We start from the raw sequence: 72,089 nt of genomic DNA on the forward strand, positions 1-72,089 counted from the left end.
TAATGGTTGTCATCCAGGGTAATTCAAGACAATGTACATCAACAAACATTAAGGTACCTATGCTTACTTAGGGTGTCACATAAAATTCAGTTTCATAAATTGCTAAATTCAATCAGGACACCCTTTGAAGTCACCTCATCTCAGAAGAATCATTACCCTGGTTACCTTGTATCTTCTATTTATTGTCCTACATCGTTATTCTGGAAGAGCCAGGAACCTGCTTAGAAGTAAATCAATAATGATCACCTTCTTGACAGTCATATGTGAGTAGACAGGCAGTATTACTACTATTTCCAAAAAACATGTTACCTAAAAGCACACACTTTTTAACCAAAAATAATTAATAAGAGTATGTATGTCCCAATAAAACTTATAAATAACAAAAAGTGTCCCTAAGACACCCAACTGGATATAAAAACAATAATTAAGTTCCTATAAAGATTAAACTTCCCACCCTTATATTTCCTTTTTTCAGTTATTTGAAATATAATGTACTCAACATTATGCATTGCCTCTTTTATTCATAAAACATATAACAACATATGTGAGCTAGGATCTTTCTGAGTCAAGTAGAAATCCTATTAATGAGAACACCTAACAATATGCTGATGAAATATTGTCATTACAACGCAATTATTTTTAAATATGCATTGCATGATGAAAAAGGAACCTTTACTTTGATGTGTGAGGCTTCTGAAAATAGCAGATTGGCCGATACACTGGGAACTCTAGACATTTGCCACTGAGAGTTTTTAAGCATTATTGTACAGCCACAAGGTCCTTGGGAGCATGACACTGTTATCAATTTGGAATCTCAAAAAAAAAAGATAAATGTGCAAAACCAGCACCAGCCATTTATAGTAGATGATCAGAGTGATGTTATGTTAGAAGAACACACAGGGTTTGCAAGCACAATATCAATGGGGTTAAATGTATAAAGCTAGCTTCTACTCTGTATATTTGCATCCCATTCAGATAATTTGGATATGGAGTATAGCATAAAAGCCTTTGTTAGCGACTGTAACCAGTGTTTCATACAGCATTTAAATTGCTTTCTCTTCCATTTAATATATGTTCTGTTATTTTTTTATGTTTATTTACCCCAGTGACACATTTTCAGGATTGCTGTGTGTATTTTGATTACTGCTATTGCAAGAATGTAGATTACTTTCTAAGTTTCTATTAATTGGCATTGGAGAATGATGTCAGTAGTTTTTACACTACTATTCATCTGTAACCCCAGGTTACCACTGAATGAAACATGGATAAGTTGATGGTAAGATGGGTTATAGCCTGATCAGATAAAAGCTATAAAAGGCGGACCTGACGTTTCAAGGTCTTTGACATAAGTAAGCATTAGAGAATAAATCTGCGTGGTTACTAAATGGAAAGGTGCCTTTTTGGTCCCACCTCCCGTTATCTACCTCTGATGGAAGGTTACTGGGGCCTAGGCAGATGTAACTTATGTTCTTTTGGTAGGATAGTGCTGCCCTTGATCATACAGGTGCTGAATTGAGATAATCGGTTGCTTGCAAAAAGCATATGTTTTTTTTTGTTTGTTTTCAGCCAAGGACGCCATGGACGAGTGCAATGAAAGGCTAGACCAGTTAATCTGGAAGTGTTTCAGAGTGTTCCAGATTCGTTTATGAAGGCTGATGCATCATCTATGCATTACAGAGCTGTATAGCTTGGTTGGCACTAGGAATGGACTTAAGGCCAGCAGACAACAAATAATATTTATCTGGCCACTTGCTGGATACAGGTAGAAAAACAGCCAGATGCAAAATAAAAGAGGGGAACAGTTACATCATCAATAAAGGTACATGGGAGCTGCCTTTGGCAATGGTCCATTGGCCCACTGGGCATTGAATTTGCATAAAGACATGACTATACCTGGGAATAGTTACAGATTGGTGAGGCAGTACTAGCCAGTGTCCTGATGAAAAAAAAGTGGGCACACATGGAAAGGGGTGTTCTATGGGTAGAGCATATTATGAACAAGCCATCAACATATTGTGGACAGACTCGCCCATGACTTGCATTGTTGCTGTATTGGGATCCCGAATTATAGCTAGCCAAGATTGGCTTCTTCACAGTTTGTAAAGCTTGGGGTTTCACAATCCTGAGCCAAGCTGATTGAAACTAATTTTCTCTCAGTCAGGATTTTGGTTATAGTGATCACTACATTTTCTTTCTGTTGGAGTTAAGCCAAGACTCGGCTCCAGAATGTCAGTAACTATGTATGCAAACATGCATGGTTTTACATACAATTTAGTAAAGGTAATTATCAACTTTAGCCTTTCCAAAATAATTGTTTTTTTTTCATGAAAAAAATCTATTATCATTGTTTATTGTTTCATATAGGGCCACCATATAATGTAGCGCTGTACAATAAAACATATTGTTATGTAGTTGCTTTTTGTTCTTTTATCTGGATTAGTCACATTGCTTTAAGTAAAATATATTAATATAGAACCACAACAGAAATTTAATCTCAATTCTGTGTGCTATTAGAAGATAAGAGAATGCAAAAATACTTCTTTTAAAGAACAGGAAAGTAACTCCTTCACCCACGAATAATATACTTAATCATCAGAATACCGTACTTCCCTACACTACAAAAAGTGTCAGACCAGCAAGTATTGATTTTTCTTTTATTCTTACACTGTGGCTCCCAGGGCATTTCAGAATCTCAACACAGCTGTTCGAATATCGCACTGTACTGTTTCCAACACTTATGATATCCATGTGTTCACATTTGTGTGTTAACTTACTCCTACTTCTGTTAAAGCAGATGGCATGACTATAGACAGAGCCGGTCCAGTCTATGGCCTGCTACCTAGATACCACAATAAATTTTAAAGGTTAGAATCTTAATACAAAAAGTGACATAGGCTTTCTTGGAGATAAGCCATTAAGCACAATGTCAATAAGATTTGTGGCAAAAGAAAGAATTTCAGAATTTCTTGAGGTTTTCAAGTAACCTGGCGGTATTGCATATTGTTCTGCCAAGAGCCGGACAACATCCCATTTCTTTAGATGCTGAATAAAACTTTATTTTATAAATATTGAGTTGTATTATTTCGCTTTACTTTTGAAATAAGGGCACATGGAAAATATAGCACAGTTTCTTTGAGATAACTAACTAAAGCTACAAAATGAGCGCTGCATTGCAAAAGGTACATGGTTCAAAAGTTGTAAGATTACTACTAAGGTTGTTTTATTCTTTAGTACATTTGGAACAGGAAGTCTGTGTTGTTCTTGAAGAATTCTGAAAAGCAATGTCACAGTCTGATGACCTCTTCTCCTCATTAAAACCTTCCCAAAGACATCTCTCTGCATGATGTTTTGTATCTTCCACAGCTATGAACTAATTTGTACCTCTTATTTTGATCATGCACTGGTGAAAGCACCAAACAATATTTTTCTTTAAACAGTGAGAGTTCTTTCAGCAGCTCAGCATGTTCTTTTACCCTCTTTTTAATCTTAGAGCACCTATTTATTTGCTCTTTTCACCACTAAATCTTCTTTGCTCTTCTGAGCCCCCCTGCAAAGCTACTAGTTAAAATCTTCAGTGTTTTTTTTTTTTCTTCCTCTCTTTCTCCATAGGCTAAGATTCGAAAAGAGACATTACCATAAAAAGGAAAATGGGAAAATAAAGAACATGGTTACATGTGAGATTTGAATTTGTAATTTTCATCCAACTGTGCTTCAAATATTTATCTTTGTAAACTGCTTTGTGTATGTAAGCGGCACCTATCTAGTGCTTTGTATGTGTGTATGTATGTGTATATATATATATATATATATATATATATATATATATATATATATATATATATATATATATATATATATATATATATATATATATATATATATACCGGCGTGTATATATATATATATTAAAATGTACAACAATGCATTTTCTTCTAGTTTTTTACTTTTACTTCTGATTTCATTTCCTCATTTTGCCCATGTATACGATTTATGATTTATTCGTTATGAAACTAATTTTCTTGCATTGTCATCAAATCTGCTACTGAGAATGTACAGACAGGTATTGCAATATGACCACTTGGTTTTCGTGCTTTAGGCATTTACCTGTCAAATGGGAAGGGTAGATCTACATTATTTGACATTCTGAGTTACAGAAGCAATTTTTGTCATAGAATAACCTGAGTTGTGATAGAAATTGTGTTTTCTGATAGAATTTTAATGAATGATATTAATATTGCAAAGCCATTTTAATAGGCAAAATGCTAAGTGCCCTGTGAAAGAGGTTGTCTTTTTCCTCAAATATATTTAATGATATCATAACATTATATCCAGTATAAATAAAAACAATTCTAATAATATTTTAGAAAACATATATGTGTTTCTTTACATCAGACACATACATCAGCATTCCATTATGGACAACAAAATGACAGAATTTTTTTATTAAATATAAATAATGCCTATTATTTTTACACTCTTTTCATGCGTAGAACAATATTGTATCTATTCATTGGTTAAAAATAAATTACTTTAAAAACCTTACACCGTATTAAAATATTTGAAATTTGAAGCTTGTTGTTTTCAAATGCATATTATGTAACTCTAATGCTATGAAGTTTATTCATGTGTTGCACTGGTTAAAAAGAAAATTATATATATTTTTATTGCTTAAAAAGAGTTTGCTACAAAAGAATTCAAAATTAAAATAGATACATTTTGTTTTTAATTGTAATGTTCCATCTGTGTTCTGCTGCACTGTATAATGGGATAGAGGTAAAACACCCAAATAATTATTGATTCTATAAGGCTAAAAGAGCAATGATTGTTCACAAAAAGGCATGTGCAACTAAAAATTATTTATACCCTTGTACACTATGACCTAATAATTATTTTGAAAGGCAAAGCATTGGCACTGCAACAGCAATTATTTGTTTCGCTTTTCACACTCTGTCCACTAGATGGCTCTAGCATACTGTATCTAAAATGATTGCACCGTGTTGATTAAAATTTGCATTATGCTAAACTGTTCTCAACACAGATTGTCATCAATATAAAACGATTAAAACAATTTATTGGTGCTAAGTTTACTAGTCAATAAATAAATAGGTGATAATTGACACTAACTAGCCAATTATCTTTTAGATTAGACAGTAATCATGCAAATGTAATCTACTTTTGACTAATTAAGCTCTGAATACATTCATTGAAAAGAAACAGTCACAGAGATATAACATTAACTGAATCCAGCACTGAAAGCCATATATTAGTTGACATATTATTTTTATTTAATATTCCCTTTTAACGTTGAAAGGCCAAGGGAAAAAAAAATATTCAAAATCCGTTTAACTATGAAAGAATGGAAACACATTTATATATTTTAAATATTTAATTTGAGTTAGTGGGCAGTAAAGGGTTATTTTGGGGGGCAAATTTTCCTGCCCAATAAACCACACTGACAGATTCTTTCTGCAATGCGAATCAAGTCTGTTTCTCCATATACTTTCAATAGTCAAAATAAGACATACCCATAAAATAAGCCGTAGCAGGATTTCTAAGCATTTGCGCAATATAAGCCATACCCTGAAAATAAGACATAATGATAGGCGTGGCTATGCAGCGTACTGGCGCGAAGCGGTAAAGAAGATGGAAAGCCCTTCTCATCTGCCCCATCGTGACAGCTGCTATCTCGGAGGTGACCGGAGAGGTACAGGCAGCCCCATCACCAAGGTCGGCTCCCCCTGTCAGGTCTATATTTGAATAAATGTAGATTGTTGTACCATACTTAATAAAAATAAGACATCCCATGAAAATAAGCCATAGTGTGTCTTCTTGAGGAAAAATAAATATAAGACAGTGTCTTATTTTCAGGGAAACACGGTAACACTGAGTCATTCTATTTTTTACTCCTGGCAGCATGATAAAGATGTTTGTCTAGTAGATTGGGTTAAGATAGCATGGCTAGTAAACACCCAAACAAGTAATATGCAGCTGCCTGAAAAAAATTATGATAAAAAATCTAAAACAAAAGTACAATATTATTGAAAATGTGTTTTTATTCTGATACTAGTAATACAAAAAAATTGTGGGAGTTGATTCCAATATCTTTTCCAAAGAAAGCTTGACAGTTGTCTGATGTTTCTCCATAAAATAGTTTTAACATCTTTCAGGTTATATAAAAAGGGTTGAGTATCTTGTTTTATCTATATTACTGCTGTATAAGGAATAATTAGATCATCAAAAGGGACATCACATTTTAAGATAGTTTTACCTGTTACATAATATTTGCTATATCAATATTATCTGCTTTCCCAAAGTAAGAGTATATTTTGGATAAGCAATATACAATGCTGTCCATACTACACTACACTATGTAAAGTCAATTATTTGTAAACATAAGCTTTATTCCTTTAATTTTGTAATATTTAGATATGATTCAATTTTTACTTAAGGAAAAATAATCACTTCTATGTGGCACTGTAGGGAACAAACATGTACAGGTTTGTTTTATGTACAGTGGCATATTTGGTCTATGTCTAGGTTGGCAGATGCTTGGGGGGGTAGTAGACCCTATGCCTCGAAAGCTCAGACAGATCGACCTGTTGACGGATCAGGTTCCCTGGTGCATAACTGTTCAATTATCCAGTCATGAAGGAGACCTCTACATGGTATACCCATTGCCAGGCATGCTTCAGACAGGGAGTGCCAAGATGTTTGGGACAAAGTCACATGGCAGGACCAGGGCAGTTTCTAACATACGCTTCCCTGTTCTATATGTTCTATATTGTATTCTGTATAACTAAATTGTTAGTTATTTAGCTGTTATTTAGATTATTTATTTAGACTACTGGCAGCTTCAGCGAATACAGCATAAAAATATGGTAGGAATCATGTTACATGTTAAAAATATCACCCAAACACACACCAGGACAGACTCTGCCACACAAACACATATACACACACACACCAAGACAGGCTCTGCTACACTGATAACCAAAAACGCACAAACAGCAGGACACAATCTACGTCACAGGCATCTACATCAGAATGGATTTTTCACACTTTCCCCCCTTAGTGGGGGGAATTCTTAGTGGACGCAGACAACCCCCGCTGCTAACCGCACCTCCTTCCGGCTGCAGCGGAAGTTGTCTACACGCTGCCTTGGCTACACACCAGGAAGTCAGAAGCACAGGTAAGTTGGGGGGGGCGGGGAGTGTTAAATGGGGGGCATAAGGCATTTCTGTAGGCAGAGTGCTCTATGAAATGCCTTTTAACCCCTTTAATGCCACTCTGCCTTCAGAACTGACTTTTAACCCTCTATATGCCACTCTGCCTCCTAAAATGCCTTATACCTCCCTATATGCCACTCTGACCCATAATATGCCTTTTAACCCCCTAAATGCCAGAGTGGCAAATAGGGGTATAAGGCATTTCTGGAGGCAGAGTGGCACATAGGGGGTCAAAAGGCATATCACGGGGCACAGTGGCATATAGAGGGTTAAAAGGCATATCATGGGGCACAGTGGCATATAGGGGGTATAAGGCATTTCTGGGGCAGAGTGGCAAGCCTGGGGGCTGATGTGCATAACTGGGGGGGGCAAGTTGGAAAATAAAAGGAAATAAAAACAAAATATTTTTCTCAATCATAGCTTTTATTAAAAAAAACTAGTTTACATAGTTTACATGAATTAACATTTACTGGTAAAACTTTTTTTCCTATAGGGTCGTATATAAGATTCAGGCTTTTTCCTTTTTTTCCCCCTAAATTAATATTCAGATTTTGGGGGATTGTTTTATAATCAGGGTCGTCTTATAATCGAGCAAATAAGGTAATACTTGATCATTCAAAATGGGAAGTCTGAAGCCACAATTTAGTGCAACTAATTCTAATAAATATTATAACACAATAAATAACTATTCCACTAAATGATTTCAGGGCCTTGAACGTTTTGTCCCCTGAAGTCACTACAGTATAAATTAAATAATTCCTATTGTAAGTTAAGTGCCAGGAAACAGATGACCAAACACATACACCAACACAGGCTCTGTCACACCGACATCCAGACACACACACACACACACAGGACAGGCTCTGCCACACCGACACCTAAACACACACATCAGGACAGGCTCTGCCAGACCCACATCCAAACACACACACCAGGACAGGCTCTGACACATGGACACCCAAACACACACCCCAGGACAGGCTCTGCCACACCCACATACACCAGGACAGGCTCTGCCACACTGACACTCGAACACACACACCCCAGGACAGGCTCTGCCACACCCACATACACCAGGACAGGCTCTGCCACACTGACACTCGAACACACACACACCAGGGTAGGCTCTGCCACATCAACACCCAAACACACACACACCAGGACAGGCTCTGCCACACCAACACCCAAACACACACCAGGACAGGCTCTGCCGCACCGACACCCAAACACACACCCCAGGACAGGCTCTGCCACACCCACATCCAAACACACACACCAGGACAGGCTCTGACACACCGACACCCAAACACACACCCCAGGACAGGCTCTGCCACACCCACATCCAAACACACACACCAGGACAGGCTCTGACACACTGACACCCAAACACACACCCCAGGACAGGCTCTACCACACCCACATACACCAGGACAGGCTCTGCCACACTGACACCCGAACACACACACCAGGACAGGCTCTGCCACATCAACACCCAAACACACACCCCAGGACAGGCTCTGCCACACCCACATACACCAGGACAGGCTCTGCCACACTGACACCCGAACACACACACCAGGACAGGCTCTGCCACATCAACACCCAAACACACACACCCCAGGACAGGCTCTGCCACACAAACACCTATACACACACACCCCAGGACAGGCTCTGCTACACTGATAACCAAAAATGCACAAACAGCAGGACACAATCTACATCACAGGCATCAACATTAGGATGGATTTTTTACACTGCATTGTCGTTTATACCCCCCTTAGTGTTTTTGCCCCTTGTGTATTGATGCCTCAGCCAGCACCCTTTCAGTATAGATTAATGTAGTGCCCCCACACTCTTGCATGATGGCCTCCTGCCACCACTATTTGTATTAATGCCCCCAGCAAGCCCCTCCCTTTATTATTGATTTATGCGATGGCGCCATCGCATATACGCGTTAGACATGCATTTTTAACTACATAAAAAGTACTTATCTCTTTGAAGTTAAGACTATGATTGAAACATGATTTCAAAATTACAGCTGAACTGGCAGTTTCGTTAATATTAGACCCTGCTGCCGATATATATATAAATATTAGCCCCAGTTGCCAATATATATTAATATTAGTCCCTTCTGCCAATATATATAAATATATATAAAAATTAGACCCTGCTGCCGATAGCAGGTATAGATCAACACATTAACACACAAACCCAGCTTTGCATGTATAGATCAATTGAAATTCACTTATGATCTCAGCACTGAAGGTATATATCAAACAAACAGAATCAGACATACAAATCCTGTATTTGCAGGTATACAATAATAATATATGAAACGTAGCATTGCAGGTATAGATCAAATAAATACATGGAAACAGCATTGCAGGTATTAATCAACTGAATAAGACATACATACCCTGTATTTGCAGGTATACATAAAGAATGTATGGAAACATAGCATAGCAGATATGAATCTACAGAATAACACAAAAACTCAGCTTTGCAGGTATAGATCAATTGAAATTCACATAAAAACATAAGGTACCTTATATTTAATTACAGGCATAGATCACAGGTTGCACACCCCAAAGCCAGCCCTGGCGTCCACATTGCCCACAGAGAACCTGACCAGCACCCAGATAACACACATAAGATTTGCCATCTTTGTCCCCAAATATAACAGCACAAGTCAACTTTGTTCCCCAAACAGCCCGGCCTGTGCCATCTTTGTTCCATATACACCCTGCCTGTGCCATCTTGGTCCCCAAGGCTCAAACATCCTGCTAGTGCCATCTTTGCCCTTCCACAATTATACATCTGTGATACACACAAACACTTTTACAGTCACTCACTAATTCACACTTTCATTCAGACAATTCATCCACATATTAACTCATGCTATCCCTCATTAGGCAATTCATCCACACATTAACTCATGCTCTCCCTCATTCAGACAATTCATCCACATATTAACTCATGCTCTCCCTCATTCAGACAATTCATCCACATATTAACTAATGCTCTGCCTCATTCAGACAATTAATCCACATATTAACTCATGCTCTCTTTCATTCAGACAACTCATCCACATATTAACTCATGCTCTCCCTCATTCAGACAACTCATGCTCTCCCTCATTCAGACAATTCATCCACATATTAACTCATGCTCTCCCTCATTCAGACAATTCATCCACATATTAACTAATGCTCTGCCTCATTCAGACAATTAATCCACATATTAACTCATGCTCTCTTTCATTCAGACAACTCATCCACATATTAACTCATGCTCTCCCTCATTCAGACAACTCATGCTCTCCCTCATTCAGACAATTAATCCACATATTAACTCATGCTCTCCCTCATTCAGCTTATCCACATATTAACTCATGTTCTCCCTCATTCATGCATCTACACATTAATTTACACTGTTTACTTATTTAAATATTCTTACTACCCTCTTCCTCACTATCCACCCCCTCTCCCTCCCTTATCACTTTCTACCCTCTCTCTCTCCCCTTTCCCTACTACCCTCTTCCTCAATATTTACCCTCTCTCCTACCCTTATCACTTTCTAACCCATCTCCATGCCCTTTCCCTACTCACTATCTACCCTCTCCCCCCTTTGTAGTTCTCTCACGTTTAGGTCCAGCGACGGCAGCACAAGGCTTCGGTCTTCCTGCTCTGCTGCGGTGCCTGCTGCTTCACTGCTGAGTGGCGGAATATGACGTCATATTCCAGCGCTCAGGATGAAATGCCGGCACCGCGATGGAGGTAGAGGCCTCGTGGAGTAGAATGAGGGGCGCTGAGCAGTTGCTAGGAGTCCCTCTCTCTCCTCCGCATTAAAAAAAAAAGACGGGATTTGAAGTCGCATTGTGACTTTATTCCAAATTCGGCGGGTGGGCAACAGGGAGGCAATTGCCCCCCCTTGCCCCCCTGTAGCGACGCCACTGCTCTCATTGCTTTTAGGAATCCAAATGAAATGCCTGTCTTACTTGAGGAAGGTATTTAACTGCCTCCTTAATTAATTATTATGTGAAGATGAGTTAAATTAGAGTACATGTGAACTCATGGACTGCTTTTCCCACCTGCTGTATGTCAGCCACTGGTTAACTGTGTAGTGGACCATTGGCATGCCCTATTCTCCAAGTGCTCCACTCCAAGGACCCAAATATACAATCTATTAAACAAAGATAACATCAGAGCATTTCCCTGGGGCTTATATTTCTGACTACATCTTGTATTGTGTCATGGTGACATCACTGGGATCCCTTGCATTTTTTAAACATGCTTTATTTTTTATTGTATTTATTTTTTCGAAAATACTTCACCCTCTGATATACTCTGCACCGATCACACTGTGATCAGTAAGCAAAACTTCATAGCGAACTTGGGTATCTACTCCTCTCCTGAGTCTTTCCCCTGGGTGTCAGAATTGACACCTACTGGAGGGAAATGCCTGACTGGTGATCGTACAGTCACACAATAACAGCACACCTGTGCTCACAACTAGAACTTTTATAACGGATGAGTTAATGCTTACTTCTGCTAAAGTCAACATAATGTGCCCTGCAGTGGCAAAAAATGCTAAATGTACTGATTCTTCCTAAGGGCCGTCCTTGGTTCATGAATCTCTGACCAACTATACTTTGTAACTGTTTTCAGGATTTGTATTGTTATCAGCCCAACATTCTACTGAGACTGTTCTTTCTAAAATGACCAACAATGTAATCGCTGCTAAATCTAAAGATAGCTACTATGCTAATTTGGCTAATATAGACCTTACTGCCCCTTCTTCAAGTCATCCTAACTCTCTGACGGCACCTACAGTGTGTCTCTTTTTTTAGGTAACATATCCTCACCATTCAGCCACTCAATTGGCAGTTTCCCCAAAAGTCAGTTGTGCCACTATGATCCCTATCCCACACACTCATTGCCTATGCGTCACCATTGATTCTAACCTCTTATTCATCCCTCATATTCAGTCAATTTCCAACAACTACTGCCTAAATCTGAAAACACATTTCTTGCACGAATCCCTTTCTAACAGAAGATTAACTCATTATTTCCTGTCTTTACAAAGGAAGTTATATCAAATGCAATAATTGTGAAATGTCTATTGTCTAACACTAGGTGGTGCACTACATGACAAGACAGTTTTTCTTTTTCTAACTATTACTATTTACAATATATTGCTGATGCCACCTACTCCTTGCTAAAATCATTTTCCTTCTTTGTTCTATAAATTATTTGGCACACATACAGTAGATGTGAAGGAGGACTGAAGGATAACCAATACCAGTATATTATTGTAAAATACTTCCTGATAATGTAAAATAATATACCTAGAATATATTTATCATGTTTGTATTTTTATTTATATAAAACAAAATAAATGCATGTGTTATTTTGTGGAACTAATAGACATCTTTGGAATGATCTATTGCAGCTTCTAAATTCCTATACCGAAACACTCTAGTTAGTATAGTTTGATTATTTCAAAACTTTTGTGAGGTCTAGTTTTTATTTACAAGATGCACTACAGTGATTTCTTTAGATATTAACAGGTATGCAAACAAATGAATAGATCAAAATAAAATTCCCCAAACTTATTTATTAGGAACATAAATAATACTGACCCTTTATAACAACTCCTGGTATGAAACTTAACTGGAATTCTCAAAAGTGCTAAAATCATATCACTGATAGATGAAATTGTCCTAATGAAGAACACAAAATATCACAGGGTGAGCACACATAAAAAAGAAGAAAATGTTCATAAGTATGGCACCATTTTTGGATCTACTTTTGTGGGCTACAACCCCCATCACTATCATCAATATTGTGGCTAATTCCAAAAAATACTGTATATTCACATTTGTCTACCCTTGTGTTTATTATTTTGTTTCATTTTATTTGGGTGTGCTAGGAGGTATCAGGGTTTTTTACTTGTATACTAGATAGCTGATCTCACAATAAATCAGTCACCATGCTCTCAGTGTTTTGTGTATCATCATTTTTACAATGGTAGCAAGCAGTTAATATGGTTGGCTGCTCCATTCACCTCACTGCTTTAGATTGTCTGTCAGGCGATATGTAGCTAGCCGTCTGAGCCCACTTTGCCTGCTAAATATCAATCATCACTTATGTATATGCTCCTATACAGTTAAATATATGCCCATTCCTTGCCAAATAAATGTGTTTGTATTATATATAAAACACAAGAATGCATTTTTTTAAGATGAAAAACAACAGCTCAACTGGACCACAACTGTGTGACAGCTAAAAGTTAAAACTGAAAACTGTTGTTACAATACTTACAGAAGGAGACAGATGTAAGTTTGGTCTTATTGGACTTTGTTATATTTTAGTTTGCTGGCTTCTCCTATTTGTTTATAGGATTGTAATTGAGCCTTTTAGCTGCAAACGTAGCCAGGGCCAAAACATAATTTGCACACTTTGTCCTCAACCGAGACCCTTTATTTGCCAGACCCAACAGCTAGCATAATAGGCCTTAAGGCTAGTGATCTTGTTGTCTGTGATTACACAGTAAAATTTTTACTGTACAGTATTTTTTACAGAATATGTAATAGACCAAAAAGGGTGTGTTAACCAAAGGTCTCTATTTATCTTACAGTGAACAATGATCATAAAATAATTTACCACTATAATATATATATATATATATATATATATATATATATATATATATATATATACACCGTATATATACTGTTTATCTGTATGTGTTCATTTGTAGCTAATGAGGTTATAAAAAGCAATGCTATCAAATTCTTTTTATTCAAAGAATTGACACATTGTATGACATACAGAGATGGCAGGTGAATGCAAGCAGTATAACCATATAGTAAACATTATGTACCAGATGGAGGATACAACTCATTTTGTTTATGTTTAAATTATTACTAAAATGGCAAATTACAGTTATGCAGCATGTTAAGTAAGGAAAGTATGTTAACCCAACTTGGATGTTACAGAATAGCTTTGCCATGATGACAGGTAACATCCTCGAATCTGTCCTGAAGAATTCCGAAGGAAAAACATGTAATGCATTGAAAATTGGGCCATATAAATTGTAATTTTGTTTCTTTCTGCAGGAATGCTTGTAACCAGTCAATCCAAAAGTGGAATTTTATTTTATCTAATAACATATCTGTGCTGTGAGTATAGTGGCATGGTTTCACTGTGTGAGTATGTTTCATACTGCCGTGAAAATGATCATTAAGGCCATTCTTTGGTGAATATAATCATGGTGTTTGTGTGTATGGGACATGTCTTTTCATAAGTCTAGGTCACATAAAGGCAGATGTTGGCACATTGTGGTCAAAAACCACAATGCAGTTTTTGGAAAGCATTTTTAGATTAGGATTTTAAATCACACCATGGCCATATCTTTGAAGGGCTTAAGAAAAAGAACTTTCTAGAAAACAACCAAAAAATGAATGCACCTAAAACTCAATTACCTGCTACTTGTCACGTACAAGTAGTTAGGAGACACCGTGGTCAGGTAGGACTCCAGGACAGAACAGGTCAAACAAGCCGAGGTCAGGTTTCCGGAGACCAGGATGGTCATATAACGGAGCCGAGGTCAGGATTCAGGAAAACAGGATAAACGTAAACGTAGCCGAGGTCAGGAATCAGGAAGTCAGACAAGCCGGGATCATACACAGGAATACGGAATCAGAAAACGCTATCTGGGTACTAGCACAAGGCATAGACAACCAACAGAAGGCAAAGTCAGACAGAACTGAGGAGGTTTAAATAGGAACCGCAGAGGAAGTTCAAATCTCCCGCCAAACCTCATGACGTCACCACCAATGTCCGGGAATCGCCACCATGATGAGTGTGGCGCAATCTCCCCTCATAAATGCCTGCAGTCTGGGAGTTCACCACTAGACGCCGTGTTCCAGGAGGTCTGCCTCTCCTGCGCGGCAATCCTGCAGATGACAGCGGAAGCGGCACCGCGTTGGAGGGCGGCCTCCCTCTCCTGCGAGGAGGCTGCAGCGGTGGTAGCCGTGCGTTGGAGGGGGGTCTCCCTCTCCTCCGTGGCGGCTCCGGTGTCCGTGCGTTGGAGGGGGGTCTCCCTCTCCTCCGTGGCGGCTCCGGTGTCCGTGCATTGGAGGGGGGTCTCCCTCTCCTGCATGGCGGCTCCGGGGGTCGTGCGTTGGAGGGGGGTCTCCCTCTCCTCCGTGGCGGCTCCGGTGGTCGTGTGTTGGAGGGGGGTCTCCCTCTCCTCCGTGGCGGCAACGTGGGAGCCAGGGGCAGGTAAGTAACACTACTGAAATAAAAAAACATTCTAAATGCACTGTTCCACTGTAACAAAATGTTATTTTCACGCAATATCATGTTATGCAAATGTATCTTAGATTAAATGTATTTTGGCCTAAGTGTATTAAAACCACCATACCTGGGAACTTTCCCCAGAATTCACAGGAATCACAATTTATCCTTGTGGCAGTTTATTTTCTCTGGGCTGAAGCAGTGGTATTTCAGTCCTTTTTTTTCTTGAAGGGTAAGTCCCATCACTTTTATTAGTAGTATTGCAGTAGAAAAATATTTCTAAAATATTATGTTATTTTCTTTTTTTAAACAGTTCTATGTTTACAGGCAGCTATATATTAGCACCTTGTGACTTGTTGTAAACAATAAAATACCTTGGTCTTAATCATCCAGACAATGATTAATGAGAACCCATGGAGGAAGGAATTTCATTGAACATGCAGGACTTCATTAGCATTGTCATAAATAGCCAGCTCGGTGTGGTGTTCGAGTGGGGAAAGTCATCAAAAATATTATATGATAGCCTAAAATGGCAGCCTTCAGGTCTGCAGATAAAAGAGGTTTATTAGAACACCTATGTTTCCTTTAATGCTAAGCTTCATTACTGTATGTAGCACTGTAATGCTTAAAGAGAAAAAATATAGAAACCTAAAACACAGAGTGGTACTCTGATTTTGAGATTTTTCACTGATTTTTAAAAATGAAAACCATGCATACTATGTTGGGCCAAAGTGAAAAGGGTCTGTTCAAAGGCCACAACAATCAAACAAGTCAAATAGGAATGCTTAAAAAAAGGAATGTACCTCATACTGTCATCCAGATTAGGAAGGAATTGTGAAGTTTGTGAATTTACCTTTCCATTTAGATTAGAATACATTACTACATTATATAGCTTTATGAGAACCAATGTCATGTTAGGACTGCTCATTTTATCTGCTTTTGGAACCATTTTTGGTCACAATATTCAGTTTCATGTTACAATCACTTGTTAGCTTTAGTATAGTCCTTTAGTGTCTACTTCTACCAAGGACTTTAGCTCCTATTAGAGTTTTTTTAGACTTGTGAAGAAGTTAATGCTCACTATGACACAAAAAAGACGCATTCTGACTTCTGGATCAATACCTAGCAATTCAAGTTGCCATGTTATCCTTTTTTGTTACAATGGTGCATGTTGGTCGGTCACTGACTTTGGCTCAATTTTAAAGGGCTTTCATATATCTAAGACATGTAAATAATGTTCATGGTCTGAGACACAACATTTCAGCTATAAATACCAGCCATACAAACTATTCAAACAGTTGCATTTTTTCTCCTGCATACAATCTATAATATTCTCAGAAAGTTGTTATTTTTAAATCCAAGTTTACATTCATTTGAAAAACTTGGCAATATCTGTAGGGAACTTTTAGGCTTCTGGCACATTAAACATATACCTTTTTATGACAACGTGGGTTAATCATGAGATAGTAAAGTGAACGTATATGATATAATATGGCTTCAATAATGAATCATAAATGTAAGCTGTCATACACAAAAGCATACTTCAACAATGCAAAATCAGCCATTGAACACTTGTAGCTATCTGCATTCTTTCAGAGTTAAATGTTTGAAACATGAGCTGAAACATTTCAAAATTGGCATACATGTTTTTCTTAATAGCATTTCCGAATATGGATTGGGTTGGAAAGACTTTGTTTAAGAATATTCATGAATCGTCATGTCTGTGTATCTCAAACTAACCCTCAAATATGGATACTCTGTGTTTTATGAACAAAGACATCAAAATGTTTAAAAATATTTAAATATTTCCATGGCTAGTAAAGTTGGTGATCTTGACCTGCATACTGTGAAAATTCTAAAAAATCAATTTGTAGATCAATGTAATGACTAGTTAGTAGGGGTGTTCCTCAAAAAAGGATCTGCCACATTTCCCAAATTTTGCATTTTGCAGAAAAGCCTATATAATGTTGTTTACTTAAAATAAAATATCAATATATTTAAAGCTACCTTATAGGTGTACGATAGGTGAAAGGCACCTTAATTTCTATTTCTCAGGATGTACATGATTACTTTTCCCTGTATGAATTATTGTTAAGCTGCTGGTTGTTCAGTGGACTGGGTGAAGACAAGATAGAAAACTTCAGTATAAAAAGATGATTAGATAGACTTGGGCAGATTTTGTTAAACTTGTCAATTTGAACTAATGTCTGAAAGCGTGGAGGGGACCCAAGCTAACAAATTATATTGAGCTCAGAGTCATGCTCTCTCTCACACGCTTTCACTTACTCTCTCACACTCTTTGTTAATGTCTTCCTACTTCTCCACTTCTGATAGGTCCCTTTAAATTTACATGGTGTCCCCCTTTTCCCATCCCAGCTATTTTCTGGGTGCAGAATATGCATTTAGTGTTTTTATTTTCTTGACAGGCCCATCGTCTAATGAGGGCTAAAGAAAAGAATAAAGACTTCCTCAACCAAACCCCAATAACGAGACTCACACATTCTCTTGTTGTCCACAGCTTTATTATAACAATAAATAACATAATAAACATACCATTGATAAGTCATTGTCCAAACAGCAAACCATAACAATGTCATCCCTTATACATTCCCCCATCATACCAATAACACAAAGACAACGACCCCACAGATAAACTGACAAAAGAATAAACCATTGCACACCTATAAAGTGCCTATAACTTTTCCAAAACCGAAAAGTAGGGGCATACTGCGACACCCCTACATTAGCTAAATTAATAATGACAGTCCCTAAAATGGCCGCCCTATATATAGTGCCTAAACCCCACCAACCTATTCCAACCTCACTCAAACACCAACCTTCTGCTAAGCTGCGCTGCTCCATGCCTACATTCAGGAAAAGTAGGAGAGTCTTTAAAACAAAATTCATACATGTCAAGCATATATTCTAGTTATAAGAGGTATTCTGGGGTCTACATTAATCTCTAATAATACTGCACAACACATGTTAAAACCAATTGTGAAAAAAATAGATAAAAAAATAAAATGTCGCTAAATACCTTATGCTTCTTCCAATAAAATTATATAATGAGACATTCCTAAATAATTAAGTGTAGTGTATAAAGCTGTGTTTGGGCCATTCCACTAACAGAAAATGCATCAGGATTATTGTTGTACTTTGGAATGTTGCTGAACATAAATTAGTTTTTTTAAATAATGTCACCTTTACAAAATATTTGACAAATATTAAGCACAACTGAAAAGGGCTGCTCTCACTTCAACATACCTGAAGCTTTTTAGTGTTCTGCTTGTAGTTTCACACAGGGTGTCCAAGTTAACAAGCAATTCAGGCAGCATTTACATACTGACTGAACTCTCTATGCGCTCCTTTTATTTGTACACACAGACCATTTTGTTTCAAAGATGTGTTGCAGGCTGCTTTTCTTACTGGGCCACTTGGATGGACTTGCCCCCCTGAGGGCTATCTGTTACACAAATAGGTATATATGAAACAGAAAGTCCCAGCTAAACATAATCTTAGAATTTGTCTGGGGGATGTTGAATGCCAAGCCTTAATTACCACGGACTTTTTTTAGCTTAAGCATAGGTCGTTTACAAAAAATGGCTGAAATTGAACAACCCATTTGTATTTGAGAGGAATAAACAGAGTTCCTATAATGTTTCTGCCCTGGAGGATGTGTCCCAGTGCTATTATGGCAGGGGCGTCCAACATGCGGCCCGCGTGACCTCGAGGTGCGGCCTGCGTGAGATCGGCAGCCAGGATCACATAATCACAAGCCCTGCCGCTTACTTGTGAGAGGGTCTATTCTCTGCTCCAGTCCTGCTTCCTCTGTGGGGAGAAGGAGGGAGGCCGCGCCCCCTGCTGAAGTCTGTGAGCGGCATCGAGAGCTGTAGAGCAGGTAAGGGGGTGGGGGAGGTTGTTTGAATGAGTATGCCTGTGAGGGAATGAATGTGTGAATGAATGAATGAATGAGTATATGAATTTATGAGTGTGTGTGTGATAGCATGGATGTGTAAGTGCTGGAACCTAGGCATGATGGGACTGTGATTGCTGTTAGCAATCACACTCCTATCATGCTAAGTCAGCCAGTACATGCTGAAACCTGGCTAGCTGTCCCCTTGTGTATTGATGCTGCCAGCAGTATGGGGTCTGCACTTACAGCCACCCTGTACCAGCATGTACTGGCTGACATGGCATGATAGGAGTGTGATTGCTAACAGCAATCTGCTAACAGCAATCACAGTCCCATCATCAGGTTCCAGCATTTACTGGTTGCCTGGGTATAAAAAGTGTGTTTGCTGTTAGCAATCACACTCCTATCATGCCAAGTCAGCCAGTACATGCTGAAAGCTGGCTAGCTGCCCCCCTTGTGTATTGATGCTGCCAGCAGTATGGGGTCTGCACTTACAGCCACCCTGTACCAGCATGTACTGGCTGACTTGGCATGATAGGAGTGTGATTGCTAACAGCAATCTAACAGCAATCATAGTCCCATTATGCCTAGGCTCCAGCATTTACTGGTTGCCTGGGTATGAAAAGAGTGTGTTTGCTGTTAGCAATCACACTGCTATCATGCCAAGTCATATTGTTGATTTTTTTTGTCCAATTGTTGTGTGTTACTTTTAATAAAAGCGTGGTTACACACTAAAATTGGACAAAAATTACTGGTACAATGCCCAGCCAACCAGTACATAATGGAATCTGGGTATGCCTGAGATTGCTGTTAATCATAATATATAATTTTTTTGTACAATTTTGTGTGTGCAACTTACTTTTATTAAAAGTGTGTGGGGGGTCATTTTCAGTTTTGGCTAAGTGAACCCTGAATTTTTGGTTTTGGTCCAGAATTTTCATTTAGGTGTATCCCTAAAATAAATAGAACTATTTCATTTTAACTTATCCAGAATTCTGAATTTGTAGTCACAAAACTTTCTAGGCCCAGAAATCAGTGAGAGGAAAAGTAAAGGTTTTGTGTCATTTACTTTATTTTAATCTGCATATTTTATTAAAGGCCATATTTTCACACAGTGAAAAATGAGTGCGGCCCGTGCACGTATACAATTCTGATGAAGTGGCCCACTGCAGAAAAAACTCGGACACCCCTGTATTATGGAATCATCTAGGAGTAACAACAACTCAGACACAAAGCAGTTAGATTATGCATACTCATAGAGCTGGGCCGGTGAGTGCTGAAGCACATAACGCACGAAGTCGGCAGTTCTCTGTAGCCTCACACTCTGCACAAAACCTTTTTGTTGGGAGCCAGGCATATGCTGGAGTGGGGTAAAGCACAGTGTCACAGGACTCTGGAGCGGTGAAACGTGTTCTTTGGAGTGATGAATCACACATCAGAAGCCTGGGTTTTGTGGATGCCAAGAGAACTCAATGTACCAGAATTCATAGTGCCTCCTGAAAAGTTTGGTGGATGAGGATGAGGACTGGGGCTTTTTTTCAATGTTTTGGGAAGGCCCCTTTGTTCCAGTGAAGGTTAATGTTAACGCTAAAGCCTACAAAAAACATTTTAGACAATTATATGCTTCCAATTTGAGGCACCAGTTTGTGGAAGGCCCTCTCTTGTTCCAGCACAACTGTGCCCCTTTGCAAAAAGTAAGTTCTATAAAGACATTGTCTGACAAGTTTGGTATGGAGAAACTCACCTGTCCTGCACCCACAATGAGCCTTCTCAGCCAACATCAGTGCTTGACCTTACAAATGCTCTTTTGGCTGAAAGGACACAAATTCCCACAGGCACACACCAAAATCTCGAGGAAAAGCCTTCCCAGAAGAGCAGATGTTGTTATAGCCACAAAGGAGGGGGCAGCTCCGTGAATGCCCATGGTTTGGAATGGGATGTCAAACAAGCTATAGGTTTGATGATAATCTTCTATTAACTAATTTATGATATTTGGTTAGTATTTTCTCAATATAGGTATTTTTTATTTGAGTAAATGCTTGGTGCAGAATATTGTCCCTAGGACATCTAGATGGACAGAAGCATATTACATAACAAGAACAGGTTGGAACTTGAACATTTAGCATTTGCTGCCAGTAAATAAATTGTAAATCTAAACGTTTCTAACATATCAAATTCATGAAAAAATCACCTCTATTTATCTATATTACAAATAACAGATCACAAGTAGATGTAAAACTTATACCAAACCAGCAAAGAATGGATTGCTTAGGTCATCCAATCAATGATTTATACACAAAACAGCTCTTACATTTTGTATTTAATTTGCTATATTCATCCTTAAACAAATGAAACGTATTTGTCTAAGCCTGGACCAAATTCATGTGATTTGTTGATGAAAAAGCGGAACCATATTTTTTTCTAAAGAAACATTACCCAACATTACCGGTTGATGTCTACAATCAGAAACATACAGTAAGTAAGAGAAAGCAGAAAATAAGTACTCTGAAGCAAATAACACATTAGAGGAAATTAAGGTGCTTATTGTGGAAAGACAAACCCAAATGTACAGAGTTTTGTAATCACCTCTTTTAAAATGAAAAATAATGTCATTACCAATTTGTAGCTTGAATGTCACAATCAATGCTTTAAAAGTGTTCACATCATAACATAACATTCCTAAACCACAGTTCTAAGGAGGCAGATTCCATTATTTGCACATGAAAGAAAATGTGGAGTGGCGTTCACAGTGAATCTCAGCAGTTTTTAGTACAAGAAAAGCACAAATTACGGAATGTCCCTTCTTCCGCTACAGGATAAATCTGACCATATCACCCAAAAACAGGTAATTGCCAAAGCCAAACTGACCTTCTTCAAGACAGAGGACAACCCTTCTTGACAAAGCCCATACATGTACAGGCTCACAATGCATTGTCCTACAGGGGTTAAACATTTATTTCCCTTTTAAAGTTTTGTTAAGGGATCATATGTGCATTCCCAAGAGGAGTTTCTCAGCATTGTTGCCAAGGGTTATAATCACATAAATTATCACTGCTGGCACAAACATTAGTAGTCAACTAATAACTTTTAGTTAGCGAGTCCTTCTGCATCGAGCATTCCCAATCAGATTAATAACTTGCATTTTTAAGACCCACCTGAAAACAAGAAAGAAATTCCTTAAATGGTTTGTCACCATCTTCCCCCTTTTCTCATTTGACTAATAAGGAATTAGAAATGTGTTTGTAGCTGACACAACACAGAAAGAATGTGGTCCATTTTTTTAACAGTAGTTGTTATTTGCTGTTGTTACTGAAAAATCAAACACATGTTGTTAGCTGATGAGATATAATAGCTTCTCACTATCCTAGTGCAGTTCTGGATTTATGATATCATATCTAGGAGACTCGCATTAAAAAAACATTATGCTTTAACCAAAGGCATATTTGCTATTTTTGTTTGACAAAAGAGTCATTTATATACATGGACATGTACTATGTCCGTTTATGTTATGGTCTAACTGTCTACCAATATAATCAGAAATAAAGGAATAGTAAACCAAAACCCGTTTGTTTAGAGGTCACTTAAAACATTTAGACTTGAACAAAGTATGTACTGAACGTGCAAATTACAAATGTAAACGCTCAGATGCCATGCAAAAGATATTGTTTTTTCCTTTACCAAAAAAGTTGGTGTTGTCAATTGCAAGAGTTACTGAAGTGAGTGATGGTCAGGGCTGGACTGATGATGACAGGGTGGCCCTAGCAGTTTAAGACTGGCAGCCACCTGATGACGTGGCCGGTTATGTTTTTTTTTGATTACGTCGTATCTGGCAAGCCAATTGCAGCTCCTGAACAAAGGCTGCAGTTGTCCTGTGTGTCCGATGGCCAGTTCATACATGGCGATGGTTAATAAAATAATATTAGTTGGCAATAATTAATATGGACAAGTATAGCTACAGATGATACTGCAAGACTTCTATCAACAATGATCTTGATAACATTATCTAACCAATCATAGAATAATGAGCATGATTCAGTTTTTGCTTCAAAACTGTAATTTATTAAGGATACTCAAATGAAATTCTTCATTTCTACAATCACAAGGAGGCTATATTTATTAGCTTTGTGTTTAAGGTCTGATGAGTAAGGCACTATGAATAATGTCTTTGCCTCACAATACCTGGAAATTCATAATTCAATAAGTATCTTTACAATTTTCCCAAGGCCTAACACTGGAGCTCAACTTTAGACAAACTCGATGAGTGTGAGCTGTCCGCGTGTTTTCTTCAGGCTAACAATTTGAGAGTGAACAAGCCTGATTAGATTGAGTTGGGGCTAAATTGGGCCTCAGTAGCCTTTTACTTAATAACCTGAGAAAACAATTTTAGATAAAAAAAAAATCTCATGGTTATGCTCGGCTAGCTCTATGGCATGTAAACAGACGCACAGAACAAGATGTGGCCAGTTTACACTGCGGCATTTCAGTATTTGTAGAGTTTTTTATTTGGATATTTTTCTCAATATACTGTAAAGCCATTTTCTGCAGTTTATTAGCAAGAGATGTGGTTAAACGTGGGAGTACAGTCAAAAACAATGAATGCTGACTGTGTTTTTGAGATGCTATTTTTTGTTGTTGTTCTGGCTTACCTATCGCACTGTTAGCAGCCAACTCTAAGAACAGCAACATAAATATGGTCAAGTGCAGTTAATACCATCGGCAATACGGCTTAGTTTCATTTTGATTATTGGGTAATTTATGGGGGAAGTGAAAAAAAGGCTTTGTAAGTACTATAACAAAACTTTTAAACATTGTATCACTCTCAATTGTGACAAATCTAAGACTAAAATTAGAGGTAGGGGTAGCAGAAATACTAAGTCCCCTTGTCCTGATGAGTTTTAAGCCAAAATACCACATGTTCTGTTCTGACTCCAAACTGGCCTGCCAAAACTGGAATGTGTATTTACTGCTTTCTACTTTGTAGTTGATCCTTCTATTTCTGTTGCATTTCTTAAATTCTCTGTTTTATTGAGCTGAAACAAAGAAGTTAATGAAGACCAGAATCAATACTGAGCAATACAATCCCTGTCTAATCCAGTAAATGAATGTTTACCAAAAGGAATCTGTAAAAAAAAGTGTATAAATTACATTTATGCTCTAAAAACAAAAAGAAAACAAAAGCTGCCAGCGCGCTTTACAATGGTGAATATGTTTCATACAGAAGAACTAGATTATCCCATGCTACTCCTATTAGGCTATAAAATATACGCCTGTTTAATATTTGTTTTACAGTATGATTTGTGAATTGTCTTACATAAATTTGTTTTTAGAGGCCTGTATCTGGGACTCTTCACAATATGATTCTATTAAAGTGATCTGCTTGCAGTTACAGCAATGTGCCAGCAATAAACATAGCACATCAACACATTAGATGCCAACCCCAAAACAGCCACTTTACCTAATGTAACCAGATGTTCCAGGGGGATAAGGCATTGCTATCAAGAATAATGATTTTGAGGGACAGTCACTGGCCACTTTATTAGGTACAGCTGTTCAACTGCTTGTTAACACAAAAAGCTAATCAGCCAATCACATGGCATGTAAACGTGGTCAAGACAACTTGCTGAAACTGAGCATCAGAATGGGAAGAAATGGGATTGAAGTGACTGTGAACGTGGCATGGTTGTTGGTGCCAGACGGGCTGGTCTGAGTATTTCAGAAACTGCTGATCTACTGGGATTTGGCGTAAACAACATGAAAGCATGAATCCATCCTGCCTTGTATCAACGGTTCAGGCTAGTGATGGTGGGGCAATGGTGTGGGGAACATTTTCTTGACACACTTTGGGCCCCAAAATCTCTGAGGAATGTATCTAGCACCTTGTAGAAAGTATGTCACAAAGAATGAAGGCAGTCCAAAAGTGGGTCCAACCCGGTACTAGCAAGGTGTACCAAATAAAGTGGCCAGTGAGTGTATACCTGAGACATCAGTTTGCCCTAAAACCTAGAACACATAGCTGTAAATAAACGTATGAATAAAGAATTTATAAATCATATCCGACCAGCAAAAAGTAGTTGTAAATAGCCAGTGTTCAGTAAAATATAGGGTAAACAAATGAGCCAAAAACAAGGTTCAATATAATGCCCAATACACATACATGTATAATGCTGCAGGCTAACTAACTACTTGCATTTGCAAGGGGACACCGACAGCTACATACCCAGATACACACAGTCACACACACTAACATATCCAGACTAGTGATGGGAAGTTCGGATCATTAAAGTGAATCGGATCATTTCGATTCGTTCACTGAAATGATCCGATTCATGATCCGGATCTTCGGATCACTCAGTGTGTCTGCACGGAGTTACTGTTTTCCAGTAACTCCGTGCAGGCACACTAACGATTGGCCCCGCCCCTTTCATTATGAATCCTCCCCCCTGCCTCCAGTGATGTCAATGAAGGCAGAGAGTCGTTCAAAGATTCGGATCTTACAGGGATCCGAATCTTACAGTGATCCGGATCACTGTAAGATCCGGATCACTGTAAGATCCGGATCATTGTAAGATCCGGATCTTTGAACGACTCTCTGCCTTCATTGGCATTCTAATCATTCAGAGAATGTCACCATACTGTTATAAATAATACATTAATAATCACTGCCCCCAGGATTTACATTCCCCTTTACCTGCAACTGCACCTTAAGTTAACTTTATTAAATTAATTAAATTAACCCTCACCATTAAATTAACCCTAAACACCCCATCAACCATGTCTGCCCCTAAAATTAACCCTTAACACCCCATCAACCATGACTGCCCCTAAAATTAACCCTTAACACCCCATTAACCATAACTGCCCCCAAATTAACCCTAAACACCTCATTAAGCATAAATGCCCCTAAATTAACACTAAAGACCCCATTAAGCATAACTGCCCCCAAATTAACCCTAAACACCTCATTAAGCATAACTGCCCCTAAATTAACACTAAAGACCCCATTAAGCATAACTACCCCCAAATTAACCCTAAACACCTCATTAAGCATAACTGCCCCTAAATTAACACTAAAGACCCATTAAGCATAACTGCCCCCAAATTAACCCTAAACACCTCATTAAGCATAACTGCCCCTAAATTAACACTAAAGACCCCATTAAGCATAACTGCCCCTAAATTATCCCTAAACACCCCATTAAGCATAACTGCCCCCAAATTAACACTAAAGACCCCATCAACCATACCAATTTATTAGGTAATTTATCTGGAGTACATGCAATTAATTTAGGGGCAGTTATGGTTAATGGAGTATTTAGGGTTAATTTCTGGGGCCGTTATGGTTAATGGGGTCTTTAGGGTTAATTTCAGGGGCCGTTATGGTTAATGGGATCTTTACGGTTAATTTCAGGGGCAGTTATGGTTGATGGGGTATAAGGGTTAATTTTATGCTGATGACTGAGGGTTAATTTAATTAATTTAATAAAGTTAACTGTAGGTGCAGTTATAGGTAAAGGGGGGGCAAACTCAGGGGAATCTAAATCCTGGGGGCAGTGTGAACATTATTAATGTATTTATTTATAAAAGTATGGTATCAGTGATATTCTCTGAATGATTCGAATCTCTGTAAGATTCGGATCCTTGTAAGATCCGGATCCCTGTAAGATTCGAATCATTCGACTCTTCGGATCATTCGACTCTTCGGATCATTCGACTCTTCGGATCATTCGACTCTTCGGATCATTCGACTCTTCGGATCATTCGACTCTTTGAACGACTCTCTGACTCTAAGAGTCATCGTTCCTGTGTGAATTAATGAGCTGTAACCTGACCCCAGAGTCTGTGTCTGAGTGCTCTGCAGATGACTCACAGCTCTAGGATCAGGTTACAGCTGCATGATTCACAGACTGAACCGTTACAAACGAATCGTTCAGTCTAGTGAACCGACTCATCCGGATCACTAAAAAGAACCGGATCAAATGAACGATTCGTTCATGATCCGGACATCACTAATCCAGACACACACAAGCAGACGCAAACTCATGCTAAAGCATACTCACTCAGATACTAACACAACCAAACATGTTAACACAGACTCATACACTTACACATTAGTAACATATCCAGACACATGCACTAAGATATACAGACAACCCTACTAACACAAACACACACAGTAACATACCTACACACATACTAACATACCATACCTTAACATGCTAGCACACTATCATACCCGGACACATACACACACATAAGCAGACACATGCTAACATGCACAGACACTAAAATACCCTGAAAGTCACACACAACTCATTTACCATGGAAAAGTGTCAGCCTGTCCTTAATGCAGCTTGCACACAGCACGCTACTTCCACTAGGTTTCGGAACATGCCATTATGTGACCCTGCCCAAAAGAACATGTCTTGGGGCCCAAGGGCTGGCTCTGAACTTAAATGTGTATTGAAGATTAGGTAGAGAAAACATCTCGACTATACCTCCCAACTGTCTCTATTCAGGAGGGACAGTCCACTCAGATCCCTATGTCCCTTTTTCCACCTCTTGATGTCCCAGTCTAGGAGCCTAGAATGATAGGTGTGTTCTACTTAGTAAGACACAATAACACGTACGGACTACATCAGGAAGTATGTTTATAAATAAAATATATATATATATATTTATGTTTTAATAATACTTAAATCGCACAGCTGTGTAGCTCTGTATGACTGCATTGAATTGTAATACTTTGCCTGGTGCTGCACATGGTATTTTAGTTCGTTATTTCTGCAGCTCCCTGTACCGCTTCCGTCACTGAAAAAGTTTCTTGCTGCCGGCAGTGCTACTCAGTAACGCGAATCACTGCACGGCCTGCCGCCCCACAAGCCACTCACTCGTTACCTATCTGTAAGTGGGGCTGACCCTTACACCGCACGCCACTCACTCGTTACCTATCTGTAAGTGGGGCTGACCCTTACACCGCACGCCACTCACTCGTTACCTATCTGTAAGTGGGGCTGACCCTTACACCGCACGCCACTCACTCGTTACCTATCTATCTGTAAGTGGGGCTGACCCTTACACCGCACACCTTCGCTGCAGCCTTCTACCGGGGGCGGGGTTTCTCCTCCTGCATTCCATTGGATGGGCTCACTACTGCGCAGACCGTGATTGGTTGAGACGTTTCTTTTGTTCAGTATCAGTGTTGAGCCGCAGGACAGCGGAAATTTGAGTGCAGATACTTAAAGCTCCGGACACCTCTTCCTTGTAGTACGTCGCCGGTCACAGGATCCGTTACAGCTGCCGGCGGAGACAGACAACACCGCAAGCAGATGGATCTGGAAAGCAAAGTGAAGAAGGTGAGTGCTTTCATATGAGATTCACCTTTACACAGAGAAGTGAATGAAGCGAGAGGGGCGCAGCCTTTGCGATGTCAGATCGAGTCCTCTGGCCATGACACATTTCCTGCCTTCCCTTTCTAATGAAAGTTCCTTCGCACCATTTCACTTTTTTACTGATCGCTATCAGAATAAAGTTTTCCTCCCCAATTACTCTTTACCTTCTAACATCCATCCTCTGGTATGCCCCTAAGGAAATATGATTGCTTTCCCAGCGTTGCCATTTGTACATATAAGTTAAATATGTTACAGTGGCGACTCTAGAAACAATATATAGGGGGGGCACACAGGATTCCACAGTCAAACTGGGGGGGCATTCATAATTTCCAAAAGTAATGTGCTATGGAATTATACTTTTGTTATTGGGCTAAAATAATACTTGATCATTCAACATGGGAAGCCTGAAGCCACAATTGAGTGCGACTAATCCTTGAAATAAATATTATGACACAATAAATAACTTTTCCACTAAATGATTTCAGAGCCTTGAACGTTTTGTCCCCTGAAGTCACTACAACTTCAGGAGGGCATTTTATCTCTGGATAAATATACATTAAATAATTCCTACTGTAAGTTAAGTGCCAGGAAACAGATGACCAAACACACACACCAACACAGGCTCTGTCACACCAACACCCAGACCCACACACCAGGACAGGCTCTGCCACACCGACAACCAAACACATCAGGACAGGCTCTGCCACACCCACATCCAAACACACACACACACACACACACACCAGGACAGGCTCTGACACACTGACACCCAAACACACACCCTAGGACAGGCTCTGCCACACTGACAACTGAACACACACACCAGGACAGGCTCTGCCACACCAACACCTATACAAACACACCCGAGGACAGGCTCTGCTACACTGATAACCAAAAACCCACAAACAGCAGGAGACAATCTACGTCACAGACGTCTACATCAGGATGGATTTTTCACACTGCATTGTCGTTTATACCCCCCTTAGTGTTTTTGCCCCTTGTGTATTGATGCCCCTGCTGCCCATATATATTAATATTAGCCCCAGTTGCCAATAGCAGGTATAGATCAACACACAAACCAAGCTTTGCATGTATAGATCAACTGAAATTCACTTGTGATCTCAGCACTGAAGGTATATATCAAATAAACAGAATCAGACATACAAATCCTGTATTTGCAGGTATACAATAGTAAATGAAATGTAGCATTGCAGGTATAGATCAAATAAATACATGGAAACAGCACTGCAGGTATTAATCAACTGAATAAGACATATAAACACTGTATTTGCAGGTATACATAAATGATGTATGGAAATATATAGATATGGATCTACAGAATAACGCAAAAACCCAGCTTTGCAGGTATAGATCAATTGGAATTCACATAAAAACACGTCATTAAAAGGTATATTTAAAACCCCCTAAATTACAGGCATAGATCACAGGTTGCACACCCCAAAGCCAGCCCTGGCGTCCACACTGCCCACACAGCAATCACACTCCTATCATACCCAGGCAACCAGTAAATGCTGGTACCTAGGCATGATGGGACTGTGCTTACCTGTGATTGCTGTTAGCAATCACACTCCTATCATGCCAGGTCAGCCAGTACATGCTGGTACAGGGTGGCTGTAAGTGATGTGTAGACCCCATACTGCTGGCAGCATCAATACACAAGGGGGGCAGCTAGGTAGGTTTCAGCATGTACTGGCTGACTTGGCATGATAGGAGTGTGATTTCTAACAGCAATCACAGTCCCATCATGTCTAGGTTCCAGCACTTACACATCCATGCTATCACACATACACTCATTCATTCATATACTCATTCATTCACAGATTAATTCCCTCAATCATGCATACTCATTCAAACACCCTCCCCATCCCCTTACCTGCACTGCAGCTCCTCGATGCCGCTCACAGACTTCAGCAGAGGGCGCGGCCTCCCTCTGCGTTCTCTGGTACTGCACAGAGGAAGCAGGACTAGAGCAGAGTCATGTGATGTCACATGAACTCTGCTAGGTTCCGCTTCCTCTATGCAGTACAGAAGTGACAGGTTGCCCTGGCTGCCGATCTTACGCGGGCCGCCCCCTCTCCTCCGCATAAAAAATAATAATAATAATTTAAAAAAAAAAAGACGGGATTTAAAGTCGCATTGCGACTTTATTCCAAATTCAGCAGGGGGGCAACAGGGGGGGCAAGGATTAACCTAGGGGGGGCAATTGCCCCCCTGTAGCGACGCCACTGAATATATATGAATCATTAGATTGTAAGCTGTTGCTTGCATACACCTAAATGGCCTGTGCCTTTGTATACTTTGTACTCTGTTATGCTGCACTACAGACTATGTTGACTCTATAATTACCCATGTAAATACTGTTTGTACACATGGAAGTGAGCACCATATTCTGTGACTTCTCACACAGAAAAGTTTGTAATTATCTCTACGGAGTTTGCATATGTCACCTCAAACTCTTCTCTATCTATCTATCTATCTATCTATCTATCTATCTTTGTATCTCTGTATCTCTCTGTATTTATCTTATAGAAAAAGACCCACGCAGAACACTGGTTCCTGTTTGATGACCTGATGATAGAAACTTTGGAGTCTACACTTTAGGCTTCCCTAGCAACAAAACATTTTTTCACTAAAAGAAATGGTTAAAACTTGCCTGTGCACCTTCGGGGGTTAACCTTTAAAAATATTTAACTTATACAAAAAAAAAAAAACTGCCAAGCTGGGCACTTACTGGTTTGTATTTAAAATAATGTAACTTTTCATGTGACTGTTCCAGTGCCCCAATGAGTGACTGCTTTGGCCTTATTTCTTCCCCGGACCTCAGTCATTTCTAAGAGTTCATAATGTTTGCTGGGTGTGAGTTTAGCACTGTATTCCACAGCTCTAAAAGTCACAATAGTTTGTTTAGAAACAAATGGAAATGTTTATAAATCAGACTGTGTAAATAAAATACATTACCCTTCTAGAAGGACACCGCCATTGGATGCACTTTCATGCATATGATAGCTGAGAGGTCCTTTTTAAAGTTACGTGGCGTCTCCCTAGCAAATTCATGGGGGAGATTCTGTAGAATTGGCCCTCCGCTCATATCTTCCAACTTGTTTTAGTTCCCTGTTCTCCCTGTGCCAAATATAATGAACTTGGCAAACACATATGACCCTAAGCTGCATCCATATTTACTTTGAAAGTTTTCACTTTCTAATACCTGTAGTAAATAACTTGTAAGGGAAAGTGGAGACTAGCTTTTTAGGATGCATCTAATACATAATCCACTTACTACCGCTATAAAACTCATGGATTCATCTTGCCGTCTTTGTCCGTAAATGGAAATATGAAGATTTCCTTCAGGATTTAAGTATTTCTCCATTAACGTTTTTGGACTTCGCCAATAAGGGAAGCCATAAAGACTCACAAGCCAACAGACACATTATCTCTCAAGTAGTTATTGCAGACCAAACAGAATGAGGATCACAGACTCATTGTTCCAGGCACAACTCCAGGTTTACGTATCGGGTTACATAAATCCTTTAAAAAAATGTTTAAGACATGGGCTTTCTGAATGGCTAGCTTACAGTGACAGGACTACTGAAACAAATGTTTTGGGTATTGCTTTGAAGGCAGTGTGACCATACACTTTGGCAGCTCATTTTCTAAGGTGGTGTGGCGGTACACATGGGCAGCTCTTTATATTGCAACTAAAGGTAAAAATATAAGATCCCCATACTAAGCAAACCAGAATATATTTACCTTAACAGTAAGTTGATGGCCTTGACGTGCACCTCTGTGTGTGACTTAGACCACAAGATCAAGATGTTGAGGTATGTGTAAACAAAATGTGAATAAGACCTTTTTTGCTTGTCTACTGGTGGCTTACTTATTCACATCACTTTCCTTCTAATTGTATTTGTTCTACAGCATAAAGTGCTATGGTTTACAAGGCATATCTTCTGGTGACCCAAATGCCTTTTCCCTTCCCTGATGTCCCTCTTTTGTAGGAGCTCAGAATGTTTTAATACATTTGAACTGTAAATTACAACATTATTCCAAATACCTCTGAAATTTTTCTCCAATAAAACGAGAGCCTTTCTTTGAGGATTCAGCATATTGGACTGTTGCGTGGCTAGAACCCTACATTGTTTTTACGTGACAGAGCTGGCAAACTTCAGAATTTTTTATTTTCAAATAAAAGTTGGTAACTTGGGTGGGATACAAAAAAGGGAAAGATTGGAGTCTAGCACCTCAGTCTAGATGGTCAATGTCTAAGGGGAATTAATAGCACTATCACATCCATGGAATCTTTCTTTAAAACTATTATACCGTTTTTAATTGAACATTTCATCTTTACTGCAGTTGATAACCAGTTAAAGGACTGCAAAATTTACAAGCATTAGACCAGCTTAAGGCAATCCCAAATCCAAGACAAGATCAAGGAGTGCTTAAGTTCTGAGTCTTACATCAGCAAAAACAATAGCTTTGTTGATTATATTGGTTAGCCATAAAATTCCCTATTTTAGGGCAATAACTATTACTGCACATTTCTTAAGTGTTCCGTTTAAATTATGGTTGTGAATAAAACTTCACATTTTAAAATTTACGATTTACACAGCTTTACTTACATCCTTTTCTATGTCTTTTAAGAAGTTAACAAAGGCCTGATATAGCAAAAGGCCATAAGACGTGTTTATGAGGGTGGCTTGGTGACGAGTGGAGAAACAGTTCTGTATTACTGGCTTTGAGATAAGATGTGAACATGTAACTGCCGCGCCTCATTAATTTATTTAAGGACTGGAAATTACTATGTAGATTCCAGTTAAAGCTCGTTTGCCTCCTTTTTTGGAACTGAATTATGATGCCTGTTTTTGCAAATTGCTAATTTTCTTTTGGACAAGCATATACTTGATTGTAGCGTTGGTCTTAAAAAGTATTACCGGTACTTTTTACAAACACACAGATTCATTATACATATATATATAGTATCCATGTTCTGTATTTATTATTTAGCTCCTTTTATTTCCCCAGTTCCTTTAGTTTACTAATCAAAATGCTCCTCTTATTTAATTTTCTTTCTTTCTGTATGTGTCTATGCACACCTTTATTGAACAGACTAGTCTACTGTTGGTGTTGTCTGCGTCTAGTCCCATAAATGTCTAAACATCAGAATACGTAAACTTTCAGAATTGAGACTTCTCCCCTCTACTCCTTTCGTTACCCCGTGTGTGTGCTGGAGTTGGGGGTACAGAATGGAAGCTATCTCCTGTTATACCTACAACATGAACTGGGCTTAAGAGAGACTAAATCGGTAATAAAGGAGTTTATTAGACACCATATCCACCTCATTGCCACTAGAAGCTTAATTCCATGTGTATTAAAAATAAGAGTGCTCAATTTCATGTTTCATTTGAACATGAATTATAAAATATAGGGCGGCTGATATGACAGTGTTTTATGTTTCTTGCTTTTCAAAGTGGAGCTCAGTTGGAAGACTTTTTAAAATAGTGATATCAAACAGTGTTACAGTTTTGCTAGTAGCAAATGAGTAATTCCCAACAGAAATTCTGTTTAAACAGAGGGAGAGGCTTCAATGCAGACTATACTTTGGACTTTTCATTCACGACTGAATCATTTATGCGCCAGAAATATGAGCAATATTTTCAACCAGAAGGAAAGATCTGATTTATGTTCTATAATTTTTGGGATTTTATACAGTATATGCAACATAGAGTCTGCTTAATTGCTGATTAATGACAGAGGTGAATTTGGTGTTTATATACCAATATAATGTAAGAAAAATAATGGTTATGTTTAAAGGTATTTTGCAAGAGGGTTCAAATTCTAGACCGCTATGAAGAAACATGTGCTTACCTGTTAAAGTTTCTCATTAGCATACCTCCAAACTGTTACATTGGACAGCGCCAGTTTTCACTGTCCTGCCAAACATTCCCCACTGTCCCACTCCTGGGGAGATCTTCTGATTTCCCCTGAACAGCTCAGCAAGCTGATATCCACGTGGCTGGACAGGCAAGATCAGCAGGTGGACCAGGTCATCCTCTGCATCTAACCCACCCAATCACAAAGGTGTCCTAATATGATGAACACTTTCCTTGCAATCTGTGCTTTATTACTGGAGTGTTCCAGAACTGCTCTTCCTACCATAGTTATATGTTTCACCCACTACTATCCAGTATTGCTATTGTGTTTTCTGACAATACTGTTGACAAAAGCAATCCTATGCGCTCGTTTGGTGCCTGCTTATTTTGGACCTTAGTTGTCTTCATCCAGGTGCATAACTTTGGCTTTGTCTTCATTTGTTTATTTCTAGGTACAATAAACCACTTGCATGTTTGAAAGTGATATGGTATATTTCGCACATTAGATATACTGACTTCACTAGTAACAATCACAGCAAGTATCGTGCTTAGTAAGCATAGAAACAAGAAAATATTTTGAAACCTTTCTCTCAATATAACCAATATATTTTTCTTCTCTTGACAGATAACTTTAGGTCATGAGGAAGGCTCTGGAGCACCATGTTTAAAATGCAAAGATAAATGTGAAGGATTTGAACTGCACTTCTGGAGGTCAGTATTAAAAATGTCTCACTGGATATGAACCATACTGAATGCTTTACTAATGTGAGAAAACTTCATTCTGCTTGTTTTGTTTATTCCATCCCACAGCAACCTGTAAATCCAAAAAGAAAAGTGTTATTGTATCTGGGCTTTTTGTTCTAGCGAAGGAATTTAAAATTGTGTAAATCTCATGTTTTTATTTTTAAAATGAGTACATATGTTTCTGTAAGTTCTATGGGCTTTATATGCACAGCCAAATGAAAGTTTTATGTTTTATTGTGCGGCCTGTGTTCTGTGTTTAGAGAGAAAACCTAAAGACTCACATTTGATCTATTTTGATACAGTTTCATATGATGCCTTGATCCATTGTTTGAAATTATAAAAAAAAACTTTGTTACATTTTCTTAATTAGTGGTTCATAAATTTTGGAATATATGGCAGACATTTCCACGGTTATTGAAGGCAAGCTTAACTCAATCACAAAGCTACAGATTTGCGTATATTCCCTTATAGAAGATGCCCATCTCCATGACAGTGATACCCAAATGAACTATTGCTCAATGGTCTGAGTTTTCATGCTCCTGAAAGCATTACTAATTTTGTAGACAGGGCTTACGGTGTGCTTATGATGCTGCATAAGAAGAAAGATGAAAAGGTAGAGCAGGGAGTATTGTTCTGAATGACATAAGGGATAAACGTCAGTTGTTACCCTGTGGCAAAAAGCTAGTCATTGATGAACCTAGTAATGGATGGCAAGGCAGCAAGCTTGTTTAAATGGACTCCAGCCACCCAACACACACACAAACTCAGGCAATGCCTTTAACTTGTCAACATTATGGATGCCTTGTTTATTTTTCTTATCTAATTTTAATTCATGTTTTAGAACATAGACAGTATGTCTATTAGTGAAAACCGTTGTAGTAAGGTAGGGTAATGAAGAGGTGGTATTACATTTTTGGCTATCATCCAGAGTTGGCTGTAACAAGTTTAATGATAACTTGGGTGTCTATTGTGGGGATTTTTTTTGTCACATAATTATTATTACCAACAACTTGTGCAGCACAATTGTTGCATTGTACCATGTTAATTTCTTGTTCTGTACTTTTCCTGTTAACCTCATGCCCTTAGTTCAGTTAGTGTATCTACAGCCTCCTTTCATTCTCGTGGTTGGGAACTACAGTCTGCTGGGTGGTTAACAACTGCCTTCCCACACTGTTGACCTGCAAAGAGAGACAAATGCACATTGACCAATATAAATAAATGCTAATACTTTTTTAAATTGTTACTCAACTCTGTAGGAAAGTATGCAGGAACTGCAAATGTGGCCAAGAAGAGCATGATGTTGTTTCTAATAACGAAGATGACCGAAAAGTGGGAAAGCTTTTTGAGGACACAAAATATACTACATTAATAGCGAAACTGAAAACTGATGGAATTCCCACTTATAAAAGGAATGTGATGATTCTTACCAATCCCGTTGCAGCAAAGAAAGATGTGTCAATCAACACAGTAACTTATGAATGGGCTCCACCGGTGCAAAACCAGATGCTGGTAAGATTTTCCAACTGTCTAAGTCTTTCCCGGCATGCAGTGTGTAAATGCAGGACTTGCATGCACTTTCCTATTAATGCTTAATCAGTTTTACATATGTATATCTGAGCTCTTCATCTTTTAGTTTTGTATACGCCTGATACACTACATGGACAATATGTAGTTGTTAACCCCCCCACACACACACACACTGCAGCTATAACAGCTTCTGGGAAGGTACAAGATTTTGGAGTGTTTCTGTGGGGAATTTTTGCCCATTCATCCAGTAGAGCATTTGTGAGGCTCGCAATCTCAGCTTTAGTTCATCCCAAAAGTGTTCAATGGGGTTGAGGACAGGGTTCTGTGCGGACCAGTCAAGTTCTTCCACACCAAACTCCTCCAACCATGTCTTTATGGACGTGGCTTTGTGCACTGGGTCACAGTCAGGCTGGAATAGCAACTAACCTTCCCCAAGGGGTTCCCACAAAGTTGGAAGCATAGCATCGACCAAAATGTGTGTATATGTGTATATATATATATATATATATATATATATATATATATATATATATATATATATTAGTGAAGGAACAAATGATTTGATCCACTGCTGATTTTGTACGTTTGCCCACTGAGACATGATCAGTCTATAATTTTAATGGTAGGTTTATTTGAACAGTGAGAGACAGAATAACACATTTCAAATAAGTTGATTTGCATTTGAAATACATATTTGATCCCCTATCAATCAGCAAGATGTCTGGCTCCCAGGTGTTTTTTATACAGGTAATGAGCTGAGATTAGGAGCACTCTCTTAAAGGTGTCAGATAAATCACTGGTGTCAGATAATATTATTATTAATATCTTATCATACTGCCTTGTGGTAAACATTAGAATGGCTTGGTCTCAATCACCCAGTCTAATGAACTTTGACTAATGAAAGTCTTTGGAGGAAAAGGTTACATTGTAAAAACCGGACTTCGTTGGCATTACTATAAATAATCTTTTCGGTATGGTGTTTGAACTGGGAAAGTCGTCCAAATAGCACATTACTGACAACAATGGCAGCCTCCTGATCTGTAAATAATGGAAGTGTATTGGAGTAAAATGAAATGCTAAACTACATTACGGAATACAGTATTATGCTTCAAACATTACTTTTTTTTCACAGATTCTGGATTTGTCATTTTCAGATTAAATGTTTCTAATTCAAATGGCCCAAACCAAATAATGAGAATCTGGAAGCCTAAAAAAAGAGAGGCATGCTTTGTCTCATTATGTTTCCTTTAATTCATACAATTGGTTTGTGTAGCTTGTATGTGGCATTAGCCTTTTTTCTAAGTTTTTATATATATATATTTTTTTTCTTTTAATCTATATCCTTTGGGTTTTTTAGGCCCGGCGTTACATGGAAATGATTCCAAAAGAGAAACAACCTGTGGCTGGATCAGAAGGTGCCCAGTACAGGAAGAAACAGTTGGCTAAGCAACTTCCTGCTCACGATCAAGATCCTTCCAAATGTCATGAATTGTCTCCAAATGAGGTTAAGCAGATGGAGCAGTTTGTAAAGAAATACAAAAATGAAGTCCTTGGTGTGGGAGATGTTAAGTTGCCCAAAGAAGTGGAGACACAAGCTGGTGCAAAAAGTAGTCCTAACAACGGAGACAGGACCACTTTAACAACCGTAAGAGCTAGTGAGAACAAGACTGCGGCTCAAAAGCCATCCAATTATGTAAGTTACTTTTACTTTAAACATATTATGGAAAACGGATATTCTGTGTTGGCAATAACATATATTATGTGGTTCAGATAAATACCTTCTAGTGCACGGAATCTTCTTGAACAGAAGTCCTTATTTTACTGTTATAAACCTTTAATGCTTTAGGACAGAAAATTAATTACACGATGTTGTTACCGGCTGCCACCTATCTCAGTTTCCACTTTTTAAATTAAATTTCTTCAAAACAATTACATTAGCAAAAAAAACAAACATACAAGATATATGTAGGTATTTCCAATTAACCTATAAAGATGTGACAGCAGCAGATCCCCTGGAATGCCATCTGTTTTAGCTATTAGCAGTGGCGTCGCTACAGGGGGGCAAGGGGGGGGCAATTGCCCCCCCAAGGATATTCCTTGCCCCCCCTGTTGCCCCCCCGCCGATTTTGGAGCCACCCAGGACAGTCCCCTTGACTGCTAACGACGGCATGGTGCCGTCGCTAGCAGTATCTTACCTTGATGGAGGTCTGTGGACCCCCATCACCACCTGCCCCGGCGATCTGCCCCTCACACTGAAGGGCATCACCGGGGCCACCCGATCCGGTCGGTGACGGCACGCGCAATGACGCGATGACGTCACCGCGCAACTTTATTAATAACTGGCAATTGTCAGTTAAAGCGGTATGGGGGCATGCTGCTTAGATGCCTGTATCTCAGGCATCTAAGCAGCTACAGACCCCAACATATACCGTTGGAAAGGTAATTACCTCACCTTTCCAATGGTATATAGCTTGTAAAAGAATAAAAAAATCTTAAGTTAAAAAAATAAAAATGTAAAAAAAAGTAAAAAAAAATGATTTGGGGGTCTCTAAAGGCAGATAAAAAAAGATCAAAATTGCCTAGAGACCCCCAAATGAAATTATTTAAGCATAAAGTAGTTTAATTTAAAAAAAACAAATAAAGTTTAAGTATTCTAGCTAAATGATCACTGTGGTAGCCAATGTTACCACAGTGATCATATAGCTATAAAAAGTCACATTCCCTTTTTAAAAATGGCCGATACTAATTTTTAATCCCATGATCCCTTTGATCATGGGGTTAAATTTAGTCAACGGTAGAGGGAGGCAATTTTTGAAATCCTGATGAACTGCAAATATTATTAAAATCAGCCATTTAGCCTGTGCGGTACGTGAGTAACCAATTCATCCCTGGAGCGCCTTGCATTTTTACTGCAAAACTTATTTTTGCTGTAAAAGTGATTTTTTTTTTTCTCCCTTTACCATCTTTTCTTTGGGATTGTAAGGGGAAAGAATGGTGTGTGCTTCTGTGAGTGAATGTATGTAAAGTATGGTATGTGCTTCTGCGAGTGAATGGAGATATGAAAGGCGTGTGAATGATCAGTAATTAGGGTTGAAGCCTTGACGTGGCATTACTGCTCACGTAGGAAGTTAAATTATGGCACAAATTTGCAAGAACTACACCCCTTGGCGCATCAAATGAGGGGCTGTATGTGTTTTTAGTACAAACCTGGTGTGCGCAAGACACAAATGAACATGTCGCTATGGTTAGAAAAAACATATTTTCTAGCCAAAGCGACATATTCCATCATTATTTGTTCACTCAACTTTTGTCCTAGAAATACATGTAGCCCCTCATTTGAAGCTCCAAGGGGCGTAGTTTCTCAAAATGGATGAATTGTCCGAATGAGGGAGAGCATGAGTTAATATGTGGATGAATTGTCTGAATGAGGGAGAGCATGAGTTAATGTGTTTGTGTGTATCATAGATGTATAATTGTGGAAGGGCAAAGATGGCACTAGCAGGATGTTTGAGCCTTGGGGACCGAGATGGCACAGGCCGGGTGTATATGGGACAAAGATGCCAAATCTTATGTGTGTAATCTGGGTGCTGGCCAGGTTCTATGTGGGCAGTGTGGACGCCAGGGCTGGCTTTGGGGTGTGCAACCTGTGATCTATCCCTGTAATTTAGGGGGTTTTAAATATACCTTTAATGCCATGTTTTTATGTTAATTCCAATTGATCAGCACCTACAAAGCTGGGTTTCTGTGTTTCTGTGTTGTAGATCCATATCTGGTATGCTATGTTTCCATACATTATTTATGTATACCTGCAAATACAGGGTTTGTATGTCTTGTTCAGTTGATTAATACCTGCAATGCTGTTTCCATGTATTTATTTGATCTATACCTGCAATGCTACGTTTCATATATTATTATTGTATACCTGCAAATACAGGATTTGTATGTCTGATTCTGTTTATTTGATATATACCTTCAGTGCTGAGATCACAAGTGAATTTCAATTGATCTATACATGCAAAGCTGGGTTTGTGTGTTAATCTGTTGATCTATACCTGCTATCGGCAGCAGGGACTAATATTAATATATATATCGGCAACTGGAGCTAATATTAATATATATGGGCAGCAGGGGCTAATATATATATATATCAGCAGCAGGATCTAATATTTATATATATATCGGCAGCGGGGTCTAATATTAGGCCCTGAAATCATTTAGTGCAAAAGTTAAGGTATTGTGTTGTTTAAAGGATTTCAAGGATTAGTCGTACTAAATTGTGGCTTCAGGCTTCCCATGTTGAATGATCAAGTATTGTATTGTCCAGTAACAAAAGTATCATTCCATAGCACATTACTTTTGGCAATATATATATATATATATGTGTTTTTTCAGTGGTATGATTTAATGGTGGAAATTATTAATGCCCCCCCAGTTTGACTGTGGTATCTTGTGTGCCCCCCCTATATATTGTTTCTAGAGTCGCCACTGGCTATTAGTATTTGATATTTATGTATCCTTAGTCCTTCCATTAAATTTCAAGAAGAGACCTATAAGGTTATGAGCCAAATCTGTAAATGCATTGGACCATGAATAGGTGACACTAAGTACTGGAGATCGGGGTCCCCCAAGATAGACTGGGGCATGCTCCAAGAGTAGAGATAAAGATTTCCCTCTTTATCTCCCTAATTTCTTGGAGGAAGCAGGGTTGAGCAGGGTCATGCTATGTCGCATTTGTCAGCAGCTCAATGGACCAATCTGCATTAAAGAGGCGCCGAGACTTCGCAGGTTAAATTGTGTGTGTCTGGGTGTGTTAGCTGGGGTATGTTATTGTGTATATGTGGGTCGGTTAGCTTGTGTGGGGTATTTTAGTGTGTGAACATATGTCTTTGGGTATGTTTTGTGTGGGTGCCTGGGTGTGTGTGGTACTATGGGTGTAGATGTTGGTGTACTGTGAATTTTACTACTGTGGGGCTCTGTAATACACACATACACTGCACATTACTGTGAGTTGTGTTTGGTTTTGCATTATTGCCAAAGTAACCCTGTATTAACATGCATTACACAACTAAAATGGCCCTATTTTTCCTCATTTAGCTAAACTAAAACAATTTCCTATGTAACCAGTCCATTGCTAATAGGGGAGAAAACCCTTATAAAAGTTGACATAACATGTATGAAATCCACAAATATGGTAAATATAGCTTATTTCTTAAAATACCATTCAAATGTTTGGGGTCACTTAGCTGTTTCCATAGAAATTTCTAGCTGTCCTATCATAATTGCAAAAGGGCTTTCTTATTATTTATTAGCCTTTTAAACTTGGATTAGCGAATACAACGGGTCGTTGGAACACAGGAGTGATGGTTGCTGATAAATGGCCTCTGTGCACCTATAAAGATAATGCGTTTGCCCTTTGCAGCCACAATAGTCGTTTACCACATTAACAATGTCTACAAAGTTTTTCTAATCCATTTCATGTTATTATACTGCACATAATTAGCTTTCCTTCAAAAAAAACAAGGACATTTCTAAGTGACCCCAAACATTTGAACGGTAGTGTAGTCTATATAAGCCAGGCTAAACCATGAAGATTAAACCTAGGTATACTTCTGTGCCAATTTCAAAATAAATATTTAATATGTTTTCAAATGTGTAATCTTATATTAAAGAAAAGTGGAGTCGGTGAATTTTTTTGTATTCTGTCTTTATCTTTTTTTTATGGGTCTTACTCATGATGTGTATTGCTTGCTGTTCATAAATAGATAGGATACAACCGACTGAAATAATTGAATAAGGGGTTACTAATAAAGACCCCCTATTGTGGGTACAGTATAGCTCCCACGGTGCTTCTTACAAAGAGTACAACAAAACTAAAATTGAGGAAGATGAACTGCCACATTATGTAAAAAGGGGCCCTGTCCTTTAACGTGGCCCTCAGCCACTTGGGATTCAGTGGATTTGTTTGGCTAAACCCATACCTTGCTGCCTGTAGCCTTTTGTAATTTTTTTTTTCTTTTCTTTTTTTCCTCCCCCTACAGGTTTAATAGATGCATAGAATTTGCATTCTTTGTTTAGGAAGCTGCCTGGGACACTAGACCGTTCCTTTTTAAACTACTTGTTTTCAGACAAGGGTGTGCAGAAGTCATGGCCTGTTTGTGGCCCTGACACTGTGCAGCTCTGATTTTATAATTGAACGGTGAAGGATGTACTTTAGTATACACCATTGTTAAACGCTGCGGCAGTTTTAAAGAGAAAATATTGTGGAGTCGTATTCCTGTAACCATATTGAGCTCTTTTGGTGGCCAACAACTGCACCTTCAAAACGTTCTACGTTTTATTTATTCTCTTCCTGATTGAGAATGCAGTTGTAATTGGAACTGAAGCTAACGTCTCATTAAGCACTCATCATTACTCAAAATACTGAATCAGAAGCACATCTCCAGTTATGGGAATATTTTTAGTGTTGTAAGCAGCAGCCATGAATGAGGCTGTTTTTCCATGAGAGGCGTTCCTATGCTTGGACAATGGGATTTTTGTAACGGAGGAAAAGGGTTAAAAGATTGAGAGGGCGAAGTATGCACCATGACCTCGGTTACAATTGGCTTGGTAATTAGCATTTTATTGTTGCGTAGCAAGGGAATTCAGAGGCATTTAAGAAGCTCTGAAAAAAAAAAGCCATGGTATGAGTAGTTTTATGTCGGTTTTAACCCTGGCTCCTCATTATCGGTCTTTTACGCGACATTCTTATGTTACACTAGTTATTTAATCTGTTTCAACATGTTTATTGTTACCAAACTACATGCATACATCCGTACTATTATTTGTTTGATCCAATGTTTCAAAATTAAATTTTCCATTGAAACCCATCTTAAGTCAAATATCTGCATGGGCTTAGTTCAAGTTTCTAACTTTTGAAATCACATCGTAGTATGCAGATATGTACAATTATGAAGCTCTCTTTTCTTTTTCTTTTGTAGTACTGCTTCAAGTGCAAAGAGAATATGCGAGAAGGTGATCCAGCGGTATACGCAGAACGCGCCGGGTACGATAAACTTTGGCATCCTTCGTGTTTTGTCTGCTACGTATGCAGTGAGCTTCTGGTTGACATGATCTATTTCTGGAAAAATGGAAAGCTTTACTGCGGCAGGCATTATTGTGATAGCGAAAAGCCGCGTTGTGCCGGTTGTGATGAGGTAAAGTACAAATTTTAAATAAAAAATATTATTAAAAACTACATAGATTTTATTATTCTGTTTGGGTGAATTGATTGTTATAGGTGCTCATATAAAATGTTCTTGCACTGGTGCATGTAAAGGTACTGTATGTTACCTCGGTATACAGAAATCACTGTGTCTGTTTTTGGCAAAATTAGACGTGTCGAGGTTTGGCAGCCTCCTTGCCTATTTGAAGTGAAGTATAGGGAAACCGTTGAGTTGTAGTCTTAGTGGTTCAGCCCTCATGACCACGCAGTCTTTCAAACGGCTATATGTTAACATTTGAACCCATATCCTATGCACGGCAAAGTGATGAGTGCTGGTGAGTGCCAGAAATTCTGGGGACAAGAACAACAGAATGTGTGTTTTTGTTTTTTTTTTATTTCTAACTGCGTGTGCTTTCCTTGTTGAAAAGAAAAATATAAAGTACATTTTTAGTTTATAGAAAAGTGTGGGGGGGAAATGTCACTACATTTTTTGTTTTATATTTTATGTCCTTATGTCACCAGTGTATTAATGCTAAGGGGATGCATGTGTTTTTCCTAAAATATGTATTCTGCAGGGAAACATATATTCCCTGGAGCACATGCTCCTAGACCATGTCATCCTATATTCCTACTTAAGCCCAGCAAATGTTTAGCATTAAGGGATTGTTATACAAGATATTCAACGTACAGAAAGATAACTATGAAATATATACTTAAGTGATTCAAACAGCATTAAAAATGTAAATACAAAACTGTGTACTTACCAACGTTTAAAATTATCTACCTTGCACGTATCCAGCTTTGTACATAGATCTTCTGTATGCATTGAGGGCTGTCCTTCCTGCAGCTTAATCATCTTCACTTTGCCCTTATGTCATCAAATACTACAAAACCACCTAAATTAACGTTAATACTGGCAGACTCTCTTCCGCTCTACACAGCACAAATCAATGTTTTACTAAGGGAACATATTAATGTGTAGTCGGTTTTAAACCCCCCCCCTTTTTTTTTCTTTTTTGGAAGTTCCTAATTGTTTGGCCTGTTTATAGAACTTCTCCTACGCATGTTTTATTGTTTGTTTTGTTGGATGCTTGTATTTGTTATTCATTTGGATTTGTTACAGATCAAAAAAAACTGTGGAAAGGTTAACCCTTACCTAATTTCTAAATATAGATTTTTTTTATTTTTTTTTATAGCAAAAAGAAAATATTTGTATACTTGATTTTTGTATAGCATTATCTATTAATGACTCAACATGTATAACTTGGAGGAGAAAAGATGAGAGAATACTCTAAATGTGGAAATAAGTACAAAAGGGAGGTTTTTTTTTTTGTTGGTTTCTTTTTAAAGCAGGAGAAATGTTACAACAAGAGATCATAACCTAAAACTAGGGGATCAGAGGCTTAGTAAGTAACGTAAGGGCATTTTACCACACTGAGAGGGTGCTAGGTAAGTGGAACAGCCATTTAGTAGAAGTGGCTGTATGCTAATACAGTGACAGTTTAAATATGTATGGAACAGGAATAAGGCTATGCAGAATACAATTTTTAATATTGTCAAAGTGGAATAAAGCCTTTAAAATTGAGTGCATATATGATAACTTTGCATTACACGTTTGGCTTTATGTTCATGTAATTGCTCTCCAAAAGTGACTTGAGTTTGTTACAAGCTGCCTTTACATAATTGTGCTTCATATGTATGCACAGTGAACTAAAAAGGGCATTTCTAATAGTCATTAAAAGTGCATGGTGACTCAGTGTAAGGTTTTAGCGACCCCTAGTGTATTATAAAGTACTTGCAGTTTCCTTAGTGAATGTGGTTTGAAATGTTGAATATCCTTATCCCTAACCTAAACTGTTCTATATCATTTCAGCTGATCTTCAGTAATGAATACACTCAAGCAGAAGGCCAGAATTGGCATTTGAAGCATTTTTGCTGCTTTGATTGTGACTGCGTTCTTGCAGGAGAAATATATGTGATGGTGAATGACAAGCCTGTCTGTAAACCATGTTATGTGAAGAACCACGCTGCGGTAAGACTGCTTAATCCTAACAATATGTTCTCATATACAGTATGATTGTTTGATTTACTTGAATTACAGTAGTGCATGGCAATTGCATTCCATCTGAAAAAGAGACATCTGAGGTCCTGAAGCTGTACATATTTTTGACCTAATAAAAGGTGTCAATTTTCCCCAACAGTAATGTTCTCTTGGATCAACATGGCCATACCAATTTTTCTTCCTAAAAAAAAATACTTTGGTGTGTTTTTTTTTTATTTTATTTTATTTGACAGTGCATGTTTTCCATAGTGTGTAAATACATTTGGTTTAGTCACCAAAGTTGTATTATGAAGGACTAACCCCAAAAAAGCAGTTAAATCAATGACATTTTTGTGACGACCTCACCAACTAAACGATGCATTATGAAGGCCCTTGAGTTGAAACCTCAACAAACCTAGAAACATCTGCTTTAGTAAGTAATAAATCGCAATACTTTCTTTATAGATATAAACATCTGATGCAAGTCAGATCTAGCTGAGTGGCAGCCCCCCTGCCGCAAAAAATATGGGGGACTGATTACTGCATCTTAAGTAATCAGCACCCCTCCCCAGTGTATTGCTGCTCATTTACTCTGTAAAGGATTGAGCATCCATAGACTGCACACCTTTAATACAAGGAGCTTTGGGATATGACAGCGTATTTCAGCGCTCTGTAGTGAGGATGGTAACTATGAAGGGGTGAGGCAGAGGGCACTGTCCTTGGTCAGGTCAAGGACAACACCAGAGGTAAGCAGCATAAGCATTTCATTTACTGACATGCTTCTCATATAGGCATCACTTCTCGTACAGGGAGCTAATGTTAATACAGTTTATCAGTCATAGATATTTAAGCAGGTTATTGGTTAAAAAACTTTGGGTGGCCCTTTGTAGCATTCATGAAGACACAAGTGATTTCCATGATTTCCAGTGATCTGCATGTTATGAATATAGCAAATGGACCTAGACATAATTGTCCATAACTTTTTATGGGGTCAATGTAGAAAAAAAAACTGTAGCGGCATTAACTTTTGGGATCTAAGACATCTGTTCTTGGGTTGAAATGGCAAACTAGGAAGTTGGGAGTCTTAAATACTTGTAACATGAATATAAAAAGACAGTGATTGAAAGAATAAACACAAATAGGTATATTCCCTAAACTACGAGTTCTTGCGTATTGGCATTAAATGCAGCAGGACAAACTTGCATATTCACTAACTGGCTACTCACATATGTGCTCACATGTATGAGTTGAACAGGGAAGCAGGTCACAGATTCATTAAAGCACTACTTGTTTGTGAGTTGCAATGTGGGTTCACCAGCATGGTGGCATGTAAATCTCCAAATCCCACTCCCTCATACAGCAAACGTAACAAAAAAGAAAATATTTAAGTACAAAAATTAGAAAAAAAAGAAAAATTTAAAAAAAAACCTACGAAGGTCCACCCTTTTCCCCTGCCCAGTGTGTGGTGGGGCACAAGGACATAAACTTAACAGAGAGGGAGTATACAGAGCTGGAATTAACAGCAGACTATGCACAACAATTGTTGATCTCCTCCTAAGCCGCCGCAGCAGTTGTTGGTGTTGCTGAATGCCTCGTTATCGAGGCATTACAGAAACACTGGTTGGGAGAAGAAGAAGCAATATTTAATTGCTTTGCTAAGCTCCTGTAACTCCATGACAACATGCCATGCACGTCAATTGTCCTTAAGGGATGCCTTTTTGTTTTTAATGGACACAATTTGCTTTATATCTTTATATATGCATATATACTGTGTGTGGAGGGGCACATTAGATGTTGGAAAAAGGATGAAAAATGTAAAGGGCAGATTCCAACGAATTTGGAAAATATGACAGCAAGTGAGATGAAAAAAGAGTTGGGGAAAAATAAATTGCCAAGCAGAAATGGAAGGGTAGAACAAAAGGAAAAATGACTGCAAGAGACAGACAGCAGACAAAAAAGGCGGGAAAGGAGCTTGATAAAGTCAGGAAATCCAGAACCTTCATGTATAATTGTTCCAGGGCTGAAAGCTGCTCCATCTGGCCTTGGGCGTATAACCTTCTCCTTGATTAATAGTGGATTTTGCGGGATATCAGGATTATTCATATGTGTATTTAAAAAAAAAATAATAAAAAAAAAAAATATATATATATAGGGTAGTAGAAGTATTATTAAACACTCATCTACAGACACCAGACAAGCCAGAAGGCTTGTTTTTCCCTCAGAAATCTCATGGTGTTTTCACAACCACAAAGGATTCTGGGTAGGCGCATGCAAATAAGGTTAACAATTATCACCTTTGGCTCTATATCCACTTTATACATGGATCCCTTGAAAGTAATTGCCCGCTGTACAAGACAGCCTTTAGACAAAACTCGGGAAGAGGTAAAATAGCCAGATCACCACTCATGGACAGCTGTTTCGTCCTTCATGGGACTCGTCAGCATGAGGTTGTGATACTGGCTTAAAAGTTGAGGCTTGGGGTAGCTAAGAAATACCATTACATAAGTTATGGTGGGTAAAAGGTGATGGAAACCCTTCCACTTAAATTTAAGGGGTAGTAGAAGTAGTACTTCTACTACCCCTTAAATTTAAGTGGAAGGGTTTCCATCACCTTTTACCCACCATAACTTATGTAATGGTGTGTGTGTGTGTGTGTGTATATATATATATATATATATATATATATATATATATATATATAATGGTAAGTATTTATTTTTTAATATTTGCTATAAAATATTGCATGTAATTGTTTACTTAAAAGTTCCTAGAGTGTGAAAGAAGCACAAAGTTGATTTAATTCATCTCTACTGAAGTTGAAGATTTACCTTAATACATTCTTCAGTCATGTGTCGGACTTCATATTCTGTAAAATTATCAAACGTGTTTCCTTTCTTTCCTTAGTCTTGCCAAGGCTGTCATAATGCCATTGATCCAGAGGTTCAACGTGTGAGTTATAATGGATACCATTGGCATGCTACTCAAGAGTGTTTCCTATGCTCCTGTTGCAGCAAGTGTCTGATTGGCCAAAAGTTCATGCCGATTGAAGGAATGGTATTCTGCTCTGTAGAGTGCAAGAAAAAAATGACAACCTAAGGGGGATTTAATGAAACGTTTCGTGCATTTTGCCATTTCAACTAAAGACACATATTTACATACATTCTTTATGTAGCAGTTAAACAACACACATCAGATGCCTATGCCTTATGTCTTAATTAAGAAGCAAATACTGGTACAGTGAAAAAAAACAAAACTCAATCTATTGAATGTGGTTGCTTTGATAACCCTAGAGTTTCTATGCATAACTAATAGCCTGGGATGTTAATAATATTTTTTTAATTATTGATTGCAATAGTCCTATGGAATGTGGTTGCATTTACAAACGTGGTATTTCTATGCATTACTAGTAGGAGGTTATATGTAGAAAATCTTTCTCACCAGATCTTCTACTAGATAAAAAAGTAGCCTACAACAAGCAAATTTTATTAATGAGCTAGGAAATAGAAATAAAGATCATACAATCCCACCATCACTGTTTATCCTTGGAAGCATGCCTAATGGTTTGTGTTTACTATGCCAAGCACAGGGTTATTACCTACGCTTGCTCGGCTACATTGTTTTATGCAATTTTGAGGAAATGACCTGCTTCCTGGTGTTTTGTATAAGCCCATTGTACCATTCTTTAATTCATCACCGTAAATAGCCTTAAGATGCAAAATATTTATTTGCACAGTGTTTACCAGCTGCAACTATGCAAATTTAGCCAAACATACTTTGTTTAATGTATTTGGTGCACTTGCTCTGCAATGAATAAATAAAGCTTACAGTAACTCAAAGGGAACATCTGTTTTGTGCTTTTCTTGTCTTGAGTTTTTCATTTTTCCTGTAGAGGGAGTGGCTCTCAAACACATGTCCTCTTTCTTTATTATGTCTCCTGTAAAGCAGGACTTGAGTTAAGTCTTACGATTTCAATTAATAAAATGTAGCTTGCCAATTAAAGAAACAATCGACTTTCAAGTTGTATGGTAAAATGCAAGTGTTCTAACACAGATTTGAAAAGTGTAAGTATACACACCGATGATGTTTATTTAAAACATATATTATTAAATGCATAATTTACATATATTTACGATTGAGTGTAAATTGTTACATTCATACACTGATAGTACTTAAACATTGAGATTTATTCACTAAACAGTGAGTGCTAGTATGTGGCTCACGCAGTGTTCTCAGTTCTGTTGTCATATCTGTAGTATTTGTTAAACTCATCTTAGAAGTCCACATTTGCCTAATTTTTATTGAACGTCATTGTATTGTCTGAATAACTTCAATTACTGCATAAATGCACATTCCAAGTTATCTTCTCTTGCAAGAAGTGCTAAGACGCCCCTGCATAATGCATGGTGAAATCAACATCTCTGCCTTTTTGATGTCATGTAAGCACTGGTTTGCCCTTATACCCTGGAGGTTTGCAGCAACAGTAGTACACATGTATTGCTTTCATTGATAATCCAAGAAGCTGTGGAATAAATTTCAGGACTCGTTAATCCAACATTTTTATTTGTAAAATAACTAAACTGACGATTAACCTGGGAAGGGGGGGGGGGGGGTACTACAATATGCCATAGTTGCAATGCTGGCAATTAATGAGACATTTCAGCATTCACACACCTATATTTATATACGTGTGTGTGTGTATATAAGATATTGTGGTACCAAGAAAACTTACTTATTTACAACTACCCTAGTTACCCTACTTTTCCTTGCCTCATACATGTGAGTGCATGTGTTCAGTATCTATTCTGTATGAGTCTGTCCATACATCTTATTCATAGTTCTATTGTGTTTGATTTTTTTTTTTTTTATTTTATCTGTTTTAGGTCAAGTTTTGTTCCTAAAGCCTTTTAATTTTTATATTCACAGACACTTCGAAATAAAGGGAAAGGACGCAGGGTTGAAAGTTATTAAAAATTTTATTACACATGTATATATGCATTTTTAAGGTTGGCATGTAACTAGTTACGCAGAACATAAAATATTAAACGTAAGCTATTAGTTAATATGGGAACAGTGGTGTGTGTCTATATGTGTAGTATACTGTGTGTGTGTATATATCGCATGTTGCTTACTCTGGTCATCACATTCTTGTGATGTTCAGATTTACATGCGTCAACATCTAGGATCCAGAAGCTTAGGATGCCATTTAAACACCAAGTATGTTCTTGATAAACTTATGCAGAATGCTTGAAATAGTGTGGAGAGCTACAGGTTCACCCTAAGTTCATGCCTTCTGAAAATGAAGTATTTATCTGTGATCTGATGAAGTGCTTGACTACTTTCCAAGTTATGATGCAGTAGGAGTTAACAGAAGAGATAAACTTGCATACCTGATCCTACATACTGTGAATAACTGTAGCAAAGGTACATAGATTAATCAACTACTACAACTTCAACACGCAGCCTCCAGTCTTCTGCCCTGGCAAACTGGAGCCGTTGTTTGTAATATATGATAAAGAAGTCATATTTATAATGATCTGTTCCAGTACAAACTATTTACGTCCTATACGGGTTAAATCCATCAACTTATTTTATCTAACTTCTTGGATGTGTTTACACATGTATAACTATCTCCAACGCTATTCTACTATTTTTAAAAAATATATATATATATTTCTGTAATGTAGCATACAATTAGCTGACAAAGATGTTACTTTTTAAAATTTTCAATACTTGTATGTGAAAAAATTGCAGGGTTTCAGATGCAGAGAGCCTATCCCTAAACAAAAGTATTTGGTCCTACCTCTTACAGTACTAGGCTCCATATCAAACATTCCAGACAAGTGATTCATGGATAGAATAGAATAATAGGGTTATGAAACATTTAGATGTACAGCTTGGAGCAGGATTTGGAAACCTGCATCTTGCCAACTGTTTTAAAATAAAGTTCGACCCATAACAGTTACAGGAGGGTTTACATTATAACCCATAACTACTTGTTTAACTGTTTTCTGTGCCTTTCCTACATGTTGATCAACTTCACCAGTCCCGCATTTACAAGAAAATGTTCTCATGCTCCCTCTGTACTCTTGAGAAGTAGCCCACATCACCCTCAACAGTACCAATGATTTTCAGGCCTCTTATTACGTTACATTTATTTATATAGCACCAGCTGATTCCGTAGTGCTTTACAATCTGAGTTGGTAGAATACATTTAAATTCAATAACAAACTGATAGAAAATGAGAAGAGGGCCCTGCTCTTGTGAGCTTACAATCTAGTCAGTTGAGAGGGAAGTGTTGTTGATATGATTTTTGGCTGGCGAACCAGAACTAATTGATATTAGTACTGATAAACTGCTGTATCAATACACATATAAGTCAACTTATTGTAACTAAGTGCATATAATGCCTATAAATGTACAATTCATGTAAACAAATTATTACCAAAATATCTATTTTACACTGCAGGTATTCCCTAAAGATATGGCCATTAGGTAAGTATGCAGCACAGTATATCTGGTCCATAGACTATAACTATATTTCTATAGCTTTCTTTTTTGTTTGCCTAACTTCAATTGTGACTCTAAAATAACACTCAGGTGTGGCCATATATGAATAGGGAACATTATTTTATTTAAAGATATGTGTGTGTATGCTTAGGATATATAGAATTTTCATTTTATTGGCTTGCATTGTTTTATATTGCTATTACACCAAAATAAATGGCTTGCTTCAGCTGAATGGTTATTACAAAATACACCGTAACTTTCTATTGACTATGCAAGATCTTTGACAGGTATTCCAATTCTTAAATCATGATTTAATAATAATTCTACTTTAAGTAACATTCCCATTAAAAAGGATTTATACATACATTTTTTGCCATGATTTGCCATTCCTGTAGCAACACAGCAAAAAAACAATTGTTTTTGTGGGGGATACCTAGTATCTGGTTGTGATTTTTCCCATACTGCCTCATATCTTGGCACATCTTGGCAAAAAACTTCACTGATGGAATGATGTTCAGACACCATCTAAGAGAGTCTAGTGAAATGAGAGGAAAATACCAGAAAATAATTAAATGAAACTGCTATATTGCGTTTGGTGAAGAGTAAGGCTTATCCAATTAATGACAAATATGTGTCCTACCAATTTTACTGACAGATGAACAGATGAAGTGTATATATATCTATATCTATATATATATATATATATATATATAGCTAAATTAATTATAATTCTGCAGTGCTGTACACAACAACATAGTATTATGTAGCTGTAACTTGGCCGTAATTAATGCACTGATCATCACCATCATCACCATTTTGTTTGCAGGAAATTTGTCATGAAAAATTTCATGATAAAAAATATAATAGACAGCTTGCGGTCCTGCATGGAAGTGGCATTTATTAAGAAATGTAGCAATATCAAGATTTCTTTTTCTCATTTCAAAATGTTTGTTCAAACTGAAACAGTTTTTCCAGACTGCACAATCATTACAGAAATATGTCATACTTTGCCAAATCCAATCAGTTTTTTTGCTTTAGGCATGCATTCTGTTTTTATGAGTAAATGCGCCAGGATATTTAAAAAGATTTTTCCCTGTTGTGCCTACATTCCTTTGTATGTCATGCCAGTGGAATAAAAGGCAAGGGTTAATCCATACTGAAATAAGAGTATGAAGGTCAGGCTATCACAGCCTTGTCTTTTTGTACCGTTTTCAATAGATGCTGGAAATTTTCATGTTTAGTTCAAGAATCACCACCTCAGTCCCTCAAATGGTTAAAAGGTGCCGTTTTATTAATTGTCCTCCCTAGCATACTAAGCAAATAAACCTTAGCTGATCTGTCATTTTATTATTTCCTCCTAAACTTTAATTATATACAACAAAAAAGAAGTACTTCAGTAGCAATATATATTATTTTTTGTTTCACATGACAATTTAATAGTCCTGCAAAAATTCTGAATGAGGCAAAATTCAACTGATTCAGTGAAAACAAAATATATTCAATACTTGTAATGTACCTTTAAAGTTGGTTGAAGGACTCCTTTAATGGAATGTACATTACACCGTAGGAGGTTCTGCAACTTTTTAGGCAGCTTTGATATGATTCCTATTGGATAAACACTTATTGTTTAGTAGACAGTATTTATATCTCCCCAGTGATATATGTGCAGGTGGTTGCTGCCCCAGGCCTGACTCAGGGGAGCTCCCTCAATCCTACCATTCCAAGGCGGCCCTACTCCCTCCTCTGGACTGTATGTATGTATGTGTGTTTGTATATATGTATGTATGTAAGCATGGATGTGTAATTGTGTATGTGTGAGCATGAGTGTGTAGATGTTTGTTAGCATGGATACCTAAGTAGGGTGAGCTGGAGTTTGTGTTGGAATGAATGTGTACATGTGTGTTAGTGAGTATGATTAAGTGCGTCTGTCTTTATATATATGTGTGCTAGAGAGTATGTTCGAAGGCAATAATGTCACAGACCAGCTGTTTGGGGCAAAGATGGCACAGATACGTTGTTGGGGGCATTGAAAAGCTGGGGGCAAAGATGGCACAAACAGGCTGTTTGGGGCAAAGGTGGCATTGTGGGACAGGTAGCTAGTTGTAGTTGGGGGGTCCCAGGGGCAATTTTCCTACCAGGGCCCTGTGGTTTCTAGTTACACCCTGGTCACAAAAGTCTTGGGGACTTAGTAAAACATCTCTTAGTTTTACAAATAATTTCTTTTGAATGTGTTCCGCTTAACCTGCTAAGGTCTTTCTGCTCAGTTTTGGAATTTCCTTTAGATTTATGATGTCTTGATTACCAACTAATTCACAGGAAATACTTAAACTTTTCTGAGAGATAAACTATTGTGAGCAGTTGAAAGCACAGGAAAACCCTTACAATACTCGGGATATAGAAAAAAAAATCTTCCAGGTAGTTTATAATTACTTTAAAAGCTAATGTGTCACAATGTTTTTTGTTTTTTTTAAACATCAACAGCATTTTAAAGTGGAAATCATCCAAGAATTAAAGGGTTGTTCCAGCCATCATTTGCACTTTAATGCATATGAAAGCTGTGTGTTCCCTTTAAATTAGCAGTGCCTACATGATGCACAGTGAAGTATTCTGGCCTTGGCCAACTAGACCTGGGCAGCAAGTCAAGAGAACAAAAGTCCCTTGCCTCAAAACAGGGCCGAAGATCACCCCCTTGGTGGGCTTATGAGGAACCCACTTGTGAGCCCATATTCAAAAAGAAAAATGTGATTTTCCTAATCATCTCTGTCTGTGAGCCTGATAAGTGGGTAGTGGTAAAACCAGGCTATAGTCAGGATTGCTTTATGTCTGTCCCATGCATGTTTCAATTCCCTCACCGTATTAGCCTCAACCACTTCTAAGCCTATGACTCTCTAGTTTTAGATCACTACTTATTACGTCTCCTACTGCACCTTTCTGTTTGGGCACATCATACCATGATTTTTGTACATGGTTGCACTTTTTTGATAAGAAATGTCTGATTTCAAAGCAGTCATTAATAAAAAATTCATACAATATGCACAGACAACACCATAGTGGAGCCAGGTCCTTAAAGATATTTCAGTCAGGGAGGTCACTGGTGTTTTGGTTGCCTGTACCTGTGAACCTTTCTTTGCACTTTTTTTTGGACACAAGTTCTGACCATTTGGCTGGTAGGTGGTGATTGAATGTTTATAACCCCAGCCAAGGGATAGGGCCTAAAAGAGCAGTTTTTTGCTCTTGCATATCACACTTTTGGGCCTATTCACTGAGAATAACACAATGGAGTAAGGCCTCTCAAAATGCTGCTTTTGTGAGGGAGGTTTGCTGACCTTCTGGCGACCATCTCCCTTAGCGGAATTACATGGTTCTCTTCATTGGTGGAGGGCAAGAAGATTTGGTTCTTCCGCTGGCCTTTTGGAACATATTGCAAATCATATTGAGGACTTATGACCCCAGAGGATGAAAAATCCATAAAGTGTTTTTATGCATGAATTACTCTTCATGGCTTCAGGGAAAGTTCCGCAACTCAGGAATAAAATCTCTTTTCCCAGAGTAGCCTGTTTTTCATGACAGTGCCCCTTTAAAAGCAGCCTCTGCTTCGCCTTGGCATTTAGTAAATATTTTGCAGCTGCTAAGCAATTATCCCTGACTGAGAAGGGGAAATATAAAATTCCTTTGCATGACCATAGTTTTACTTCAGATCTTATGCCTTTGACCCAAATATTGTATCCTATGATCGAGAGGATAGATCTAGGGGATTCTGATGTCACTGGGGCTCTGTAATTATGGGAGTACTTATCCCTAAATGCCTTGGTCACTTTAATTTAGGGCTGCAACTAACGATTATTTTCATAATCGATTAGTTGGCCGATTATTTTGTCGATTAATCGATTAATCGGATAAAAAAAATGAATGTAAATTTTTCATTTATTTAAAATAATTTAATAAACAAATGTTAAATACAAACAGTAGAATAAAAAAAAAACTTTGATAAAATACATTTCTTGTCTTTATTTCCCAACCAGCCCCCCCAATTGATGCACATTTGAGCCCAGGCTTGCCAAGCTGCCTCCCACATATGCCACTCCACGCTGCCTCCCACATATGCCACTCCACGCTGCCTCCCACATATGCCACTCCACCCTGCCTCCCACATATGCCACTCCACCCTGCCTCCCACATATGCCACTCCACGCTGCCTCCCACATATGCCACTCCACGCTGCCTCCCACATATACCACTCCACGCTGCCTCCCACATATACCACTCCACCCTGCCTCCCACATATGCCACTCCACGCTGCCTCCCACATATACCACTCCACGCTGCCTCCCACATATGCCATTCCACGCTGCCTCCCACATATACCACTCCACGCTGCCTCCCACATATACCACTCCACCCCCACATATGCCACTGTGCCTGATACGCCTTATACCCCCTGATACACCACTCCATCCTCCCCAGACATGCCACACTACCTCCCAGACATGCCACGCTGCCCTCCCCACATATGCCACTCCACTCTACCCCCAGATATGCCACTGTGGCCCCAGATATGCCTTATACACCCTGATACACCACTCCGTCCTCCCCAGACATGCCACGCTGCCCTCCCCACATATGCCTTATATACACCGTATATGCCTTATACCCCCAGATATGTCACTCCGTCCTCCCCTGATATGCCTTATACCCCAATATGCCTTATACCCCCCAGATATCTCATAGTCCCCTCATAGAGTCACAGTCCCGTTCACAGCACACTGACACCATACTTTAATAAATAAGTACTGGGTTAATCTTCACTGCCCCCAGGATTTAGATTCCCCTTAGTTTGCCCCCCTTTATCTCTAACTGCACCTTAAGTTAACTTTATTAAATTAATCAAATTAACCCTCAGTCCTCATCATTAAATTAACCCTAAACACCCCATTAACCATAACTACCCCTAAATTAACTCTAAATACCCCATCAAAACAACTACCCTAAATTAACCCTAAACACCCCATTAACCATAACTGCCCCTAAATTAACCCTAAACACCCCATTAACCACAGCATCCCCTAAATTAACCCTAAAGACCCTGTCAACCACAACAGCCCCTAAATTAACCCTAAACACACCATTAACCACAACTGCCTCAAATTAACCCCAAACACCCCATTAACCACAGCTGCTCCTAAATTAACCCTAAACACCCCATTAACCATAGCTGCCCCTAAACACCCCATTAACCATAGCTGCCCCTAAACACCCCATTAACCATAACTGCCCCTAAATTAACCCTAAACACCCCATTAACCATAACTGCCCCTAAATTAACCCTAAACACCCCATTAACCACAGCATCCCCTAAATTAACCCTAAAGACCCTGTCAACCACAACAGCCCCTAAATTAACCCTAAACACACCATTAACCACAACTGCCTCAAATTAACCCCAAACACCCCATTAACCACAGCTGCTCCTAAATTAACCCTAAACACCCCATTAACCATAGCTGCCCCTAAACACCCCATTAACCATAGCTGCCCCTAAACACCCCATTAACCATAACTGCCCCTAAATTAACCCCCACCTCCCCTAACTTTCAGCAGCCCAAATATTAATTTTATACTTACAGTTAGATGAGTGTCACAGCCATATGGTTCTGGCCTTCTGGGAGAAGGAAGGGGGCGGGGCCAGTTGTCACAGTGATTACAGGGAGGGGCTGGTAAGTAGGAGCTGCTGCTGTGAGTCACTGAAACGGTTTATATAATGAGGGGGATTTTTCAGAGCGTTTGCTCTGAAAAAACCCTCATTTTATAATCGATAATAATCGATTCAACTAATCGATAATGAAATTCATTGGCAACGAATTTCATTATCGATTATTATCGATTATTATCGATTAGTTGTTGCAGCCCTACTTTAAATACACAAGGAATTACAACAGAACTTACTTGTATAATTATTTATGTAGTTAGGCACTTTTTGTTTATTTATCTTTTTAGAGAGATCCTCAAGAAAATGTGATTTATACTTAGTGACTCCATTAGACAGAGGATTAGAATCCTATTCATGTATATAATGTGATATTAAAAAGACCACAATCCTTTTTTGCAGAAGGTAACTGTTTTTCCTGGACCTCTGCTGTTGGACCTGCCTTTTTCTTTACTTAATTCACAGGCAATGGTAGGAAACCAGTGAGTTTGGAAACATTTTTGTTTTGCCAATTATTGTGTTATCACACCTGCAGAATTCCACATTACAATTCAGGGAGAAAAAGGAAATACAAATATGTAATTCATTTAAGATGAATCACATACTTTCACCTCTCCTTCTCCACAATTGTTTTGTGATCCCCTGTTCCAGCACACACCCATTCCACCCTGCTTTTGATATTTTTGTTTGATAAACCTTTTGCTCTTCAAACTATTCCATCTTTTATTTAACAAAAAATGCTTGCATTAACCCTTCAACAGCAAGGTAGTAGTGTCTATTATGTCATCGATTCTTCAACAGTTCCATTTGTTTTGTGTAAAATACATGCAATACCTATGATAGAATCTTGTTGATCTTTAAATGTATTGTTTATGTTACCTATGAACAATTCTAGAATTTGAACCCTTTGACAAAATACATTTCCCCCCAATACCTCCTAATTGCTTGCCGCACTACAGTTTACTTTACAGGGACTGTAAATGTTTTATTGGGTAAGTAACCCAGCAGGGATTGATACTTTTGAATCCAGTAACAAGGTTCTGCATTTCAAAAGAAGTGTCTTCCAAAGTGTTTATACAACTCTTAATATTGATACTAAAGGGTTTCAGATGAAGCAGATTTAAGACTTTTAGGATTCCCCTTCACGCTGACATAAAAAAGACGCAGGCTGTGCTATGTGAATCATTGCTCTACACTGTACTGTTTATATATGTTTCAGTGTATCCAGGCAAAGTCTTTTAACTTTCCATTCTACGGTTCTAGCTGGAGTTTCCTGAATACCAGCCAGGAAAATCTGTGTAGAATTGGCAGCACTTGTGGGAAGCCTAGTTCAAGAGTGGCCTGAGTGCTAAAACAGAGGTTTTTTTCCTAAAACCAGAAAACTGAAACACCTTCCTTTGTTTCACTGTAAAAATGAAAATAAATGGACCTAGTGATTATTATCAAAGGCTATTGTACAAGCTTAAGGATTCCATTTCTATAACACCATTTAAGGAACTTTTCCCCCCCTCCAGCTGCAAAACCAATTAGAAACAGCTCTTAATTTATCCAACTACTAATGCTTTAACTATTCCGTATTACTTTTTTGGCTGAAAGCCATTATTTTTTAGTCTCTAGAGCAAGTCCTGACAAATTAAGATAACGCAATTACTTCATGTTTCTTCCAGGGTAAAATCAAGGCCAGTTTCCTGCATCTATTAATTGAATAATATCTATTTCCATATCATACAGGCTCAGAGTAATGGTACATTTACAAATTGTACGGTTATCTTTACACTTACCGGTTACTCGTAAGGAATGTATTAAGGGAAAAAGAAACATCAAATTGTGTATCAGCTCACAGTAAATAGAGACATTTATCATGTTTATGTGTATTATACCATGGGGTCATTTCAACACTTATGAGCATACTTTGAAATATTTTCCTTCAAATGCTTAACATATTTTCTTTCACTTGGTCATTTTAAATTGGAAATAAATGAACAAGTCCTAACAGAATATTTTTTGGTTTACTTTGTTTATACTAGTCCAAGACTAATAACAAATACATCAACACAAGTTTCAAGATAAGATGCTTGTATTTAGAGTGTAAAACAGGCGTTATTTGTTTTATTTAGTCTATCATTTTTTTTCATAAGTCACTGTTAGCTTGGAAACGGTTTCTAAATGCCACAGATTGTCAGGAATGTGTAGCCTGCAGCAAACACACAGCTTTGCAAATATTCCAAGGAGACGCAGAATGTTTACATGGGACATGGTGTAACAAACAAAAGAAAACAGAAGAACCACTGTGCTTGACTGAAAAGACTAAAAATAAGCCAAAAAAATATAACCACTAAATGATTTTAAAACTAGGTTTTGTATATATCTATGCGTTTTAGAATTAGTATTGAGGTTACAAGTACAAATTACAAATTGTAGCTATTTTTCTAATACTTTCTTTGCGCAGGGGCCATGCTAATCTTCTCTGTATCGTTCCAATTTTAGTATATGTGCTGCCGAAGCAAGCACCTAATACTTTCTATAGAAAGGGAATTAATTAAAATATGTCTTTTAAAAACAGGACATGAAATTGACAAGGTTGATGTGGATTTCTCTGAATTGTGTCTGGATTTATTGTTTTTCTTTTTGAATAGAAATTTAAATAAGACCTACTAATGCAAACTAAATGCCAGTAGCAATTAGGCCCCCACGCTTGATATAAACTTGATAGAGGGCACATATGAATTCCTGGGGAAACTTCTTGCCTGCCCACCCAATCACCTCGTATGTCTAAGTCAACCTGTGTTCATTGGGGGGCACAGGGTGAACGGAAAACTCCCGTCTGGTCTGCCCTAACCAGACTCCCATGGACTAGCTATCCATGGAACTCTGTGGCAATGCCCGCCAACATTTGGAACTGAGATGTCTGCTGCCCTATCACATCACTCTTTTTGGGGTTATACTGGGCTTGTGGTAGGCCACATTCAGAGGTGGTTAGAGAGGGCGCTTATTTGGGAAACCTAGTACTATTACCCATCCTTAGATTTAGGGTTTACCCAGCAGCGGATCTGGAACTCTGGCGCGCCTATCGTGGATGTTCCCAATACAGTCGCTCAGGGTTCTGGTGACGGATCAGGTCACTTTTTGGAACATAACAACTTTGGACCCTGAGCTCTTCATTGGCACCTCGGGATTGACACTCCCAAAAAGTTTGGTATCCCCTAAGCACAAAGCACCCTTCAGGGATCTCTTGGGTTAAGTGTAGAGGTGAGTCTAGACATGGACCTCCTTGCTCGCCTCTGCCTAGAGCATACTGACCGTACCCTACTTATAATACTCAAGAAGGCCAAAATGTATGTCTGAGGCTGTTGGTTTCTTTGTGCAGAAGAGATTTGCGTGAATGGCGGTCCAGAACCAATATGACAGCAGACATAAGCTCACTTGTTCTCAATATATAAATTGTTTCAACAGGAATAGGGCATGCTAAATATAAAAAAGATATAGAGTATGCATGTGTGGGACAACAAAGGGGCTTCTTTCCTAGGAAGCAATCTGGTTGAGGAGCAGTCCTGTCAGTGCTCCCTTGCTGTGGTTTACTATTCGTGATATTTACTTTAGTTGTTGTGTTGATGTTTTCACCTGCAAACTGTAACATCTTTAAGGGGCAGAGGAATTAATATGCAAGGAAATATGCATTGAGCCTCAAGGCTGGTAGCAATGCTTGGTCTTATTGTCTCTGGTCCCAAATTAATCAAAGGTCTGTATTGATAATACGTTTTGTTTTTCAAATCAGTGTAATTGTTTTGTAGTATTTTTTAAATGTGGCAAAATTAGCATACATAATCCATTTCCTGTCCTGTTCCTTCTTCTCACTTGATGTTTGACTCAACAGAAAAAAGCAACAAGGGGGAACAATAATTTAATGGGAAGAAATAAGCAGATAAATGATGAGAACTGCTCCAATGGTACATCCATAAAGTGGAGTTCTTTATATGGAGATGCTTATTACAAATAATTTTACTCAGTACACATAATCACTTAGACCATTGTCATTCACACTGAAGCACTGTTGCATTTTCCATTTGTACTAAAGCATTCTAAAACACATACATTGAACAAGTTGGTATATTTTTATTTTTTGAGTTAAAAAAGCTTTTGTTTCAGGCCTATAAAGCTTTAATTAAGGCAGCTGGAATGGGCAATTATGGCCTAATATTCTGACATGATTTCAAAATATACCATAATGAGAAACAGGGGAGATTCATTTTCTAAGAATTATAATCTTGAGCTAAAAGAATATGACATGTTGTAGCAGCACTTATGAAAATAGAATGGTTAATGTCGTCTTCTCCCAAACATTTACGAACACATATCAGGATATTGTAGGTTATAGATCACTTAACTTTAAGAAAAAAAGGCAAATACTAATAAAAATTCACCTTCCATGTAGCCGAAACTTGAACCCAAGAAAGTGTCCTTTTCACTTTGGTATTTTCATAAGGCTTGAGAGAAAAGCAGCTTTGTCACAGAGCCAGAACATTTAAAGGCATATTTAACATTTTACAAATATAGCGTATACAAATGAAAAAGTGCATAAAACAGTGTCCTGGGATCTGCAGAATTTTCTTGTGTAGCAATGCTGTGAATAATCTAAAATAACATTTGTCTTTACGGCCCTGCCAGCTGTAATACATTGCCAGCCCTGTTACATATTTGTGTAATGATGAAGCATTAGAAAACCATGTTTGTATCCTTATTAGGAGTAAGCTCTAAGCAATAATGCATAAAGTGTACTTTAACCCTTTGAGTGCCATGTTGGTAATCAAAACACATTGCATAGCAATCAACATACCCTTTAGGCAGTGCAAGTGACAATTACTATTTATTTAAACCCGATCTGTTGCTTTTCCCAAATATTACATTTTTGTAGTTCAGTACACTAGATAACACTACCATGCTTCTTTGATGACTGATTTCTTCTGTAAGTGTGATTTCTCCTGTAAGTGTGCAGGAGAAGGGGAGATAACGACTGAAAACTGTATCCATTCAAGTAGATGGAAAAACACCTTGCAGCAAGGGAGTTGTTCCTTGGCAAGACAAAATGTTGTTAGAATGAATTCTGGGATGAAGTGACATTTTGAAAACACTTTGGGCTGAAATTCTGGTGGAAGGAACAACAACTTAAAAATGACATGAAAAGGGACTAAATCTCGAACACGACATATAGATATAATATTATTTATTGTTTTATATAGCTCCATCAAATTCCGTAGCGCCGTACAATGGGTAGACAGGACATAAGTAATATGTAACATAACAATTTGAGTTACAGAAACAACAGGTTAGGAGGGTCCTGCTCAAAGGAGCTTCCAATCTAGAGGGATTTAGGGTGTATTACACAATAAGTATGTAACGGGTTCAATGGTAAAAGTGCCGATGTTAGGGATGGACCAGACACACTAGTATTACAGGAGAGGGACTGGGGAAGGTGAGCTAGTGCTCAGGAACAAAGGTTTTAATGCCAGGAGTCCAGAATACGCTTCTTGTCAAGACCCAAAAGATGAGAACATTAAATCTGACAGAATCAGGCCAAATGCCAGGTAGTCAACTTCAAGAGTCTCTGAGGATTAATTCAGTAGATGGCTATCAAGAAAGTTTGGACCCATGGATAATTTGTAAGACTGAACTCCTGGAAGACACTTAAAGCAAATACATGAAGCCTATGAGGTGGAAAAGCCCTTATTGACTTTGGTCTGACGGAACACCAGAGACGAAAGGAAATAACATAACGGCTAGTATTTATATGGTGCCTTTCTCCCAGCGGGACTCAAAGGCCTCTTTAGCACATACTCACAGAATTGGCAGCTGAATAATAGTTGTTATTACTACCAAATGAATGGTACTCATTTATCGACCCTTACCAACTGAGCTATCTCACTGACCTTCTAGATGCTTAGAAAATATGATTTGTTTCCAACCGCATAACTAGTCAACAGCATCTGTGCTATCTCCAGGCAGTCAGTTTTTTAGGTAACTTGGATTGGGATGCAGGACAAGACTCAGATGGAGATAGACTATCGGGTAACATTAAAAGGCCAGCTACAGTGATCCTTATCATAAACCAAAGAAGACTGTGAAAGCACTAAGGACAAGCAGAAACTGGTGTGCAAGGGATAAACAGCATTGTGGAAAGCTTGGAAAACTTTGAAGGTAAACAAAAGAACCAGAGTGCACACAAACATTTAGTCTAAAAGGTGTGCTAGTACCACCTACTTTATTAAGACAGTAGTGGCAAACCATTCCATAGTGCATGACTAGTAAATAAATGTCAGTAATGCGCACAGTGGTTTCTTAATTTTGTTTGCCAGATATTATCACCAGATCATAGGACTGCAACAACGAATCGATAAAATCGATATTAATCGATAATGAAAATCGTTGCCAACGAATTTCATTATTGATTAGTTGAATCGATTTTATCGAATATAAGATGAGGGTTTTTCCGAGCAAATGCTCTGAAAAATACCCCTCATTTTATAATCCAACCTCAAATAGAGGTTGGATAATAACACTAAGATCCAGATCCCCTGCAGCGTTGCAGGGGACCTGGATACTGTCACCTTTCGCCGGCCGGTCTGTCCGGGGGGCTCCGCTGCTGCCGTGCGTCCATCTCGCGTCCCGCTCCCTCGGGTGGGGGCGTCTTCTATGGTGCCCGCCGTCGGGGGCTGCAGTGCCGTCGTGGCGTCCGTCTCTCCTGCGGGGGTCTGCGGCAGGGGTCCTGGAGAGGTTCTTCTCCTGTCCTCGGTGTGCTGGAAGTGCGCACACGTGCACGCCGTCATGGCGGCCAGGAATCCCATACCCAGCAACAGTGTACGTCACGCTAGGGGGGGGCGGGTCCTCCCGCTATTTATCTGATTGGCTAATTATTTGCTGCAGCTGTTTGGCACCAAATTTAAACCCCCTGCTCACTCTTATCTGAGCCCTTGTGTGGTGCATACGTTATCACTGTTTCAGTGTGTTATATTCTGATTTACTGGTTTCCTGATTCCTGCTTTGTTCCTGACTACTCTCTGATCGCCGCCTGGATTGACTTTGGATTGCTTTTTGGACTTTGCCTGTTTGCTGCCTGCCTCGACCTTGGACTGTGACCTGTTTATGCTATTTGAACTTTCCTGCTGTTGTCCCACTATTCCTCCTACAACTACGCATCCTGATAGCTCACCATTCTGCAAAGGGGACCCGCCTCTCGTCGGATTGTTACTGATACTCCTCTCTGACAGCTGGCGGGCACCTGTGCGATGCGCGCAGACATCCTCCGGTACTGTCCTCCACTTCCGCTGGGGCTTTTATGATGGAGCACCAGCGTGACATGACCTTCCGGAGCTCCACCATAGAAGTACCGGTCAGCAGCGGTGGAGGTTGTCTGATTTCCACTTAGGGGTGTACTCACTTTTGTTGCCATAGGTTTAGACATTTCCTGTCAAGGAAACAGCGAATTTACACTATTATACTATTATACAGAGTAGTCACAGGAAAATATATATTAAATATTTACAAAAATGTGAGGGGTGTACTCACTTTTGTGAGATACTGTATATATATATATATATATATATATATATATACACAGTATATATACATATACACATATATATACACATAATAAAATTACAGGAACTTAAGATATGCTTTTTATTCTTCTGAGGTAGAATTCTGAAGGCACTCATTATTTTATTAATTAATGGAGATAAATATATAAAATGTTTTAATAATAAATGTCTATATGACAGGGATTGTGCCTCAAAAGTAAAAACTGCCTTTCAAGATTTTTGCTAAAGTTTGTACATAGAAACTTTGGGATTGACTTATCATTTTGACACGACAAATTTTCCAGATACTATGCTGAATATCTTCATTTTTGCCTTCAGGTCATGTTTTGGACACTTTCTTTTTTTTTTTAATTTATTTTATTAAACAAAAATGCAGAATATTTGGTAACAACTTAAAATCTAGTCATCTTAGCGTCTTGATATCAGAAATGTTATATATAGAAGATAAGCATTTATCACTTCTGCATTTTTGGACACTTTCTTAATGTGAAGGGCTAGTGAATATTTTTACATCAATATTGACTAAAAAGGAAATTTGCATTAATAAAATAAAATGTCTTGTTATTTTCAATTTCATATTTTGCCTATAACAGTAGCCTCCATGTGATATTTTTTACTCATTATTTCTGTATTATCTCATTAGCCCTTAGTTTTGCACTAAGAGAAACAAATTATCACAGACACCTATTAAGTTGCAGCTCAGAATATTTTGAATAGTTCCATTGGAGATCCCTGATCTTCCAAATGCATTTGGGCGATTGTGGTTTGCTGGGACTGCTTTTACAGCTGTATCTGGTAGTAAGGATGGGGACTGCAGAGGTAGGCCTGGGTGTCAGCAAGGGCCTTGCTCTAAGTCAGGCTTAGGGCAGCACCCAAAGTAAATACACTGACATATACACTGAGTTTAGAAATATGAGCAAACATATCTTGAAAAATTGTGAAATCTTTTTTTTCATAAAACCTGTGGTAAATATAACATGAGGCATGGCATTTATTGGGAATTTTATCAACTCCTTTGTGCATTAGTGCTTTTTTAACTTTCTTATGCAACAATAAAGTTTTTTAACATCTGTTTCCATACATTTGCACCTGGTTTCTTCAAAGTTGAATGCTGAACTGGCAGAGGAGAGCTTCAAGAATAAATCAGTGAGCATCTGTCAAACAAGCAACTTAAAGGCTCTTAAAAATAAAAGCAGAAGCAAAGTTAATGCTGCTCTAAAAGGTATGTGCATTTGTATACGCTTTAAGATCCCTTAGTATAGATTATTGCACACAAGACCTGCAAGGTAGCTTCTAATGCAAATCAGAGTGCTCATGTATTTTGGTATGATAGAAACTCAAATGCAGGTTTTTAATCCTCTCGTGTTTGGTTAATTCCTTTGAGTTTTTACATTTTTGTAATTTATTTCTGGGAAAAATGCGATACACAAAGTAGCATTTGTGAAATTAATCTGGCGTTGAGCATTTGCATTCTATATTTAGATCCTCCATTGTTGATACATTTGTGGCTCTACTGCTAATTCTCAATGCATTTCCCAACCAACCTAGAATAACAAACACATTAGGAGAATACCAGAGCTCTGCCACTTTAAACCATTCGGCAAAGTTGATTGACTTTATCTTGGCAACATGTAGTAAATATTTGATGTATTTGTGAAGGGAACAGCTGCAGAGTTGGTTTCCCTTATCACCATTTCATTGGTAAAAAAAGTGGAGAAAAGTCTTTCACCATATCCTGCTTGTTGAAAGCATGAAAACAAATAGCCATAAGCAAGCTTCACTGAGCACTGACAATAAATTTTTTATATTATACAAATACTGCTGGGATGGCAAACCAGGAAACCTCCAGTTACTTGCTTTGAGTGTGGGGAGCTAGGTCACATAAAAGCTGTATGTCCTCATTTGCAGGAACCTATGGAATGTGGGTATAATTCTATAAATGACTTTTGTGGACTAATCTGTTTGGTTGGGAAACAGAGCGAAAAATGTGTATTTGATAAATCTGTTTTGTTAAATGGGAAGGAAACCGTAGCTCTTGTGGACTCTGGGAGCGATATTACTTTAGTGACAAGCAGTCTCATTCAGCCATCTCAATTGCTCCCAGGTAAGAAGGTCGGGATACTCTGTGTACATGGCTGTACTGTATCATACCCTACTACCTCTGAAAACATAGGCTATGGGGGCCAAACATTTCCAGTAGTGGCTGCAGTGGTACCTAAATTACCCCATTCCCTTATTCTTGGACGCAATTTCCCGGCGTTTCAAAGCTTAATTCAAAACCCGTGTGAGTCTATAGAGGAGAGCCCGTTTTGTGTTTTCCCATTTGCACACCCAGATTTGTTTTGTAAAAGGCGCAAGACGAGACATGAGAGAAGGGAAGATAAGCATAGGGGTACTAGGAATTTACAAATGGCTTTGGTAAATGAAGGTGTGGCCTTACAAAATCCGAGCACTAGTTCCAACCCTTCAACCGAAATACTGGTTGAACCCCAGGGCCAAACCCAAGAACAGGCTAATATTGTGGATTTGGACATTGGTTTAAATCAGTTTGGAAGGGAACAAGTCAATGACTTAACGTTGCAAAATGCCCATAACCAAATTGTAGAAGTTAATGGGACTATGGTTGATGGGAAATCCAGAGACAGGTATCCTCATTTCATTCTTAGAAATTACCTACTTTATAGAGTGATCAGAGAGGAGGGGCAAGAACTTGAACAGCTCTTAGTACCAAGGCCCTTCAGGTGTTGGAATTGGCCCATTCTCATTTTTTGGGGGGACACTTGGGGGTAGAAAAAACTCGGGAAAGGGTTTTAAGGCGATTCTTTTGGCCTGGGGTATATGAAGAGGTAAAGTGGTACTGTGCCTCATGCCCAGACTGCCAGCTAGCGACCCCAAAACCTCATCTAAGAGCACCCCTAATCCCATTGCCAATTATTGAAACCCCTTTTGAGCGAATCGCTATGGATTTGGTGGGACCAATAGAAAAATCGGCTAAGGGTAATCAATATATTCTGGGCATATTGGATTATGCTACACGCTACCCAGAAGCTATTCCCCTCCGCAATACTGCTTCCAAAACCATAGCAAAAGAATTGCTTCAAGTATTTTCTCGGGTAGGATTACCAAAAGAGATTTTAACTGACCAAGGTACCCCTTTTATGTCCCGGCTAATGAAAGAGTTGTGTCATTTGTTACAAATAAAAGCTTTGAGGACATCTGTGTACCATCTTCAAACAGATGGGTTAGTCGAAAGATTCAATAGGACCCTGAAACACATGTTACGTAAAGTTGTTGATAGATATGGGAACAATTGGGACACTCTCCTACCGTAGTTACTGTTTGCTATTCGGGAGGTTCCCCAATCTTCTGTAGGGTTTTCACCTTTTGAGCTCCTTTATGGTAGGCATCCAAGAGGTTTATTAGATATAGCGAAGGAGGAGTGGGAAGAACAAACGGTACCAGGACAGAATGTCATTCAATATGTGGAGCAACTCAAGGGGCGCGTTACACAAATTTCTCCCATAGTCAGACAATATCTGGAGGAAGCTCAAAGAAGCCAACAGGTTATTTACAACCGTCAGGCAGCAGTACGTTCTTTCCAACCTGGGGACCGAGTGATGGTCCTTGTTCCCACTTATGAAAGCAAACTCTTGTCTCATTGGCAGGGCCCATATGAGATTATTGAACAAATCGCATTCATCCAAGCTTTGTGTCACCTGCTGACCCATCACAGATGTAATGGGCAGAGTAGTAACCAAACGGGCCAGTCTAAATCATGATGCTGTGTCCCACACAAATGGAGTACGTTTTTAAGAGGAGGCATTCACTGAAATACCCAAAAACAATAACCAAAGATGAACAAATAGCCTGAATCCAACTTTGGGTATTGCAGTAGTTTTAAGTTGTCGAATCCTGTCTGTAAGGACATTTGTGGTTATGGCCACATACACCAAGTCGCAGAGGAACTTCATGTGATGAATGATATGTGATATGTGGCTAAATCCAAACCCAGCCCTCTGATAATAAAATTTGCATTGGTTATATGACAAACATAAAAATGTAACAGAAGGAAATGGTCATCTGTAGGCCTCCACCATACAACTAGACTCTGAAAGATAAAGTGCTCTTAAATTATATCATGAATATATTTGGTTGCCATATTAGCTCCATTTTAGCAGGATGTTTCCGCCTAGCCTTTCCATTGGTGTTGCTTGTATAGTTCCGTAGAGGAGTTTGATATTATTTGATGGGGGTTTTTTTAGCTTTATTCACATTGCAAAAGGGTACTGCTGGTGAATGCAACTTCAAGCCAGCTCATGTCTATACAGGTTGAAGCGTTTTATTTAAATAAACAATGTCTGCTTTGGATTGGAACAAAGTAAAAGCTAAACTTATGTTTAGCTTATTAACAAAAGGGTTTTCACTGAACTACTAATATGTACTGTTTATGTGCATGTTTTATTAAATTTGTATGTAAGATGTCACATCAGGGGCACAATACAGGCTCTTTCAGTTTCTCTGGTTTACAGGGGTTATCAGGCCTTTAAATCATATAATCTTTGTGGTATTTTGCCCTTAGGCTGTCTAAAACATAGGACAAGTCAGATCCTTCACATCCAAAAGTGTTTCAGTATTGCCAATAGAGATTTTTTTATGGTTCTTCCTTTAATTGGAAGATTTTTTTTTCCTCATATGTAAGGCAATATATTCCCTTTGAATATTTTGAAAGAATAACACAGTCACCAAAAATTAAGAGACTAATTAATGTTTATTATTAAATCAAATAAAATCTGCATACAGAAGCAAAATAAACACCCTTACCTCAAATGAGGTAAAACATGGGGCTACCTCTGGACTCACAAAGAGTCATTCTTCAGCACTCAGGAGAGGAAAAACCCTCTGGGGAAACCTCTGGGGAACCTTGTCTGAAGAATCGCCTTTCCCTCTGGGCACTAAGAGGTTAATTCAATATGAATATTAAGCAAGACTTGGACTGTTTTAGAAAACAGTCCAATAGCATTGTCTCTTGTTGATCTCTGTAATCTATAAAATTCTTGTTGGTAACAATTTCTCTCTGTGCTCCTTCATTTTCACTAAGAATTTAACAAGTGGTGTTGGCAATAGGAGACTGTTCTTTTGTTATATGGGATCACCGCTGATTTGCTGTAGGTGACAGAAAATGTGCAGCCTAAACCTACTACAAAAAAGTCATCATCCTATAGCAAGAAAGAAAAACATACTTTTTACAAAGATATACTGTGCACTGCACTATTACTAATGTAAATTTACCTATGTAAGCTATGCCCCCCTAAAACATGTTTAAATATCAGGATCCCTGTTGATTTGCTTTAGGTGGGGGATAACAAGGGGAGAAAATGTGCAACCTAAAAAGTACTACAAAAATCAGTTCATCATATGAAAATAATGAAAATAAAGGTCAAAATATTTTTTTCCTATTACACTGAGCTACTCTATAGCACACTATTTAGTAAGTAGACATGCTTACCTTACCAGTGTCAATTACATCACTGATTGTTCTTACTATCAAAAAAAGATAGCTAGCCCTGTAGTCTGGCTATACTGTATACCAACAGTATTCTCTCTTGATGATTTTTGTAATATCTAAACTTGTTGGTAACATTTTCTCTACTTTCCTTTATTTTTACTAAGCATTTAAAGAGGTGATGTTGGCAATAAGAGGTTATCCTTTGTCTTGCAGGATCATTGTTGATTTGCTGAACATGAGAGATGACTTGGAGAGAAAATTATGTGCAGCATAAAGCTGCTACAAAAAATATGACTGAGCTACTCTATTCTACTGCTATTGCAAATTCACCCAAAGCTATTCCCCTTAAACATGTTTCAATATCAGTATCGCTGCGGATCTGATTGAGAAAGGGGAGAACCTGGTGAAAACAAGGGAAGAATGTAATTTTTAAACTTGTTGGTAACATTTTCTCTGCACTCATTTTCATTAAGAATTCAAGTGAAGTAATCTTGGCAATATGGGGCTCTCCTTTTCCTTGCAGGATTGCTGCTGATTTTCTATAGAAG

General features: G+C 38.4%; 1 protein-coding gene and 1 pseudogene across 1 annotated transcript; one reads left to right on the forward strand and one right to left on the reverse strand.

The window, feature by feature from the left end:
* Positions 1-28,768: 28,768 nt before the first annotated feature.
* LOC149302795 (testin) lies at positions 28,769-49,328 on the forward strand. The gene is made up of 7 exons (XM_089482136.1): positions 28,769-28,795; positions 35,345-35,430; positions 36,720-36,972; positions 38,348-38,683; positions 43,968-44,183; positions 46,065-46,223; positions 49,137-49,328. Exons 1-7 carry the CDS (start codon positions 28,769-28,771, stop codon positions 49,326-49,328), a joined length of 1,269 nt encoding a protein of 422 aa, XP_089338262.1.
* An 11,525-nt stretch (positions 49,329-60,853) lies between these two features.
* On the reverse strand, positions 60,854-60,954 carry LOC149302796 (U6 spliceosomal RNA; annotated as a pseudogene).
* Between the last annotated feature and the right edge of the window lie 11,135 nt (positions 60,955-72,089).

The sequence above is a fragment of the Sceloporus occidentalis genome, unplaced genomic scaffold (genome assembly GCF_023333645.1).
Source record: "Sceloporus occidentalis isolate IW3139 unplaced genomic scaffold, rSceOcc1.0.p SCAF_17, whole genome shotgun sequence".
Classification (NCBI taxonomy): domain Eukaryota; kingdom Metazoa; phylum Chordata; class Lepidosauria; order Squamata; family Phrynosomatidae; genus Sceloporus; species Sceloporus occidentalis.

Coding starts and splice junctions, on each gene's coding strand:
- LOC149302795 (XM_089482136.1), top strand. CDS start 28,769: ATGGATCTGGAAAGCAAAGTGAAGAAG. Junction 35,431..36,719: donor TTTGAACTGCACTTCTGGAG/GTCAGTATTAAA, acceptor TCAACTCTGTAG/GAAAGTATGCAGGAACTGCA. Junction 36,973..38,347: donor CGGTGCAAAACCAGATGCTG/GTAAGATTTTCC, acceptor TGGGTTTTTTAG/GCCCGGCGTTACATGGAAAT.